At 27.6% G+C, this 60,845-nt stretch overlaps 3 protein-coding genes across 5 annotated transcripts; 1 reads left to right on the top strand and 2 right to left on the bottom strand.

The window, feature by feature from the left end:
- Positions 1-2,806: 2,806 nt before the first annotated feature.
- LOC135924406 (microtubule-associated proteins 1A/1B light chain 3A-like) lies at positions 2,807-4,238 on the bottom strand. The gene is made up of 4 exons (XM_065459463.1): positions 3,983-4,238; positions 3,415-3,470; positions 3,018-3,124; positions 2,807-2,969 (listed from the first exon to the last, which is right to left on the bottom strand). The coding sequence occupies exons 1-4, from the start codon at positions 4,236-4,238 to the stop codon at positions 2,807-2,809; spliced, it is 582 nt and encodes a 193-aa protein (XP_065315535.1).
- A 9,438-nt stretch (positions 4,239-13,676) lies between these two features.
- Positions 13,677-21,512, top strand: LOC135925042 (uncharacterized). Of its 2 annotated transcripts, none has more exons than XM_065460193.1 (8): positions 13,677-13,775; positions 13,829-14,044; positions 16,046-16,070; positions 16,118-16,161; positions 16,210-16,272; positions 16,315-16,421; positions 20,748-20,945; positions 21,193-21,512. In XM_065460193.1, exons 2-8 carry the CDS (start codon positions 13,864-13,866, stop codon positions 21,268-21,270), a joined length of 696 nt encoding a protein of 231 aa, XP_065316265.1. In that variant the 5' UTR covers positions 13,677-13,775; positions 13,829-13,863; the 3' UTR covers positions 21,271-21,512. The 2 variants fall into 2 exon arrangements, with proteins under 2 accessions (XP_065316265.1, XP_065316264.1); XM_065460192.1 differs by having other exon boundaries at positions 16,113-16,161.
- On the bottom strand, positions 21,205-60,326 carry LOC135925041 (pyruvate carboxylase, mitochondrial-like). 2 transcript variants are annotated; one of them, XM_065460190.1, is made up of 21 exons: positions 60,192-60,326; positions 58,801-59,019; positions 54,736-54,920; positions 45,796-45,961; positions 45,384-45,529; positions 45,041-45,158; positions 40,908-41,063; positions 40,221-40,335; positions 37,680-37,842; positions 30,392-30,577; positions 29,950-30,186; positions 28,767-28,992; positions 27,594-27,750; positions 26,539-26,645; positions 25,693-25,826; positions 25,278-25,521; positions 24,313-24,557; positions 23,418-23,597; positions 22,885-23,142; positions 22,015-22,239; positions 21,205-21,894 (listed from the first exon to the last, which is right to left on the bottom strand). In XM_065460190.1, the coding sequence occupies exons 2-21, from the start codon at positions 58,979-58,981 to the stop codon at positions 21,730-21,732; spliced, it is 3,594 nt and encodes a 1,197-aa protein (XP_065316262.1). In that variant the 5' UTR covers positions 58,982-59,019; positions 60,192-60,326; the 3' UTR covers positions 21,205-21,729. The 2 variants fall into 2 exon arrangements, with proteins under 2 accessions (XP_065316262.1, XP_065316263.1); XM_065460191.1 differs by lacking the exon at positions 60,192-60,326 and adding an exon at positions 59,689-59,788.
- Between the last annotated feature and the right edge of the window lie 519 nt (positions 60,327-60,845).

The following is a 60,845-nucleotide window of genomic DNA, read 5'->3' as shown; positions in this document are numbered from 1 at the left end:
TTATCTTTCTAAGGCCAACTCTAATCAACTATTTTTAAAATACGTTTTATAAAAAGCATTTAATACAATCTAAAAAGAGAGTTTTGTTCCTATTTATTGTTAAAATTACCTTAAATATTCAAACTATATTTATAGCTATGCCACCATTTTATTTTTAAAATTCTATAATTATGTTTTTTATCGCGAAAGGGAACCATCAAGTAGACCCCTTAAGTCGAGCTTTCTGTTACTTAGAGGTACATAGTTAATTGTTATTAAATATAAATCGATTTATCTCTTAATTGTTAGTCTTTCGATATTGAAATCATCTCGAAGGATATATACTATCTATTCTCAAATTAATTGAAAACGTGTACCCTACTACAGATCTTTCTATAGTTTCCAAGTGTGAAATTTGCTCACCGTTCCATTTTCCACCTCTTTTCCTTCACCTATTCCAAGGTATATTCATAAATAATTTCACCCATCTAGACACTCTTTTAGGATGAAATGGGGCAGCTAAGACCCTTTTAACTAATCCCTTAATAGTAAATACTACAAACAACCGAGCACTATTATTAAAGTTCTTTCCAGTTCACCAAGCTTTTCTTACTTTCTTCAACATCCGAAAATTTTAAATTCTATGAAAGTCAAAAATGAGAATTATTTGGCCTCCAATTATCTTAAAATTAATAACCTATTAGAATCGCTTTTATATACTTCTCCCCTTCCGTCTTGCTAAATTCCACTTTACCAAGTAAATCGGGATGGGCATCCGCTTCCGATTATGCACACCTATATCAGCCTTCATTTTATCTAAATCTTCCAATGTATTCCTAATCTCCAATCACTCATCCCAGACAACGATCTAACCTTACACGATATCTTGGACAATGAGTGTCCACTATCTTATATTAGACTGAGACTATACTTGTATTTGTTTCTCAGCTAAATAAAATAATTCACACTTTGCTCTGGCCCTCACCGAAACATTAAAAAACATAAATATTCCGACTTTTAAAACTCAAATTTTATGTTCATAGTCATTAACACTGAGAATCATTTGGATGAGACTTTCCAATTAATTGAAAGCCTCTGGAAAAATAATTGTAGACACCGAAGTCCAAATGAAGTGTTTTCTATGTCAGAGGATCTTTTTCATCTGCTGATCTTACTTCCTAAGTATTCAATTATTCTTTGAATGACCCTGCACCTTATTTTAAAAAAATATTATTTTGTTTCATTTTTATAATCCTTTATAAAATTATCGTTTATCCACTCTTTTAAGAATTAATTTTAATGATTCATATTTCAGAATTTTTTTTACGTACATCCAGAATTATACAATATTTTTTATCCGAGATATAAATATGTAAATTAGAAATCGTTTTGTATTGAACTCATTTTTATTAAAAAAATAATAAATAAAAGTAAAAAATATTAACACACTTAATACATGAAAACTCTTTAATTGTCGGGGGTTGCTTCTTAATTATATTTTTCCTATTTTTTAATACACCATATTTTTTTTCATGAATACTTTGTAAGTTTATATATGCAATAATTCTTAAGAATATATTTTTGTAAAAATCTATATCCCAAACATTCTTTTTAAAATATTGAGTACATATATATATATATATAACTTGAACTTCATGTAATTCTTTATTGCAATATAATAAACATTTTATACCAATAATATTAATCATAATTAATCCGATAGCAACATTATAATAATTAGGGGTCCAAACCGAAACGAATATTGGTTCGGTTCAGGTTCGGATTGAAATAACGGTTCAAGGTTTAGGTACGGTTCGTAAAAATAAAAATATCGGTTCGGTTCGAATCTCTAAAAACCGGTTTGAACACTTTTGTATTCAATTACATTCGAATTATGTATAGGGAAGAATATATTTTTTTAATTCATCATCAAAATAAAAAATACATACATAAAAGCTTCATTTTTATTAATTGCATATTATAAAATAATATTTAATTTATAAATATAACAAATAAATATAATGATTATATAAACAATTTTACTTAAAATTTTTTTATTAAGCCGCACAATTAATATACTTTCAAGATTCGTCTCACTCAAATTACATCTATAAAAAGATAGTATACATTTAATTGTTGAAATATATCTTTCCAAACTAACTTGGGTAGCCGACACAGTTTGATATCAGACAATTTACATAATCCAATAGTCTAAAATATTCATATTTTTATACCTAAGTTCTTTAGAAAAATTACTTAGATGATTGTCATTTATTATAATTGTCCTATATATTTGAAAAGGAATATATTTTAATTAGAAATAAAAGAAAATATACACATTTGGAGACAATATAATTCAAACAGTTAGGGAGGGGATGGCTAGCCTAGTCACTTAACCTCACGTTTCCCATATTTTCTATATTTTATTTTAAAAATCGAAAATATAAAATATAAATAAATCGGACAGCAGCTCTATCGTCTACTTTGTAATACATCGCAGCAATAAGACTTCAATTTATTGCAATTGCCTGTTTCTTTACGACGAAACAACTGAACGTTATACACAAGTTTTTAAAAAAAAATTATATATTTTTATAAAATATATTTTTAAAGAATTTTATAATATGAATTTTATAATATATTTTTGAGTAATATTATAATATAAAATTCTCTGGTGTTAAAAAGCTTTTATTGTGCGGGGGAACGTTACAATAACATATTTGTCATTATAAGTTATTAATGTTTTAGTTTTTTTTATATATAAAATAAATCTGTTATTTCATAATAAATAACCATTTAATGATACTAGTCAAAATAATTGTATATATTAGCCATAAAATTCCTGGGAAGCATATTTCATATACAGGAATCCATCAGGATCTCTAAAATTTTGATAAACATCGACGATAGGGCAGCTCAGATTGCACATGCTTTTACCATCGGCTATAAGTAAATAAATAGTCTGCATGGAATTTATAGATATACGATTTCTAAATTTAATATAATATCATAATGATTATATTAGACATGATATTTACCTTAAAATTCCTAAAAGGTGAGAAATCGTCAACTCCTGGGGAATCAAAAACTTATACTTGTTCAAGATAGGTAAAATCTTTTCGTTTTTATGTCGTTCGATAATTACCTGCATAGTTTTTTAAAAAAGCTAAGTTAAATTTTTCAGAATAATATATTAACATTTTATTTATATTGCTGTGTCCAAATTATCAAAAAATTCGATACGCAAACTTTTGAAACTTTATTGAAAAAGAAATATTAAGCTTTTCTTAATATAAAAATAAAACATGTTCAAAATATAAGTCGAGAAAATTTTTAAAATTTAACCTAAAATTTTAAAATTTCTGAAAGTTTTAAAATTTGACTTTTTAAAAATTTTGGACATAGCCTAATCTAAATAATCCATCAAAATATAACCGGAATCTTTCCAGGATGTGATTTTTTTACCTCCAAAGCTTCCATTTGTCTCATAGCTAGTAAAATAAAGTTTCGATATAAGTATATACATATTGAGATAAAACTTAAATAAGAGTAGGTCGCTAATGTATGATGATTTAATATGGATTATTGTCTTAAAATTCTCTCAAATCTCATCAACATAAAATAAGTGGTCATGACTGGGAAGGGAAAGAAATTTGTTCATTTAGCCTAAAATAAATATAAAAAAGCTTAAAGCATTTCATATTTTGGGGTAATCTATATGTAAAGATTGCCTCTTTAATAAATTCCTGAATGACATATATTTAAAAAAATTTACGGGCAAATATTTGTTTAAAACAACATTTTTGCTGTATCTAATTTAGTTTTTAATATATATATTAAGGATGAATTTTTTAAAATTATTAAATTGATCTTTAGTTATTAAAATTCAGCTTGCTTTATATCGTATATAATGCCAAAAGTCTACTTAAATCTTCAAAAAAAATTCTATCTTAGATACAAACTTATTTTTTAGATTCCTAACAATCAATTTTATCGAATATACCAAAAGGAGTTTTCTCTTTGTAGAACATTGATTTGTATCGTTTGGGATAGACGGCGACTTTTTTGCGCCCTATATCACTTTCATCCCCACTCCCTGCCGATTCGCTAGAAATATCCAGGGTTAGTTGATAAGGGATTTTTAAGGAAGAATTATTGTGTGATGTTTTTATAGGTCCTTTTCTTTCCCCAGAATGATATGGAGAGCTGTTGGAATTTGGGGTGGTGAATGGTTTTTTAGGCGTTCGCAAAGAATCCATTTAATATATATTAAATAAATGAGATTTTTTAATACAAATATGCACTATTCTTTTTGCGAAAAATGTTCATTATTTTCGTAGATGCGATGTTAGACTGTGTTTTTTGTTGAATTTTGGTTAAATTTATATTTATATGCAAATAAAATGTTTACGTTTTGTTTATTACTATTAATGAAAAATGATTATAAGCTTACTGGTGATCCAAAAGAAAAAAGAAGCCATGGATCTCGTGAAAGAATGCTGTCCATTCGAAATAGACTTAATACTGATTTGAGTATTATTTTTATATTAAGATTAATTTTAGCTATTTTTAAAATATTAAATATTGAACATTCTAGATAATAAGAATTTAGATAAAATTAGGGATGAATTATTATGCTATAAAACATTTTAAGGGATTTATTTTGGTATAGACTTTGTTAGTAAATTTTGAATTTAAAGGTAATATTTTCAAATTGTTCACAATGTTCACAATATTATACTATGCAAATAAATAATCATTATCATAACAATTTGTTTATTTATTTGGTATTTAAATTTTATTTATTTTTATTGTATGCTAGTTAAAGATTTTGATTTGTGTAGTAAATGTATACTTTCTTTATTAGCTTGAAGCTTTGATCACTCATTTATAATATTATGCGAATGGGATTATGTAGTATTGTTAAAAGCTCAATTAAACCTATTTTAAATTAAGAAATAAGATTTTAGACAAAATAATATTAGACAAGCCTCGAGATTTTGTTAATAGATGTCAAAACATCTCTGCCATAACAAAATCTACAAACCTGGGTAATATTTTTTGGATAAAATGTTGGGTTAACCGTTTTCAAAAATAAGGCGGGTTAACAACACTACGATTATGTATACTGACAAATGAAGACTTTGCAATACTAGTATAAGCAGTATCTAGAATTTGACAGGAATATAATTAATAAATTATCAAATAAAATTATACTATTTCAATTAATGCCTTAAAATTGGGATCTTTTCTCCAACTATTCTATCTAAAGTTTCGTTTCTTCTTTAAAAAAATGATTATTCAAATTTAAAAAGTTGATATTTTATATTATTTGGGTAGACTGGTCATGGAGGTGGCTGACCATTTCAACCTTAACTTTTTTCTATTTAATTATTTTGTCTCAAAATTTCTCAAATTGTTTGTCTATATTTATACTTTTTATAACCTATGTTTATTTATTCGATTGTGAATACACTAATAATTAAGAAAGTTTTTAATATCCTGTTGAACAAAAACGTCCTATAAAATTTATTTTGCAAAGCGAAGAATTTAGGGATTGAATTAATAATATTTTATACAGATTAAGCTACATTCATACAAAATCAATCGGAAGTCAAATGCTTTATTTAGTAATCTATTGACCATTACAATGATAGATTGGAGGGAAATGATTGGATGAGCGTTAAGTGGCAATTATAATCTTTAAAATCTTATTGTGTTTAGATTTTATAAATGAGTAGCTTTTCTATTTAAATTATAAAATATTTGTATAATTATCAGAGATCCCCGTCGAATTATAAATCCGAACTGATTTTTACAAAAAAAATTAATTTAAGTTATATTAAATCAATCAGTTGAAAAATATTGGAAATAATCATCATAATTGAGCATTTAATATTCATTTACTTTTCATATTTTCCATTTTCATTATAATTTGCAAAATACAACAAAATTATTCAAACTAATTTTAAGGTCTCAGGGACCGGGCAAAAAATTGTCAGAAGAAAGAAAGAAAGAAAGAAAGAAAGAAAGAAAGAAAGAAAGAAAGAAAGAAAGAAAGAAAGAAAGAAAGAAAGAAAGAAAGAAAGAAAGAAAGAAAGAAAGAAAGAAAGAAAGAAAGAAAGAAAGAAAGAAAGAAAGAAAGAAAGAAAGAAAGAAAGAAAGAAAGAAAGAAAGAAAGAAAGAAAGAAAGAAAGAAAGAAAGAAAGAAAGAAAGAAAGAAAGAAAGAAAAAAAATTAGGACTTGGCCAAATTTTTTTTAAAAAGTCTTTGGCTGTACTTGAAAATAATATTGTTTTCTTATCAAATCCGAGCCGATCCGAAAATATTGACCTCTGATAATTGTTTTCCAAATATCTATAAAATATTTGATTTTATTAATTTAGGCTAGAAATCCAAACGGAAACAAATATCGTTTGAAATACGGATAAAACGATTCAGTAGTTTCTGTTTTGATAAGTCTGTTATAAACATATATCTTTATACTTCATATTAGTTATATACAGTTTAATTAAAATTCATTGTAAATAATTTTGAGTAAATAAAATTACAGACATTTTTTTTAAAAATAATTTAGCATCTTTTCGGACTCCATTTTTATATAAAGCTAGCAGCGCCCCTGACTACCATAGGCATTCCATAGCGAGGTGTGTTCAATACTCTTGTGCCATAGTTGGCGTTATTAGAATATAAATTGACCTATTCGCTTGAATATCTACATTTGAAATCGATTGAGTCATGATTATTTAGCTCATATAAAGAGGCTAAGTCATCTTCAAAAACATCTATAAAATTTTCTATTGCAAAGATGATGAGGAATTTCTGAAAATAAATATATTTTCTAGAAAAATTAAATTTATTTACCTTGTTTTATTTTTTATTCCTTTAAGAGACTTTTTGCTTTTTTGAATTTGAAATTTTATGAAAACATTTTAGCGTTTAGCTCCATTCGTAAAATCATATAGTTCGTCTAATTGTCATCTTTTTTTAAAAAAATTTAACTCCACAGGCACAAATACGAATAACAATTATATTAAGAGTGTGAGCATGGCACCAAATTTAAATTGCCTTAGGGATCTCTTCACTTTTAAAATTAAATCTTGTGCTCCTTTATATAAACCTCCCATGTTGCTGGCAGGATTCCTACTTTGTTTAATTTGTTAATTTAATAGAAAATTTAGAGTTTTTAACGTATTAAGAGCATTATTTTCAATATTTCCTCAGTTGTATCCGAGGTTGCAAAACTATATATTATTCTTTCCACCTTGACGAGGGTGTGGATGAGTAGTGTATTGCTTAAAAATTTGACGGGGACTACCATTTCTTTTTTTATATATTATCAAAAATATGATATATAAATATATATAATAGAATTATTTTTTTTAAGAATATGAATAAATTTTTTATGTCACAAATATAATTCCACCGATATCTAAATAAAATAAAATATATATTAACATCAATTTAATGAAATCCATAAATCTTTCATTTCTTCGCTTTGAGCTGTATGAAAAGATTTCATTCGCGCGATGATTCTTGTTTCATATTTTGAAATATGGATTTAGAATTTATTCTGATATCGAAGGTTCGTTAATATTAGTTAAAATTTGACAAATTATTTACACTTAAACTCACTCGATTATTTACCATGATAAAATTTATAAGAATAAATCCTCATTCACCAGCTGCATGATAAGATATTCACACAGTTGGGGAATTATATATATATTTCATTAGAATCGATATATTGTCAAAACCCAGCAATAATCTAATAGAATTTGAATATTTGAAAATTATTTTTATTTACTTCTAGCAAAATCGCTCATCCAGGTTCTTAGGAAAATTTTATTTTTGAATAAAAAATATATTGGAAAGAATTTCTAATATAAAAAAATTATTTTATTAAAAAGTATTTAAGTTATTTTACTCTCGTTTTTAAAGCTCAATTAGATAGTACAGCATGATGCTTTCTAGAGGTATAAATTGGTCCGTTTTTAATTTTATTAGTTTTTGATTTTTCTTTATGGTATATTTTTAAAATAAAAATATAATTACTTAATCGAGCGACATTTGTAAATAATCTACATGATATTTCGATATAATTGTCAACATTTTCCTGATGATTAAATATTTTTAAAATAAGGCAATCAATAAAAAACATGGTTCATTTGTAGAGGGACAAAAGAACTTGATAACTATAATGTTATCGGTTCAATCCTAACAGTTGAAAAATTCGCTAAACCTTAAGGCAATAGTTTATTTTTTTTTCAAGATTGAGCTATTCTTTTAAAACCTCCGAGGCTAAGATGATAGTTTTCGCTTAAAATTTCAATCTAGCCTTTTAAAGTCGGCTCACAACCTGTTAAAAATGAAGCCATTTTTCATCACTTTTTAGAATTTTACTCTATACCTCTAATAAAGCAGAAACGGCTACGATTTATAAAAATGTCTATGGGGGTTATAAATTTTCTAGAAGGAAATTTGATGTATTAATGAATCAATAACATCTATTTCATGACCGAGAGTCCCACAGCTCCCGGTGTAAAATAAAGTTAAAAATTTTAAACCTGATTGCCGATTATTAATTTATTATCTTTTCCAACAACCAGTACCGTTATTATTGGCCTTTATTTTTAAGATTTAATATACCTGTGCTCTAAGTTTTAATCGCTCATAGCGATTTTTTAAATATTTTTTATGTCCTTCATCGGTTAACTGAATTAGCCTTCGCTTAATAAATGATGGCGTCGGCGGCGTTACATATTTTAAAAATGAATTTTAATTTTATTATGAAATTCAAGGATTTTTTTATAATTTCTTTCCTTCTAAAATAACTTTTAACATTACACACATCCTTTATGCTCTGGGCTCAACACTTATTTTTAAATTTCCTATCCCTCTTAACATTTATGAACAGGGAATTAAAGATCTAACCAAATATATCTTGAACCTAAAATTCAATGAAACTGCATGGGCTTTAGTTTCACTACCTACCAAGAGTGGAGGTTTGGGGATTAAATCTCCCACTGATCTTGATCTAACTGCTTTTATTTTGAGCAGCATACTTTCTAAACTCAAAATCATTTCCCACGCCTCAAAAAATGACCAAACGGATTGGAATACACCAGTTGTAGCTCGCTGCGTTAAATCTCTACTATCATGATACCAAATGACCGTTCTCTATTGACTTTTTTAATTAATGGATCCGGACATGAATTTTTGGAAGTTATCCCTTTTAACAATATTCAGCTCCAACTCACCCTCCACGCTATTAGAATTCGCCTTAATTGTACGATAACCTTTCTTCACATCTGTTAGGCTGCAGCCTAGACGGCAAAGGAAAATCGTATAAAGGCCGAATCCTCGGAGAAATTATTTATCCAACGAAATTTAAAATCCGCCCAAATACCTGCAACACTTGAACCACCAGGAAATTTTAGATCCGAAAAAAAACGGTCTGGCCAAATTACCTGAACCTATGGCGAGGCGATTTTCTGTTTAAGACTATTCTTGTATCATTAGCTCTCTACCAAACTACAAAAGTACTTGAGCAAAATGAACAACTTAAAATTTCCAAATATTCCAAAGATTACAACTTTTCCCAACAACCGCTTTAAATTTCTTTAGTATGCCTTACATTATCCTTCTTTAAGGATTTAGGGTCTCACATCTGCAAGCTTACTGGCGATCCTTAAAAGTTTCTTTTTCAGACAGAGTCTGACCATATCTATCCTTAAAGCAAAAGCTTCAATGACGTCTTTCTTCCACAAATTCTGGCTAGATTTACTTTTCTCTCCTTACTCTTTTCATTTTACACTATATTTCCTCTCTATTATTTTAAATTTTGGATTTATTTTTTTATAAAACTTGTTTTTTTAAACATAAGTATTATATATTCTAAATATTTATAATTAAAAGTTATCTTATTGTAATTTTTTTTAACATTGAAATAAATAAAATTAAGAAAAATATATATAAGAGTATTTTCTTTTCTTTTTTGGATCTAAATATAGAAGTGGTGGTCTGTTTCTAAGGATAAAGTACTAATTGTTTTATATAAAAAAATTAGCTGAGATAATAAAAATAAAAATGTTAATGAAATAATTCAACATTTAATAAAATTATGGCGTTTCGAATAAATAATGTGTTGCCTTAATCCTAAATTATATTATAAATTATCCACACCAGATGTCTATATCGATAGTGATAATGGAGGCTAAGCCAATCCCCGCTAATTTATTTTTGATTCTTAGCCCATTTTCTAAATTTTAAAAAGATGATGAGCCATTTTTATATTTCATTGAAATATCTCATTTATATTTTTGGCGAAAACGTATAGAGAATCTTTAACTTTTACCTTGGACTCTGAAGATAACCCGAGAATTCCTCTTCAATACAATTTTACATTCAGTTGTTTTAATCAAAATTTTTTAAAATAACCGATATAAATGATAAAACAACAAGTGCTGCTTGTGCACTCTGCAATCAAATCGTTAAGAGCCACAATCAAACCACTAAATTTTCTACATATGAAGATATATTTATGTAACTTTTTGTTCAATCTTGTTACTTTAGTGAAATTCATTCTATGCACAATTTATTTAAATTATTCTTAGTGAACCATCAAAAGCAAATATTAAACAAATTTTAGCAGAATTTTTTCAAAAATGTCATTTATTGATTAAGGTAGAAAAAGCGCTTCAAGTCTTAATCCCATACATATATTTAGACATCATAAATGATATTTCATTTTGTAACAAGCAATTTGATTGCATTTCTTAACATCAAATGTATAAATATAATGTTTATAATAGTTTATATGCAAATGTCTTATGATGTTAAACAAGTAAAAACATTTAGTTTCAAAGCATAAAAAAATAGGAATATTATTAATGTTTTGGAGGTACTAGGGTGTGATAAATATATATCTTCTCTTTGAATGTGTTAAATATACGTTAATATTAAGTAAAACAAAAAGATTATTCAATTCAATTTAAGTTACAATAATAAAAAGAAATAACAAAAAAGTAAAAATTAATTCAAGTTATGCAATAAAAGGAAATAACAAAAAAATTAAAAATTAATTTTAGGTTATGCAATATAAAAGAATTTAAAATTCAATCTTCAAGTAAAATAACAGTTTCAATTAAATTATGTTGAAGGGTAATGCGAAATAAAAATGTGTGCTTCATTGTAAATTCATATCTAAAATTAATGGACATAACAAAATTACACTTATTGCCAGTTTCACAATAAGGCCAATCTCCCATGCATTCTTGAGCCAACACTCAGCATAGTTAAAAAAACGCACTGACAGCAAACCCTTTTGTATCTAGCAAACCCTTGGTCGAAAATTTTACTTGCATAGACCCCCTTGTCCCTTATAATTATGTACATGACCCTCTTCTCAGGGCTGAATCAATAAAATGTCAAAAATATTCCTATCTGATGGGTAATAACCACTTTGTTCCCTATCATAGCTACATCATCCTGCTCACTTGGCTACAGCGTCTACATGAGCGGGAGGGGTAGGAACAATTTGCATCCTATTTTTTTGAGGGGGTATGAGGTAAGCTGCTTTAATGGGGATAGGATAAATTTTTTGGGGGGTTATCTATTAAATTTTAAGATGAAATAGGACAAAATTTATTGCTGTAAAAATTAATACTTTTATTATAGTATTCTTATAATACAATTCATCGACCAAATCTATATATTGCAAACAATCATACACATTGTTTTCCAAATAAACTATTCTTTTAAATGTAATTTAAAAGGTTTAGATATTTCAGCAAGCTTTCATTGTAAATAATGGAGGTTTTAATTGAATTTATTTTCTAAAAAAATAAATTCTTTATATTCATAAAATATCGATAGTTGGTAGAAGAGATAGATTAATTTAAGTTATCCTTTATAAATTCTTTGAAAAGAGTATCAATAAATAAATAGGTGAAAATAATGATAAAAAGACACCACCGCGACGGCAGTAATATTTTTTGGGGTGGGGGGGGGGAAAGGGGGGGGGGGTAGGCAAAAGTTTTTGAAAGGGGTTTGTATCCAGTGAAAATCCTGTCATGTAGACGCTGCTTGGCTAGTAGTTTTGAATTTTTTTACAATGATTTCCAAATCCATAAGAAAAAAAACAAATATCTATCATTTTTATAAACAAAAAAAAACATTGTTATCACAAGAATTTGTTCCATTTATAACATTTTTTAATTATAATATATATTAATTTTTAAATAAAAAAGATTCACATATCTATAGCAAAATATAAAAGATAAGAGTAAACATCATCCTGTTATTTGATAAAATCTCATTATTTTTTATGATTTTTAAACAAATTTTTAATTTTACCAAAAAGTTACAATATTACACTAAAAATTCAAGATTATATGTAATTGGTAATTAATTGGCGTTTTTAAATTAATAATTATAAATAGTAACAAAAATTTGGTAAATAATTTAATTAGGAATTAATTATAATTTTTGAATAATTAGCCCATTCCTGATATCGTATCATATTATTATTGTATCCTTTACTGGGAAAACCTTATATTCAGGGACAATTCTTCCATCCTTTATAAAAAGCACCCAGTGCATTAGATTAGCATCCACTTGGCAGTAATTTACCCTACTGACTGGACTCGTTTAACTTGGAGGGATGACCAGAAACGTTACTAGCCTTTACAATTTTAGGGGGCGCCAAACCTTTTTTTTTTACTTTTTATTTAACTGCGTTATCAAAATTATATTTGATATATAAAAAAATCAAAAATTGAGGGGAATCTTCGGGGGCTCAAGATCCCCCCCTCTTATGTCGCTGGCGATGATAGTGCCTCTTTAAAGATCGAGAATAGATAGAATGTAGAAGTAGATATGATGGTGATTAATTAGTTCCCATATTGGTAAGACTAAAGAAGTAACAAATATTATTCAGTAAATCCTGTGTTCTTTTTTCATGGAGATTTCTATAGGAAGGATTTAGTGTTGTTAAAAATCCTGGAGCTGATTTTTCAAAACGGTTCGATTAGAATTTTGGCTAAAATAATATTGTATAAGCATCGAGATTTGGCATATAGATATCCAAACATTTCTGCCAGCTCTGAGCAAAATTTTTAGGCTTAGTTAATGTTATTTTGGTTATAATCTTAATCAGGCCGTTTTTTTAAATCGATCTGAGTCGGACTTTTTAACAAGACTAGGAGGATTAGTATATATGTTATAGTATTTTATGGATAATTTTGTGATGAATATGAACTCTAAAAACAAAAAAATTATACCGATTTGGGTGTTTTTTTAAAAACGGCCTGATTAAGATTTTAGCCAAAATAATATTATGTGAGGCTGGATATTTTGCTCATAATGGTAGATCGGTTTCGACCAAATATATGTCAAAGCATTTCTGCCAGCTATGTGCAAAATCTTTAAGCCTACATAATTTTATTTTGGTTATATTAATCGGCCTATTTTTTAAAATCAACTCAAATCGGGCTCAACAATACTATTTTCAATAAAATAACAAAAATAAAAAGTAATATATTGATAGTGATTATTATCTCTGAGTTTGAATCATATTTTTTATATTCTTATATATTTTATTGTTTTACAATAAAAGCAGACCTGGTTATTTATTTTTTATCTAATTAAATTACCTCTAAAGTAATAACCTTGTATCATGCCATAATAAGATATCAATCGGACGCTCGTATGTGAACTGTCAAATCCAATCGTCTTTACAAAAATATGGCTCGATCATCAAGTAATGACCGAAAAAAAAAATCAAAATCTGCCAAGTAAAAATATATAATTTATATAAAAATTAAATAAATTTATATATACAAAAAAGATCATCAAAATATATAAGGAAGCACTCTAGCAAGGATGATAGAAGATCAGAAAGAAAGGGTAAAAGAAGAGCTTATAGCTCTAGTTCATCTTCATCAAATTATAGATCAAATAAAAAAATTTCATATTATAAATCAGAAAAATATGATAAAAAAAAGGATAGACATAGAAATAAGTCTCATTCTAGCTCAGAATCTTTGGGAGAAAAAATATCAAAGTGATAAATACTATAATATTCTAAATATATTTTAAACTTAGTAAATAATATCTTAAGGTTAAAATTTGTTTAAATTATTACAGATTCTTTTAAAATGTAGATTATATAAATTTTATGGTATGATGATTTAATAAATAAGCAGCCTTATTTTATAGTATAATGATTTAATAAATAAGAATATCAGCTTTTAATGTTAACATCTAGTTACAAATTTTTTTAATTGAATTTAATATGTCAGTATTGTTGAATTGAAGCTAGGGTTGTTAAAAAGCCCAATTCAAGTGAATTTTTAAAAATGATCCAATAAAGATTTTAGCCAAAATTTAATGTAAGCATGGAGATTTTGCTCATAGATGGTAGAAAGGTTTGGATATCTGTCAAATATTGAGTTACATAATATTATTTTTGCCAAAATCATAATTGGATTGTTTTAAAAATCAACTAGATTGGGCTTTTTAACACTCCCCAATTAAAGCCGATATTTATTGTTTCAAAAACAAAAATTGATTAGGTTAATAGTCAACATTGCATATATGATGCATTTGCTATATTTTACTTATATATAATTTTTTGGAATTTAAATAATTTAAAATAGGCTTTCTATAGCTTATAGATTTTATTATATAATTTATTTATTTTTTGTGAATTTCATCATTTATCATTATTTCAACTGCTATATATTTTAAATTCCTTTATTATCGGATAATTTATTTATTTTTAATGTAGATATAAATTTATTCCATATAGATGCCTTAACCTATTCTATTTAATTAATTGACCCATCATTTTATCTAACCTTGGATTATTATATTAAATAATTTTTAGTATATTTAAATAAAGCATAAGTTTTTCTATTTTATTAGATAAAAAAGTGGCATATAATTTTATTACAATCTAAAATATTTTTAATGAATAAAAAATTATTTTAATATAGTTGGTAAATATATTCTAGAAAATTTACATTATTCCTCAAAAAAATTTGATATTAGAATTATTTATAAATTATAAGAATTTTTTAAGATATAATTTTTATAATCATATATAGATCAAATATAACATATTGTGAATAAACAATTCTAATAGTTGATGAAGCCCTACTCAACCTTTTCTGAGAAGAACTTCTATAGTAATTAAATGGAAGCATGCCTTTTAATGCTTCTGTTAGCTTTTATATCATCTAAATTTAGATTTTTTTATTGCGGAGATTAAGAAATTTATTTTGAATCTCTACAATTAAAGTTAATAAATTACTTGAATTCTAGTAAGTCCAGGTATAGAATAAAGTTTATATCTTATTTAATTTAAGTGCAAGATGATATATTAGGGATGATTTAAGAATATGAAATTTTATTTAAATCTTTTTTTTACATCATAAAATCAAAAATAGAGGGAAGTGTATATATATACCAGAGACCTGCAGAGATAGCATTTACATGGCCTGGCCCGGATTTTTTTTTCAAAAATTTATTTTGACCTGGCCCGGGTTTTATATTTTCAAACCTGTCCCAGATTTTTATAAGATATATTATTTTAACTTTTATAGCTAATAATGGCTATTTAAAATATTAGGATTTAAAATATACAGCCTGGCCTGGTTTTTTTAAAATAATTTCAGGCCTTGCCCAGGTATTTTAAAAAAAATTCAGGTCCGACTTGGGTTTAAAAAAAATTAAAATATGGCTCAGCCTGTCTACCAAGGCTTAGGGCTGGATTTCCATGTCTCTGATATATATTGTTTTTTAATCAATCAATTTAGTTAAAAATAAAAGTCTATTTTTATATTTGAATATTTAGAATTTAAAGTTAATCAAAGTTAAAAAAAATTAAGTAAAATGAAATTTAGTGAACAAAATAACAATTCAAGCTTATGCCAAATTCACAAGATCTGAATATCAGATTGGTTATTGGATAAGTGAAAAATTGGTGGGTCGACACAGTCCTACTAATTTTTATTACATTTATTAAATAGTATTATTTTAAATTTATTTTATTATTGGAAAGGAAAAGTGCTCTCAAATATCCGGAAGTAATTTAATTGTGATGAATATATAATCTTTTGAATTATAAGAACAGTGCCAATCTTAGACATGGTATAAAACAGGCTTTACAAAATGCAGGTATTAAGTGATATATATATATATGTACCTTATTCCTTAAATTATTAGAAAAACAAGATACTTCATTGAAAAGTATTAAGGAAATGAAAAACTCCCTTCTTTTTACAAGAGGTTGATCATTAATTACTTAAGTTTTATTAATTATATATTTAGATATAAAATTAGCATCAAATCCTGATAATCCCATCGAAAAGACAAGTTTACTTGAATCTATTAATTCGAGCAATTTTTCACAGATCCCTTTTATCAGCTCCTCCAAAGTAAAAGCTTACTTAACAGTATCTATCTATTTTGGGGTGGGGGTGGGGATATCAATTTAAGATAATAATTGGAAATGGAAACTATAAACTAGATTTAAAAAGATATATGAGTGTCTTTCTACATGAAATTGCCAGCATTTCATAGGCATTTTTCAAATCAAATGACAGTTTTGCATAGTTGTTAAGTAGGTTTGTGAGGAATAGTGTAATAATTTTAAAAAAATTTAAAGTAACCCTTATGTTTTGGAGATATTAGGGTAGTGTTAAAAATGGCGTTTACTTCTTTTGACAAAAACGCATAAAAAGAATAGATTTAAATTGTAGAGCCTATATTTGGTATCATTAGATATCCCCTTAATTTTTTAAAATTTAATCTCCAGTGTTTTCCCATTTCCGAAAAGATAAAATTGGATTTTTTAATATTTGTGACATTTCCTTGGTCTAGATTTTAATAAAACTGATTTTAATTTTTTCATATTATTTATCATTTAAAAAGATAAATATAAAATAATTTATTTTAAAAGAATCACCATTATTCAAATATAATATTATTATTTACCTATTTTTTAAATATGACTTTAAATTGCTATGGACATTGTGACTTTATAGTTATATAAAAAAGAAAGTTTTTCAATTTATCGTTACAAGTTTATATAAAATCAATTGGTGAAATATCATGTGTCTAACATGCTTCTATGGTCAGAAACCCAGCTTTTATATGTTATCTAACATGTCTTAAATATTGAATACATTTTAAATATCATTTTTTATATTTTCAAATTTAGGACATTCACCACACTCTCTTAAATAGCATATTATTTAGGGTTGGGTTTTCATATCCTTTAAATATAATATAATTGTATATTTGTAGGTTTTTTATTTTTCTTTGTTAATTGATGCAATTAAATAACATTAACTTTAAAAAATTTTTTAAATTAAAATATTTTTATTTATTATTAAATTATATTATAATTAAAGGGATTTATTTAATATTATTTTCATAATGCCATATATATTGAACTTTTTTATTAATAAAAAATAAAAAAACTCGAAAATCAATTTTTACTCCAACCTTTTTTTAGTATAAATTTATATTTGTTTAAGGCTATATTCAAAACCATTTTAAAAAAATTCGAAAATTCACAAATTTTATAAAAATAATATATCGTATTTAAAATTTTCTAGAATTATGTTTTGTACTTGTTTTTTTTTAAATAGCTGATTTATTTTTATCGGACCTGGGTTTTTGTATTTTTTTTAATGGGATTCGATTTAGCTTATTTAAAACAGTTGCTAATGCATTTTTTTAAAATAAATTGTAAAAAAATGATTTATATAGTTAATACACTTAAATATTGCTTATTTTCATCAAATACAATAAATTTAATTTTTGGATATGGGCTTGGGAAATTTTTTTGAAACTTATGGGCTTTAGCCTGGTTTGGAAATTTCTTTTAATATTAAATATGGGCTGCGGGTCTGGGTCAGGCTCGATCAAAAAATTAAATATATTTACAAAATTATAGAAAATTTAAACAAGTTACAGATATTAAAAATATCTTATTTACGATTTTTGAAAATTATAAAACACCGAAGATCAAAAAAAAATTTTTTAAATAAAGGACTTAATGGGCTATCTATTGTTAAAATGCCCGATTTGGGTCGCTTTTTGAAAACGCTAAAATTTTAGCCAAAATATTATGTAAGCCTCGAGATTTTACTCATAGGTGGCAGAAAGGTTTGGACATCTATTTTCTAAATATGGCTTATATGATATTATTTTGGCTAAAATATTAAACTGGCCGTTTTTAAATCGACCAGAAGTGGGGTTTTTAACAACATTAATACCAAATATAGGTTTCTCCCAGAGTTGCTAATTTAGCACACTACTTTTTTTTAGTATGCATAGCTAATAACGGCCTACTTTAAAATTAGAGGTAGCGCACTCGTTTTTAGGCTAGTTAGTTATTTTAAAATTTTATTTGGTAAATATATATAAAAAATATATTAAAATTTATTTATAATTTTAAAAATGATAATCTTTATATTTTGAAATTTGAATTATATTAAATTCTGCAAATGCAGAATTTAATTCTTTTTATCAAGTAATTTAAAATATAGCCGCCAATCGAGATAGACAAAGAAAAGAATTTTGAGACATGATAACAACAAAATCTTGCTGGAATTTCCTTTTCCCAAATTTGCAGGATATTTTGAACTTAATAAAAAAAAAAATTAATACACGATTTAAATTTAGATGCATATAATATCGAAGGATAATATTGTAAATCAACATAAAGTACTATTCATAAGTTTTATTAAAATGATTATTTACTGAATTTAGAATGTTCATACCTAAAATTTCAGAGAGATTGAGAAATATCTCCTAAATTTTTTATATACTAAGAGTCTACATCAAATAAATTAAAAAACTAAATTGATTAATCCTACAATATCGGAACCAGGTATTTCTAAAATTAACTGATAAGGTCATAATTTAATTTTTGTAATTGATGCAGTTGAACCAAATCTCTCATTTATCAATCTTGATTACCTTTTCTCCTGGTAACCAAAATATATTGCCGGCAGCCAATGATGGTAAGAATTCAAGAAATGAAAGTTTTTAATATTGGATCTATCATATGTTTCTTATATCTGCACAACAGCAATTGCTATGACTCATAATAGAAGAAAAAATAAATAATTATTTTCTGATATTTTATTAACTTAACTGGATCCAAAAAGTAGCGAAATTGGCCAAAGGTAACGTATTTATCTAATACCCAACAAAGATACATTAGAGAATATTCTCTCGACACATTTTTATATCTAAAAATACTCATAAACATATTGGATAATTTTTCTTATATAAAATGTGTAAAAAATATACCGAAATATTAATATCATGGACCTAGATTACATATAAAAATATATAAATTTTTTTTACATAAAGTAACGCGAAAGTAACATGGCTACTTTTTAAAATATTAGATGTTTGCCAAGTCATGTTAGTCTTAGTATACTACTTTCAAAAGTATCACTTAGCAACACTGGTCTTAACCATTTAAAAATTTTGGAGTAATCTTTTATTTTGCGTTTTGCAAAAATAGGCAAAACACGTTTTTACACTTTAAATTCTAATATTTCCGAAACTAATAGTTATTTTTAAAAAAAATAGTTGCACTATTCCCATAACACACCTAACAACATGCAAAATGTCATTCGAGTTGAAAGAGGTCCACGAAAATGAGCCTTGTTTTTGTCGATTTGTTAAGTAATGACAGATGATTATCATTGAATTTTATTCATACATGATATTATTTTATTATGAAATTATTTATTTATATAAATACTATTGACGAAAAACATTATATTTTTAGATATAACACTTGAGGAACACTGCATTGTTTGCATTTTGACATGTTTGAAGTATTAAGCTTAAGTACAAACATTTCTAGTAGTGTTTATAAATTGAACAGAACTAACATTGTTTTTCTATACAACGCTTCATTGTAGAATTGGTACGATATTTCTAAGTAATGAAGCAAAAAATTATTTTGCGTTTTTATTGATCCAAAAATAAAATTTTCACATATGAACGCTAAAAATTGAAATGAATTGCTTGAAAAATACCTCAAAACATAAACACTTTTCTGAATGCTCTTAGATAAACATACAAATATAGTTTGATAAGCTTAAATCTAAAATGGGAATGTTTTTTTTAATTATTTAAATTGTCAAACTGCTTTATAAATTTATTTTTTAAACTTTGATTTAAAAAAATTAGCACATAAATTTATAAAAAAAATTTAATACTTTTTAATTTAAGATATAATAGAATAAAAAAAATTGTTTTTAAATGTAACTACTTATAGACTAAAGGACCCTTTTTCAAAATGTAAATAGTCATAATTTTTCAAAAAAGGTGACTATTTATATAACTAAATTAACAACGCTAGAAATACCTACAAATGGAAATAATCTTAGGTTCAAAATTTATAACGTTAAAAGCAACTTTATATAACAAATCTTTAATATTTACGAAAAAAATCTTTAGTAGAAATACAAAAAAACGTTTTTTTTAGCTTCATTATTTTTTAATGAATTCAATGTCTGCTAATGATGTTCTCTTGGTGTGCAAAATTTTCAAATTTTTTATAATTGATTAGATATGAAATTTACCCAATAAGTTAAAATAGCGTTAAGGGGAAAGTAAATGGTAACTTGATTTTATTTTTTAACAATTATTAAGAGTTTTTTTTTTCTTTACAAAATCCAAACTAAATCTAATAACTCTGATATTACATTTCAACTCTATTTACTCAGAAAAAAACTGAAACCAACTCCTCTTCAAACCCAAATGAAGCGAATGTCAACAAACATGATAACGCTATGTTTGGTTCCAAACCTATTCCTGACACCCAGAAATTAGACTTAGCTTCGATACAATTACCCAACGAAAGACCACTCTATTCATTATCCATTTCGTCTATAACTGACCCTAAAATGCTTATACATAAACAAGTTAATTTTTTTTCTAATGAATTATCATAATAATTTACAATTATTTTTATAATATTAAATCTTAGTTGTTTAGATTTCTTAAAATTTTATACACTTTATAGTATAATATAAGTTCCAATGTTCCCATCATGGTCGAATTTGAAAGATATTTATTTAATTTGTTTTTATTGATAAGATTTATAAACAAATTGCATTTATTATTTTTCTATACAAAAATTCAAAATATTAATTACTTTTAATTTTACAGTACCACGTTACCAAGGAAGAAAAGTTTAAAAGTTGGATCACATATATAGAAAATATATCAAAGGAGATTAATGTTTAACACAAAATATTATATAATAAATATAAAAGCTATTATCAAAAAAATAAAATAAATATATATATTAAATTTTATAACATTGCCATGATATTTTAAAATAATAAAAATTGTATATAAGACTGTTTTATTATAAGTTAATAAAAAATTTCTTTTGTATTAAAAAAAGGGGGGAGAATAGAAATATATTATTCTGTCTAATACTGAACTAATAATTTTGATATTATAATTAAATACAAACCCAAAAATATTGCTGGTATATTCAAATAAATAATCGCATCAAATTTAAAATTATATGTAATAACTATGAATATTTATTTTAAAATTAAGAAAATTGGACTAATTATATAAAATATTATTTGTTCTAATCAATATTCGCACAGATTTGATCAAATTTTTTTATAGATATTTGAGTTTCTATCATGTAAAAAGATGTAACATATTCTTTTGACAATATAATACGATTTAAGTTATTTCAATCAGCAAATCGTTCATATCAACCTTCGATTTCTTTTGTACATATATTTTAGAAACCTTCCCTGATATCGGAGCCTGAACTAACATCTCCATTTTCATTGCCGATAAAATGACCATCGGATCACCTTTTTTAACGGTCGCGCCTTCTTTAACCTTTATTTTAAAATTTTATATTTTTTTTGTAACGATACCATGCTTTTAATATTATAAAATCTTACTTTAGCATAAACGTTGCCTTTGAAATAACATGTTAAAGATTAATATATTGAATACTTGTATCTCTATAATTTCTCCTGGCATGGGTGATCCCACAGAGCCTTTGTTATTAGGATCGGCTTTTTGGGTCATCTTAATTTCCTTCTTCGCTGAGTTATCCTTGATATAAACCGTTCTCAGCTGTCCGTTCAACTCGAAAAATACTTCTCTTTCGCCCTTTTTGGTTAGGTCACCCTTAGCCAGTGTTTTAATATGAAGAGTTTTACCCTTTTCCAAATCCACCTATAATTAAATTTTTTAAAACTAAATTTGAAGTAAAACATAAGTTACCCAGTACAAAATCGGACCTCTGATATGGTAATTTTCAGAGTTGTTAAAAGATACTTTTAAAATGGATCTAGATACAGATACATCGTCTAATATAATATCTAGATACAGATATTTTAATCAAAAATCTATCTAGATACAGATACCACATTTTTATATCTAGATATTTGTATCTAGATCCTTTAACAACTCTGGTAATTTTAGACTAATTTAGCTTATTTATAGTTTTTTTGAATTATCACTTAAGGTGATCAATCGAAACCAGTTGTCTAAAAAAAAATCATGAAAATTTAGTTAATAATTTTAAATAAATGTTATTTTTAGAAAAAAAAGTGGGGGTATATATGAACCCAGAGTTGTACAAAAGATCTTCTTTGAAGATTTTTGAGCGAGTTCATGATATTTATTTTTTTTACCCCTTTATTAAAAGCCCAGATGTTTTTCAATTTTCATCAAGGCAGGAGGAGAGGTATAAAACATAAAAGAAATATTATATTAATAAAATTGAAAAACATCTGGGCTTTTAATAAAGGGGTAAAAAAATAAATATCATGAAGATCTTTTTATTTTGAGCAAATGTACAACTCTGTATGAACCTACCTCGATTTCCTCGGCGATATTAGGACCTATCAAAAAAGTCCTAGTGTCCAATAAATCAACGGGCCCATACAAACCTCTGAAATTGAGAAAATCTTTGGTCACTGCGGGGTAAAGGGCGTAACTTATAACTTCTTTTTCCGTCAATGGGTCTGAAGAATTTTCTATTAGACCTTCCAACTCGGTTTTTAGGGTTTCAAAATTGGCAGGTGGTAAAATCAAGCCGGCTCTGCCTTGCAAAGGTTTGCGACCTTTTAATATCTATTTTAAAGTCGATGGTATAAATTAAAGTGTGGAATGTAAATAACCAAATCTCTATGGGGGGGGGGGGGGGGGGGCTTATAGTAATCCAAAGACGTTGCCATTTGTAAGTCACGTTGAAATGGAAGACAAGAAGGATATGATAATAATTAAGGGATGTATATATGTGCTAAGAATAACTATCTTTTTATCATGTTAGTCTATAAATCTTATATAAAATTAATTCATTCATTTACAAATTAAATAACCTTACAAATGTGAATAGTATATACAACCTTATTTCTCAAAGGTTGTGGATAGCCGCCGTAGGGTTCTCCTAACTCTCCCATCATAAATTCTACGACTGATTGAGGGAAAGATAATTCTTCGGCCTTAGATACCACGTCCTCGGGTTTGAGATTATTTTGCACCATAAATTGAGCCAGATCGCCTACTACTTTTGATGTTGGGGTAACCTTTTGCGTTAGTCATGAACGACAAATTTTTATTTATCAAAATATACGTAATACAGATCCTACCCAAATCGTTAATGATAGAAACACCGATTTATTAGTAAACTATTTTAAATGGCTTTATTAATGTTACCCCAAACTATCAACAAATATGTTATTTCCTTTTGAAACCAAATTACATTTTCTGAACCAACTTTTAAAACAAAGCTTAATATTCTAAGTAACTAGACAAGTATATTTTTGTCCAAAAATTTAATTTATAGAGATCAAAGGTTTTTCAGTCTAGCCAGTAAAATAATCTAATACAAGTTTACGATGCTTCAATAATTATTTTAATCAAAATGAAGGAGGTAAATAATAGAGAAAGAAGTTCAACTGTGATTAATATAGACCTATATTATTTCAACATTTATTTTGATTTGGTCATCCAGAAGTTTATACTCTTATTTTACCTGGATTCGGGTACTCGGCCCCCTATCCTAGTCCGATGGAATTCAGGCTTTTATAATAGCCATTTTAAAATTTTTCACAATTATTTTCTCACTGATCAATAATTTATTTTTTACATATCAAAAATTTCACTGAGTAGTTCTGTATTTAATACAATTTTTCTATCGATAAAAAATGTATACTAATAAATTAACACTGATAATATGGAAATACTTACGATTTAGTAATTCGCCATAAGAATTAAATTACTAATATCTTAAATCCAAACCTTTATCAAATCTCCCAACAATTTATTAGCTTGAACGTAGGCCTTCTTAACTTCCATAAACTTATCACCTAGTCCAAGGGAAAATGATTGAAATTGTAGATTGGTATATTGACCGCCTGGAATCTCGTTCTCATAAACGTCGGCACTTCCGCTACGCAAAGTGGTGCAACATTCAAATGGAGAATAGAGATGACGTGTTTCTTCCCAAAAAGCGGAATATTGGAATATTGAGTTAAGGTCAAGACCTTTAAAAGGAGGTATCAAAAATAATTGCTTTAAGTATTTAATATATCAGTATTAAAATAAATTATAAGTCGGTACCAATTATTTTGTTTACCTGCAATATAATGTAAAAATATTATTTTTTGAATTATCTAATGTAAAATAGAGAAAGAATAATAAGCCATAACGATAGCAATTAACCCCCCTCCCCAATAAAAAATAAAATAAGTAGATCTTGTAAGACGCCAAATAAATAAGTGTTTACTAAATTAAAGAAACGTAATCGTAAACATTCCTATTTAAAAAATCAAGCAACAACGAATCATTGAAATTTGCATATCATTTTATATAAGCTTTACAATGCCATATGTTTTTCGAAGAAGCAAAAAATATATTTTACTATTTTTCAATAATATTTGAGTATAAAAGTGTTAATTCCAGAAAAATAGAAATACTTCTAAATTTATTTTAGTATAGAATTATTATTATATGGTGTAAAAAATATTTTTGCAAAAGTTATTAAAGCATATTTCATACATGATAACGTGACTTATCAGAAATCTTATAATTTTTCGTTTATCACCAAGTTTCAAATATAGAATTTAAAGTGAAAAGGGTCCTTCTTTTTGAATGAAATAATTTTTATAAGTTAAAATATATCAAAATTACACTTAAAATTAAAAATGGTAATATTAATTTAAGAGCACTTGATTGTTTATTAGGTTAAAATATGTTTTTAAAACCTGCGTGCCCTGGCCCCGAGCAGCAGGCTACAGCTCCCATGCTGGGCTGGGAAGTCAGACCAGACATGGAATCGACGGCGCAGTCTACGACCGAGGCGCCGGACTCGAAACAGGCTAAGGCAGTGGCGACGCCTGAGCCAGCAGTGTCATGCCCATGGAAGTGAATAGGAACATGAGGAAAACGGTCTTTTATGCGTGAAATAAGAAGGCGGGCGGCGTGTGGCTTCAGCAAACCGGCCATGTCCTAAATATAGGATTAAGTTATACTCATTGATTTATTTTTACAATATATATTTATCAATGGGAAACTTGAAAAAAAAAATGAAGGCGGAACTAATTTCATGTTTGCTTATTTATTTAGCAAAAAATCCGAAAGATATGCTATACTAGTTAAACATTAATATAAATAAATTACTTTTATACAAAGAATATGTGTTCCCGCTTTGACTAGCTCGTCGGCTAACTTTAAGTAATAATCCATATTGTATTTTGTTTTAGTGGGATCAGAAACATCACCCGTATATGAAATCGAAGCTTCTATGACTCCGCCTATAATAGTTGTTTTAAAATATATTTTATGAGAAAAAATATATCTATCATAATTTAAATGATGGCCTAATTTAATTTCGGTCATTTATAAATTATTCGTATTTTAAAAAATATAGATCACCGGTCAATGTGGTTAGATTGGGCGATCCGATATATCAAAATGACGGGATTTTTTTATATTTATGATGAAATATTAATAATTGTTTAAAATTGAATAGGTAATATGTACATTTATTTTGTTGCTATATTTTTAGTTTAATCTATTTTCCCTTATAATATTAAAATCGGATAGGCTGATATTGTTGATCGCCGGCATTAACTTTATATCTGATAGGCTTCTAAAAAGTAGTTTCGGTATACCTCTTGTTTAACAAAATCCTATAGTCCCTGAATATTACAAAATTATTAAAATTGAACATATGTAAATATTAATTTTTTTTGGCTACTATTAATTTAAAGATTAAGCATTTAAGGTTTGAAATATCTATTAAACAGCTGCGTCCACCCTCTTCAACAATTTAGTAATGTCTATACCGTAAAACCTATATTTATTGAACCAAAGCTTTGTCCCGGCACCATTTAGTATAATGTTAAAAAGAAAACCGACCGGACAGTGAATATTCTATTGTGAACGAAAAATTAGTTCCCAGAAGTTATCTATAGCCAGGGTTTACTTATTGTATACCATGTATAAAAAAATGATTGTACTAACCGGCTTTTCCTACAGCTTCAACGCCGACTAATAAATTCGGTAAATAATTGAGGGCATCAAAAATTCTGAAGATGTCCATTCCTTCCTTCTTGGCTATATCACAAAATCTTTATTTATATTAACGAACAATTGTTAGTTATATTGTGTGTTTACCAATAAATGACAGGCCTGCATATGTACCCATTAATAAAGGCCTGACCTGAGGGTGTAAAAAATGAGGATTGTTTCGTGAACGAGCCCGCAGATCTTTAGTAAACATTTCAATAATATTATACAATATTATAGAACTTATATAGTTAATAAAAAGCAGTGTTTGGAGTCGTCATCGTAAAAATCGACAAAACTTCTCTTTTAAAAATTTACATGAACCGGAACTCTCGAAGTCGCGTCAAATGGACATGAACCTCCTTAATGGAACCAATCTTATAAAATATATGGAATGGGAATCTTTTAAATAGTCAGTTTAAAAAAATATTTTAAGGATCCACTCATTTTAATGTTTAAGTATCAGCCTTTAAAGGGATAATATATATTTATTAAGTTATAAAAAAATCAGGGTTTAACATTTGTTCAAATGAAAAATTCTTCAAAGATTCTGATCTTGAAAGATTTTTTTTAATTAAAGATTTTTTTGAGAAATCAAACAAGAATTTTGTCCTAAAATTCTAAAACAAATTTGGAAAAATTCTTTTTCAAGTGAATAGTTTATGACTTTCATGATGAAATTATAAATTTTTGTAAAAAAAATCTTCTATTTTGCTCCCGTTTACAAAGATGGGGAATAATTTTCGAAAATTTTTGCTCAAAATTTTGAGCGAAAAATTGTCAATTGCTCATTTGAAGATTTTTGTTAAACCCTGAAAAAGATTGCTTAAATTTAGTAGTCTAATGGATCAGAGTCCCTATAATATTAAACCTGGTCTTGATTTTCAAATTAATACTATTTTACTGCCCGAATTGGTTAAGAGCCTGTGCTAAAAGGAAAAATATTTCGGGGGAGAGGGGGGGGGGGTGCTCAAATTAAATATTATAAAGAAAAGAAGAAAGATTTTTACTTGAAAACAAGATTATCGGGATAGTTTTTATAACCGACGGCATTCGCCCCTCTCAAAAGCATCTGGAAAGGAATATTGGGGCACAATTCTCTGAGGTCGGAAAGTCTCTGCCATGGGCATTCGTGTAGAAATCGCATCGAAACGTCAAACGTAGCTCCTACAAAAAATTAATTAGGGAGGCATCTAAATCACAAAAACTAAGTATAATAAATAGAGAAGATGGTATAACCTTATTTTCGAATAGTAGAGTTTATTATTTCATCTCTCACCCTATCTAGTACCGTTAATTTCGCATTATTTTTTTCCTAAAAATTTATATTTAAATATTCTACCAATACCAAATTAATTATATTGATTGTTTTTTGCATATTTCATCCATTTAATTTTAAGATTTTTCTTTTTAAAAAGTCTAAACTATCGTAATAATTTTTATTTCTTGATAATGGCATTTAAAATTAGCCGGATTATACAAATTTTAAATTTTCATTTTTTTGTAATAAATCAACTACGTGTTTTTATTTTAAAAAAATTTTTTATTTAAATATAAATTTATGACGTCTTAAAAAATAATAACACTTTGAATTTACAATTAATATTTTATCGACTCAAGCAATCCAGTGTAACCCATGATGATTTTTATATAATGTTGTGTTTCTGACATTTTTTGAAAAATTTTCTAGATTTAGGTAATATTATTTTTGGAAATCTTGATTTAACCGTTTTTGGCTATTTAAAAATTATCCTTATCCTGCATTTTAAATTAAGATTAAAATTTTAAAAAAATGAAGAGATTCCGTTTTATTATATTTTGGTCGTTACATATTTCTTGGATATGCATAATATTTTTATTGTTTTATTTATTATAATACTTAATAAATTGGATCAATTATGGGGTTATTAATAGGCCTCCCGGATGAACCTGGCAAAAAGGGCACTAAACGAAAAATATTAAAACTAGAATAGCCCCCTCAAAAAATGATGGGCGAATAAAGAAATTTGCCTTTAAATTGCTAAAATATTTTAATTTTTTTGAGATATTGTGAAATCTATTCGAATTGAGAAGCATTATAAAATATGTAGAAAATAATTTTGGTTAGTCCTTTATTTTCGACAGTCTATTGTAAGTAAACAAAAATCACTCTAAATTTATGTATATAAATGTAATATAAATACCTCCCCAATTTTCCAGGCTAAACAGTTGCGACATGTTGTGAGAAACGAACGGTAGTATCCGCTTCAAATCGTAAGTTCTAACTCGAGTGGCGAGTAATGACTGGTGGGCGTCGCGGAAAGTCGTATCCATTAACAAAGGACCTTTATGAGCGTTTAAGGCTTTGGCGAAGCCTTCGGGGCCTTTTTCGATGAGAACGTCCCTCCATCCTTTGGGTGCTGGTTTATCTTATTTATTAAAGAGATGAATGATGTTTAATTAGACCAATGTGTATAGATTCAATGTTTTCTCCGAATTATAAATTTTCCTTAAAACCGAAGACGATTTTCTGAGCGTTTGAAATATTTTCTGAGCGATTCATTTTGTAATATGAGTGTTTCAGTTTTATACCCGAGCAATTAGTATTTTTTTCTAGGCATTAAAGTTTTTATTTGAGCATTCAGCATTATTTCTGAACGTTATAACTGTGTCCTAATTCGTCTTATTTCTAAACAGTCGTCAGTATAGCTTCCCCTAAACAGCCTAAAAGAAAGAGGCTATTTAGGTTTACGTAAAGGATCACCCGTCTTTGTTTTATTTGTACCGAAAAAAGTCTATAAATAATATATATTTAAAGTGCAAACTTAAAACAAACCAAAATAAACAGAAATATACGACCAACCAGGACACGGCCTAAGTATTTATTCGGAGCTTTTAAAGATTTCTGAAAATTTCAGTTTAATTCTAAGCGATTAAATAGGAACCGCCTATTAATTAAATTATAGTAAAAAGTTTTTCAGCAAATAAAAAATCCTTTTATATAATAATGACCTTAATAACAATAGGTAAATGGATAACTTTCGAAAAATGAAATTTTATAACGTATAACATAAATCATTTATAGAGCTGTAGGTTCAAAGACGGAGTTTATGGTTTATACATATACCATATATGACTCGCAAATAATATAGTCAGAAAATAGACTAAAAACATACAGTATCATCAATAATAATCAAGAATCGCGAACCAGGGCCTAGTACTATTCATGCCTAGAAAATTTATGCTAACAAAGTTTCGATAAATCCGGCGAGTATTAGCAAGTGATTCAATTAAATTTAACAACCTTTTTCATATAATATTATCTAAAATTTTACACCCCTATACATCAATAATTCGTTTAATTATATTAATAAAATGAAAATTAACCATCTCAAAGGAAGGAACCTTGGGGTGTATCCTCTGATCAGGTCTTAAATATGTGACAAGCGGAGTAGAAGGCCCATTAACCATAACTTGCCCCAAATACTTGAGCAACTTCATAGCCCTATTTCGGGATGGGGCGAATTTGAAAAGATCTGGGTTAGTATCGATAAAATCCGTGTAAATCTTACCTTTCAAGAAGGCTTCGTGATTAATAACATTGAGCAAGAAGGGGATGTTGGTCTGTTGGATTTTGAAAGAGATAGTGCGGTAAAAAAAACAATGCGACAAATAAAAATTTAAAATTAAACTAGATGCGATATATATTAAGGGTCTGCACGGCCGCGGGTCGGACTATATAAAAGTAGGTCTGACCGGGCAAGTGCAAAATATTTTTCATGCCGAGCCTATAAAATATAATTTTTAAAAAAAAATTAGTAGAACTTACTTTAACACCCCGTATTCGAATTTCCCTTAGGGCTCTATCCATTTTTTTGCAAGCCCCTTCAAGCGATTCTGATGAATGAGCGATAACTTTGCAAAGCAACGAATCGTAGTAAGGAGTAATAATTGCCCCTTGGTATGCCGAAGCGCTGTCCAACCGTATGCCCATACCTTCCCCGCTCCTAAAAACCTTTTAAATATAAAATATATCGGAGATGATTTATCATTATTATATTAAAGATTTTAAAGAGATAAATACGGTTTGATTAAACCGCAATGTAGAGGTAAACTACAAATGCTCCAGGTAAAATTATTTATATATTTACTCATTATTATTATTTTAGTTTTATTATGTACATTCATTTAATTTAAATGTATATATTACTATAATTTAGTTTAGACTATGCCCAAAACGTCATAAAATTTAATTTGACTCAAAAAACACGGAATAAGCTCTTTTTAAATAGAAAAACAAAAATATGGCCGAAAAATATTTGTAAAATTTTCAAAACTTTACCATTAGGTTTCCTTAAAGTTTTGAAATTTTTAAAACAGATTTTGGAAACCCTTATAGGTTTATTTAAAATAGTCTTTTATATATTTTATTTATTCACTTAAATAAGACGTTTATATATTCTATTTATTCATTTAACCTATATAATTATAAAAATGCAATTATACCAGACAAAAGTAGAAATAATATAATTATTAGACTAATAGTTTAAGGCAGAGTTGTTTTATATTAACGCGAATAAATATATCTAAAAAAATTAAAGTCTTATTAATTCCATTGTTTAAAGGTGTTATCAAAGTAATGTAAGTGGTTATTAAATCCATCTATCAATGTTGTACTAATTTATCAAAGTGTTAAGTTTATATCTCCCAATTTCTCCACCAAAACTATAAATAACCTGTTTCCATCAAGGTTATACTAAAGTAAATCTACCGACATTGTTATAAAAATTATTAAACATGATTAAAATCATCCAAATAAAATTATCGAAAAGTGAATTAAAACTATAAAAAGATATCAATGAATTAAAATTCAAAATTATAAAAGATTCGTAATTTCTCATTAATTATAGAAAAATTTAACGTAATTATTAAAATTCGATTAAAATATAATGAAAAAAATGAATTATCAAAGTTTTTTAGCAAAATGATATCCAACTAGTAAAGTAGATCAAATGATAAGTGTCATAAATGAGTGACATATTTGATAATTTTGAAAATATTTATTGCGTGAATATTAATAAATAAATTGTGCCGGTTCATTATTAAACCTTATTTTAATATTGTGTTTTATTTTATTTTTAGATATAGAAATTAAGTTTTGTTGAATCATGATGAAATTGTATTTTATGCGCTTCCCTATAAGGGAAGCGAAATATTGTAAATATGATTTTAACTATTTTTTTCTTGTTTTGAATTAATTTTTTTTTATAACTATTATCATTAAATAATTCATTTTTTTTTTGGATTTATTTTATAAAATTATTCATTTTTTTTGTGTGGGAAATTCAATAAAATTATTATACTCGGAGTTTTGCTTTCTACCCGGACTTGTACGGCACAACGTAATAGTTGGTGCCGTGACCAAAAAATTAAAGTAAAAACAATTATTTTTATAAATTATTTTTGGGAAAATATTTTTGTGGAGCGTTGTGGTGGATAAGACCGTCAATTTGAAGAACCGTCAAGAGCACCGTCAATTTAAAGAACCGTCAAGAGCAAGTACCGTCAAGAGCAAGTACCGTCAAGAGCAAGTACCGTCAAGAACAAGTACCGTCAAGGACAAGTACCGTGTGTAATAAGGGACCGTTTGGGTTGAAAGACCGTCAAGAACAAGTACCGTCAAAAGAGGTGACCGTCGAGTGAAAATTTTCAAAAGACGTAAAGTACACGGAAGTGCTGCCCAAATTTTTGCCTATATAAATCTATTAGACGAAAATCGAAAATTTACTAAAAAAGTAGAGTACACGGAAGTGCTGCCCAAATTTTTGGTTATATAAATCTATTAGTCGAAAATCGAAAATTTACTAAAAAGGTAGAGTACACGGAAGTGCTGCCCAAATTTTTGTCTATATAAATCTATTAGAAGAAATTCCAAAAAAGTTTATTAGAAAGCAAGTTACACGAAAGTGCTGCCGATTTTTTTTTTTCAAAAGACGTCAATACACGGAAGAGATTAAAGATTAGCGGAAGGTATTGATTTTTTTTTGAAATTGATAAATGTATATGTGTATTATTGGAGTTTTTACCTTATTGATTTTATCTTATTGTCTGACATTATAAGTAGTTAAGATATTTTTGGTGAAATTAATTATTAATTTTTTGTGAATATTTTATAAAATTTAGTGTTGTTAGAGAAATAAATTAGGAAAAATTTAAATACGTAAATATTTTAATGAAGGGTTTTAAAATTACAAAATATGTGGAGTTGCAATATAATGTATTGGGAGCGGTGGTAGTGTTGATGATATGGTTGTGTAGTTTATATTTTGGAAGGAGAATGCGAAGAGAAAGGAGTATTAGGATTCGTGGGCAATCATTGTTGGTAGAGGGGCATAATGGAGAGGATGATAGGTTGGGGAGAGTGACGTGGTTACCGGTTCAAGAAATAATGAAGGGTTGGGTCAATAATGAAGAAATTGACCGGTTAAAGAACGAGAGGATAGATGACAGACATTTGGATGTATACCGTGGACGTCAAGGTATGCCAAGGCCGTTCAACAGTGGGGGACAGAGAGGTCGGAATGGTAGATGTTATAAATGTGGGGAGATGGGTCATATTGCGGTGAATTGTAGAGATGTCAAATGTTTTGCGTGTGGGGAGATGGGACATATTTCGACATATTGTCCGGGCAGAGCAGAGAGAATACGTTGCACGGGTTGTGGAAGATTTGGACATGTGTTAAAGGATTGCCGAGTGGGAAAGGTGGAAACAAGGGCAGGTTTTCCACAGAGAGGAGAGTCGTCGGGGGTCGTGAATATGAGGAGTATGACGGAGATAGCTGGAAAAGGAGGAAAGGATATTGGAGAGGAGATGACGTGTTTCAAGTGCCGAGAAAGGGGACATTGGGCCAGAGATTGTAATAAAGATTGACTATATGATGGGAAGGAGAGTAAAATAATGACCGTGGCGTTAGGAGGAGGCAAGAAAGAGTTGAGAGTTAAAATGTTGCAGCAGGAGGTTCAAAGGGAGTTAATGTATCTGCCGAGTCCAAGGGTATGGTTCGATATCAACGGGAAGATGGTATCTATGTTATTTGATACCGGAGCAGCTATTTCGGTGATGGGATATGAGGATTTTAGAAGACTTTGGCCGGGTAGTAATATAATTAGAGACGTTATGCAAGTGAGGCAGTTTGATGGATCGGAGATGGAGATGATGGGAAGAGTGCATATTGGGGAGGTAGGAAGAGAAGGATGTAAAATGTTGGACTTATGGATAAATAACCGAGACGTTGAGCCGGTGATGGGATGGGATTGGATTACAAATGTAGGACCGAGGTATGGATTCTGGGGAGTATTTGCCCGATGGGGAGTATTTGTGGCGATCGAAGAAGATATTCGGGAAGACTTGATAAATATGGTCCGAGTGAATGAAGAGAAGAGAATGTCGAGAGGAAATTTGGAATGGATGGAGGGCCGAGATAATATTGAAGTAGACGATGGAAGATCCATGTTTTGGGGGGAAAGCGAAGAGAATGCGAGAGAATATATGTTGGGGAGAGGTCCGATTTATGTAGATGGAGAAATAGGAAATGTCCAAGACAGTAGATATGGAGTATTGAGGCCGCTGGTTAGTGAGAAGAAGGGAGAGAATTTTGTGGAACAAGGAGTTGCGAAAAATTTGTGGGGGTGTGGAGAGGGAATAAAGGAGGTCCAAAAGGAGGTGGAGAAGTTAGTGGAGAGGTATGGAGAAATATTTGAGGAAGAGTTGGGTTGTTTGAAGGGTTATGAGGTGGAGATTGGGATGAAGGAGGGAAGTGTGCCGAAGTATTGTGCTGTACGTCGTGTACCTTTTGAATGGAGGCGGGAGGTAGAGCAAGAGTTGGATAGATGGGTAAAGGAAGATATTGTATGTCCGGTCGAATATAGCGAGTGGGCGACACCTTTAGTACCGGTGAAAAAGGCTAATGGGAAGTTGAGATTATGTGCAGATTTCCGAGTAACATTGAATCCGTGGGTAATGGAAGTAAAATATCCGTTACCGAGGATAGAGGAGATATTGGCGAATGTGAAGGGGAGTTTATATTTTTCGAAGGTGGATTTTTCTAATGCGTATTTGCAGTTGAAGGTAAGGAAGGAGATGCAGAAGTTGCTGACCATAACTACGCCCAAGGGACTATTTGCGTTTAAGAGATTGCCGTTTGGGTTGAGTGTTTCGGCACCCATATTTCAGAGGACAATGGCGGCCGTTTTTCAGGGTTTGGAGGGAGTGTTTTACTATATGGACGATGTCTTGATAACAGGTATTACGCAGGAGGAGCATAATAGGAGGCTGGAGGAGGTATTTTGGAGAATCAAGGAGAAGGGATTGCGTGCTAGTAGAGAGAAAAGTGTGTTTGGAGTAATGGAGGTTGTTTATTTGGGTCATCGGATTAATGGAGTAGAGGTTAGACCGTTGGATAAGAATATGGTGGGTATTGCAAACATGTTGAGGCCGAAATGCAAGTCGGAAATACAGTCGTTTCTGGGAATGGTTAACTATTATCACAGGTTTGTAGAGAATTTTGCGGGAATAGCGGCACCTTTGTACCAGTTGTTGAAAAAGGGAGAGAGATTTGATTGGGGAGATGAACAGGAGGAGGCGTTTGAGGAGTTGAAGTGCCGGATTGGAAAAGAGCCCGTCTTAGTGTGTTTTAATAATGAACTGGAGGTGATATTGGCGGTAGATGCGTCTCAAAGGGGAGTAGGAGGAGCGTTATTGCATCGTATAGAAGAGCTGGAGAGACCGGTGTTATTTTTTTCAACTATTACGTTGTGCCGTACAAGTCCGGGTAGAAAGCAAAACTCCGAGTATAATAATTTTATTGAATTTCCCACACAAAAAAAATGAATAATTTTATAAAATAAATCCAAAAAAAAAATGAATTATTTAATGATAATAGTTATAAAAAAAAATTAATTCAAAACAAGAAAAAAATAGTTAAAATCATATTTACAATATTTCGCTTCCCTTTTATAGGGAAGCGCATAAAATACAATTTCATCATGATTCAACAAAACTTAATTTCTATATCTAAAAATAAAATAAAACACAATATTAAAATAAGGTTTAATAATGAACCGGCACAATTTATTTATTAATATTCACGCAATAAATATTTTCAAAATTATCAAATATGTCACTCATTTATGACAATAAGGATCATTGGCTCAAAAATTAAACTTGAACAGATTAGATGAAATTAGCAGTCATATCAAAATGATACAATTTATCAAAGTTCAGACTCTTTAAAATTATGTCTAATCATATTAATCGTATCAACAAAAATTAAGCAATTTATTTCATTAACTGAAATAGTACAATTATCATTTTTATGTAGGTTATATTACTCCCATAAATCATATTAACCTAAAATCCAAAAGAGGGAGTTGGGGTAAGACCAGATTTAAATTATAGTGAGAAGATAGTCATCCCATACCATAATAAATTTTTTTATAATTATGTGTCTGAAATAGTATTATATATAATACCTAATTTTACTTCTACTAACAAGCGAGGAACTTTGTATCGCAATTTATTTGCGTCTAGGATCTAATTAAATAATTAAAAATGTATAAACCGCTCAACGAACTTTGATATGACATTATCCTTTGAACTACAAATATTCTAAAGGACACAACCGTCGGCAAAAAATTATCAATAATATAATAAATAAATCCTTAAAAAAGTCGGCGATTCTTTCAAGTTATAAACCTGCATATCTTTTTGCCCGAAAATAATAAAAGAACAGATGAAATAGTCCAATGACTTGCTTTCTGCATGGGATTATACCTGCATTCATTTTCTTGCAGCCAATAGGCATACATCAACTGATGAAATAGCAAAAAACTAATAAATACAAGTCATCAAAATTATTTTTATCTCATTAGTAACCAATACCTTTAGTGTTTTTGGAGAAGTTGTTGTGAAATTAATAAAAGCGAATCGGTGAGATCGCTAAGACCAATGATCTCATTGAAAGCAATCTTCAAGTTCTAATTTAAAGAGATATTTGATTGTAATATTATATTATTTTATATAATATAACTATAAGTATAGTATCCTGGTAAATTTATTTAAGATTATTGTATTTCATAAGCTTATTAAATTATTATGGTTGGTTACTATAATAATAGATATATAAAGTAAAAAAATCACTAAATATTATATTTTATATACATAATTTATTTATTTTTAGTGTGATTATTTGAAATTTCGCTATTATTTTTAAGTTTTTATCAAGGATTTTATATTTAATAGTTGAACACAATTTAAAGTATTATAAATTTACATGTTATATAAAATTAAATTTTATGATATATAAAAGTTTATATATATTAAAAATTAATAGGAAATTTTTTTTTCTATAAATATAAATATTTTTTAATTCACTTAAAACTATTCTTTTTAAATATGGCTAATATATCGGTTAAAATATATATGGCATTTCTTTATATTAAATTAAATATTAAATGAAATTTTTAAAAAAAATTCATTCATAAAATTTTGAACGAAAGTGAACTCGTTCATGAGCGTGAACGGGTTCTTTCTTCTAATCAACATTGAATATGAACGCGTTCGATTTTTGTCAATCGAACGCGTATAGTACTAGTGAATACTAGATGTATTAAAATAAATTCAAAAAGAACTGTTCTGTTATTTTTTTACTAGATTTTATACGTCCTTTTTTGAAGTTAACTTTTTTAAACTTACCTTCAAAGTTTTCAGAAAAAAATATTTACATAATCAAAGGTCTGCAATAAGTGGACCTAAAGATATCCAATAAAATTTATAGGAAAAAATGCACTCCCATCGTAATCCTTATGCCTATGATGAAAACGAATAGTAAATTTTTGTTTTGTTTTCGTTATTAATAGACTCCAATACTGAATGATAAGGTATATTTTTTGAACAATCAAATTACATTAACATTTCGATAAACTTAAATATAACCTAACATAAAAACTACCCTCATAAAATTGTTAATATCTTATGACTAAAAAAAATTGGTTCTGGAGAATTAATTATAAAGAGTTACCGTGGAAAATAATAATGTATTGAAGAAATTAAAACTAACTTCCAATCGCCCAGAATCGGGTTGAAAGTTCTTGGCCGGGTCCTCCGTCGTTACCCTGCACTGTATAGCCGTTCCATCCATTCTTACGCTATCTTGAGATAAATTCATTTCGGATAATGTTTTGCCCTCCGCCACTTTTATTTGAGATGCCACCAAATCTACCCTAATTTAAATTGGTAATTACAGAAAGATACTATAGTTGGGTGGAGACCGGCAAAACCTATTTCGACTCGAACCTGCCAGTAGGCCTGGTGGCAAAGAATTTAGAAAAATGTTATAAAAAAATGAAATATTTCCCACCTCCCCATTTAAAAAAAAAAGCTTTTCTTAATTTTTAAATTCATTCTATAACTGTGATATTCAATCAAGACAAAAAAAGGATGAATAAGAAGGAAATACAACATTAATATTTTCCCAGGCCAAGGATCTGGCTTGTATTTTATAATGTTTTAGGCCCCTGCAGGTTTCCGTAGTTGAGAAATCGCTCTATTTTTGATGATTAAGAACACCGAGTTTAAAACATCACCTCAGCCTCATTTGAAATATAAAATAGATTAGGGTGCAGTCAAATTATTTTACCTGGAAGATATACAAGATGAGTTAATATTTAGAATTAATAAAATGGAAGGTAAAAAAAAGCTTTCTTACTCTCGGGATATTGGAATAGAATTTTATTCCTGATTGTTTTCGTTATCTTTATCAAAAAGTTTAGCAGAACATATTTTAGAGCAATTATATTTTTATAAATTATCACAGGAGAAAGGTGAATCGATAATAGATTATATAAATAAATTTAAAAAAGGGAACACTTGCGAATTTAACGATAATTATAAAACCGCGATACGTGACTAACTAGTATGGGAATAAAAAAAAATTCAATAAATAAAATAACAATTAATTATATAATTAATATAAAATGTAATTTATATATTAGGCTATTTAAATTTAAAAATAAATTAGCTTTTGCCTCAATGCTCAGCAGATTATTTCCCATGGGCGCGCACGCATTTATAACTGTGGAGTCGATTTTTAGCCATTAGACAAGTAGTAAAGAGAAGGGAAGAAGATAAAAATGGATTTGAAGGCGCTAACAGCCTGTAAAGACACTTTTTTTTATTAGCTGCTGATATGAAATTATATAAAAGAAAGTAAAATTTTATTTTTGGAATTAATGGATTCCCCCACTAAAGAATTTTTTTAAATGAGAAAAGGACTCAGAAGAGAGAAAATTTTTAAACAAAAAAGTATCATAAAATTTTTTACTCTTAACTCCCTAGGAAACCTATAAATCGAAAATAACGATTACAGCGCATTGGAAAACATTTAATTAAAGTCCTGTAAAGTGTCCCCCGTGCTATTTTTTTTAAATCAATTTCCAAACCAGCCCGGATTTTTAACATTTGGTCAATATTGAGATCAATGTGAATTTTGTAAACAAAACTATTTGAAGGGGGTATCTAAAAAAAATATTTTGCCGTGTTCCTAAAAATTAAATTTAAACTTTACAGATCTGATTTAGACACTAATTATTAATATATAAATTAGGCGAAATTTATTATAAAAATATTCCAAACACCATTACTTATGAATCTTGATTTGTTTACTTGCGCTTATTTGTTATTAATTATTCATGTATAATAAGGTAGTCGTGGATCACTTCTATAACGCAACATTTAAGCTCAAAAAACAATGTTAAAAGACAGGCAACAAATTGAAGCCTATTTATAAACGCTGCGCTAAAATATATTTTTTAAAAATCAGAAATAACTGTTTATAACAATGAGTTATTCTTAAATTTTGACATAATTTTAATTAGTAAGTATAAAAATATCATATCAAAATAACTCATGTAAGTTGAAATTTATTAATGATTAGGATTATTTATCATTTCTAAATAGCTTATTAAATATTTAAATATATGTAGTGTTGTTAATTAGTCGACTTTTTCAGACTACGACAAACTTTAGCGACTAAATTAGTCGATTAATTTCGTGGATTTGCTTATAATTTTTATATTTCTTTTCATTTATCTCAATTTTGAATTTTAGCGCCTGGCTGGCACCAAATCTAATATTTTGTATATTCTTTGAAATTATTATTATATTAATAGAAAATTAGGTAGATTTTTATGTTTTCAAAAACTTTAATAAAATAAATATAATAAAAATTAATAATTTTAGTCTTAGTCAATTAATTTAACGGCTAAAGTTTTTAGTTGAATTTTTCGACAACTATAGTTAGTCGTCTGTTAATCGACTAAATTTAGTCAATTAACAACACTAAATATATGCATCAAATCATGCTAAATATTATTGTACATTAATAAATTCTGTAATTTACTTTTATTTATACCAATTACCAAACTATGGAAATCAATTGTTCTAGACAAAGAGGACAAAAAATAGTTTGAAATTCAAGCAGCGTTAAAGATGCGATTTAGGACGATCTCTAACTTTAAACCTTATACCATTAAATTTTTTTATTAAAAATTTGATTTTTATTTCATCCATTTTGTTATGAATGAATTGTCAAAATAATTACCCCGTAATTTCTTCAGTCACCGGATGTTCAACTTGCAATCTTGCATTTACTTCGATAAAGTAATGTACGCCTTTAGAATCGAGTAAAAATTCAACTGTTCCAGCATTGTAGTAGCCTTTAGATTAGATGTTTGATTTAGAAAAATATTTTAACCTGTTATTATAATACATAAGCCGCGTTTATTATACTAATAAACAAAATATGATATTCGCCTAGTAACCAAAAATAATTTTCAAATAGAAGAACAGAGTGGGGTTAATTTTAATAAAACTGTATATGAGTAGTTTATGACCATGGAATAGGAATTAAATATATTGCTGCAAATGACTAATTTAGGTAATATTCTATCATTTTTTTAGTTTATAATTTACTTTTAATTAAAATCTTTTCACAAATTCGGTGGGGTTGGAGGTGGGGTGGGGTGGGGTGGGGGGGGGGGGGGGGGTGCAAGAATTCCTGGGTTCTGGACTCTAAATACCCCCCCCCCAATCAGTCACAGTCGTTGTTCAGGTAAAATTAACTAAAATTTCCAAAATTAAATTGACGCTGTCAGTGTCAATAATAAACTAGTACCCAAATTACAATGAACTTATATATTAAGAATCGTTTCGATGATTGGTCATGCAAGTCAGAGATTTGTCTATTATTTGAGAACAAATATTGTGATGCGCATAATTTATTTATAACCTGCGTAACGGACCAATTTAAGGGCATCGGATAACAATTTTTCACGCAGTTTGGGATCAAGGTTAGGCGCAGGAGCTATTTCAACTATTTTTTGGTGTCTCCTCTGCACTGAACAATCTCTGTCGTATAAATGGATCACATCTCCGTATTTATCCCCTATTTGTAAATTGATTATTAAAAAAAAAATTCGTTAACCTTATTTAAGATAAAACCTGCATGCCGCCGACTTACGCCGGTAATTTTATTAACACCGGAAAAGCCGCAAATTGACATGAGCGACGCGCCAAGCCCGCCGCTGATTTTATTCATGGCGACGGCGTGGGTGTATAATTAGAATGATCTTTAATTATATTTATACTTGATGTTTGATATTTCTGGTGAGGCTGATTATATAAATTGCATTGCACCAACAGATCTAATTAATACGAAAACTTTAAAATTAAATTGCCCTACCAATGGCACCGCATATTAATTATCTAGAAAGTATCCGTAGTGTTAACAAGATTCCTATAAATAAGGTTATAGATAAAATTGAAAAACAATCCTCAAAACTTTTTAATAACGAATGTGATATAATCGACGAATTTCAAACATTATTAAATCAATTCAGAGAGTCGGTGGAATTTCTTTCTTAAAGGGATCAACAATAAATTTAGAGTTATTATTTCGCAGTGAAATAGAAACAGATGTACAAATCAATAAATCTGATAGCTCAGTCAGATTCATTTGCTTAAAAGAAAATATGCAAAAAAAACTTGATCATAGGTTTCTAATATTAATAAAATATTTTAAAAATTAGATATTAGTGACACTAGATGATACGAGATTTCAAAATCTTAAAATTGTTTCAGAATTTTTAAATTCGAATTCAACTTCATCTCAAATTTTAATTAGACACTTAGAACTTTTAACATAATAGAAAGCACAGAATGTGATTCAAGTTGAAGATAATGGGCAAATATCCAGTTCATATATAGCTAAAATAGCTCTAAACATTCCCATACAAGCAACGATTATAGCAACATTAGAAGAATGGCATCTTTTGCTCAGCCATCAAAGTATATCAAAAGAGGATCCACTAACATTTTGGGGAAAAAGCGGAACTTCCTAGGATTGCTAATTTAGCTAGAAAGATTCTTTGTATACCTGCAACCAGTACACCGAGCGAAATAATGTTTTCCATCACTGGATTAATACTCAATGCAAAAAGGACTTCTATGAATCTTGATAAAATACTATTTATTCATAACAATTATAATATTACTAAATCTGATTTGATTTTTAATTGTTTATATTTTTTACTTTATATTTTGCTTGCATTCCAAATTTATATTTCAATTTGTTTTAATAAAAATCAATAGAATATTACTAAAGGTGTCTTTGATCTGAGTAAAAATGCAGTTCCTTACTCTTTTTCTGAAAGTGATAAAATACATAAATTTAATAGGAGTGAAACAGGAAATAATTTAACAAATGTATGTTCAGTATCATTTTTCCCTGTGATTATAACATCATCTAAATAAACTGCTGTATCTTTACAATCAGCCAGTAAATCGTCCATATATCGTTGAAATATTATAGGTGCTGTAGCTATACCAAAAGATAATCGTAAATAGCGGTAGTATCCATTTGGTGTTACCACTGTTAATAATTCTTGTGATTCATCGTCAATGCTCATTTGTAGATTTTGAGATCTAATGTATATTTATTTATTTCCATTAGCGATTTTTGCGATTAATTCTTCAAACGTTGGTAGAATGTGATAGTATTTTAGTAGAAATTTATATGTTACTTTGAAATCTCCACATAATCGTAGTTTACCTGAAGTTTTAGGTACCACTACCATTGGAGTACTCCAGGTTACTCTTGTTGTTGATGGTTCTATTTTCTTTATTATATTATTTTCTTCCAAACGTTTCAGCTCATTTTCAATTTCTAATTTTAAAGGCAACGGTACTCTACTAGCTGGCAGTGCAATTGGTTTTGTATTTTCTTCCAATTGTAGTTTTACTGGTTTGACATTTTTTATAAATCCTAATTTATTATCAAACACCGTAGCTAATTCTTTATATAGTTTGTCAATATTCACTTTACCATTATCATTATATTTATATCTATTGTTGATCATATTGTTTTTACATTTGTTGGTAACGATAAATCAAATTCTATAGTCCATGGAAATCCAAATAGTGCTGCATGATTTGTTTTTGTAACTAATAACGGAAGCCATTTTATTTTATCATCTAATTTCACTTTTACATAAGCTTCGCCGATAATTTTTATTGTATTGTTTCCATATGTAGTTGGAGCTCTAACCATTCTAAGTTTTGGCCTCCCAATTTTATTCTATATTGTTGCATTAATGATGGTTACTGCTGAACCTCTATCATATTCCATTTTAATTTCGTGATTACCGTAAATGTTGGGTGCTGTCCATATTTGTAGATTTTTCTTATTGAGAAATCTGAATCGTCGTCGTTATTATTGTAATTTGTAACGTAAATTTTTCCTCTAGTTTTACAACACACGGCAAAGTGGTTTGATTTCTTACATTTGTTATACGTTTTTCCGTATGCTGGACAATTTCTAATAGTATGAAAACGATTACAAAAATAACACAGTTTTCTTGTAATATTATTATTATTTGTGTGGTAGTTATTATGACCTTGCACTGGTTCTCTTTTTACGTATGTTTTATTATCATTTTGATAGTGTCGATTATCATTATTATTATACTGCCGATTATTTTTATCATTTTGATTTAATCGTTTATTATCATTATGTTTATTCGTCTCTTTGATTTTATAAACCATTTTAGTAGTATTATTTATTAGTCAGCCCCTTCCATCGCTAAAGCCATTTCTACAACTTTGGTTAAGCTTAACGGTTGGTCTTCGTCTTTAGTATCTGGTATCTTAAACGTAGTTCTTTATCTAGTTTTGTGACATCTTTAGTCCGGCGATTAATTGATCGCGAATTCTTAGTTCTACCAAATTCGCATCTTCGGGCTAGCTCCTTTATATTTTTAAATAGCTCATTACGGATTCAGTAGGCCGCGAATTAATCTAATGAAATCAATTCTAGATGTCAAAACAGTTTTTTCATCTTTATAAAACTGTTTTGCAATTTTATATATGTCTGTCCATCCTACATCCTCCATTTTCCTTGATAGAGTAATTTTTTTATATTAGTTGTAATATTTATTCCTTCGTAAGCTATAAATAATTTTTTTTAAAGTGGCGCAGTTTGAGGAATATTTTTCACATTCAGTATGTATTTTATATAATCAATGTAGTCATCGATGGAACAATCTTCTTTTTTATAATCCTGTAAAACTATTTTATCCATAATTTCTAAAATATATTATTTATTTTTTTTATAAACAGAAATTTTTTTTTTATAATTCTATATATTATTAAACTTGACCGAAAACCGAGCGACTTTTTTTTATTTTAACTCGTCGCCATTTTTTATAGTCAAAACAATCGGTAACTTTATTTTAAATTGTTTCCTATATATATATAGTATTTTATAATTATGTAATTTAACTTCTAATATTATGCAATTATATTGACCTCCATAATATAATATTAAATGTAGGAAAGTTATAATAATATAATATACAAATAACGTAACCTTTAAAATATATAAAAAATATATAAGATATTCAAATATAACAATGTTTTAGAACTAAGAGCACTCAAATAAATTATAAAAAAATGTAATATGAATTATAAATTAATCCATTGCCCGCCGCGGTAGTCGTCAATTTATTATGCGGCGGCGAAATCGACGCGCCTCCAAAAAAAATTAAAAAACCGCCGCCTTCAATTGAGGCTTCGGACCCACAGATCTATCTATATAATATACCGTTATTAAGTTTATTACTCTGATAAAAAAAATGATGGTATCGTCTCGTGTGTTTTTTAAACGAATATGAAATTCTGACTGCCATTTTAGCATATTAGTACTCAAACTAGCAGGCACATGTCAAAAGTGAAAATAATTTTACTAAATCATTTGTTTTATAAAATGAAATTCGTTTTTAGATTATTGCATATAGATGAAATTTAGCTAGGGGTAAAATTATATTGATCTAGGTGAAATAATGAGATAATTATCAAGTTTTTAACCTAAAATTTGAACTTCGATATGCCTAGGCTTTTCAATGTACTTTTCAATGAATAAAGCGCCATTTCCAAAAGCTGCCTTCGCCTCGTGTTGAGCTCTATCGAACATATCCTTAATTTCCTAAATATAAAAGTTAATTTTTTTAAAAAATTTCAGCTGAATTAAATTTTTAAGTTACTTTTTAAAATAACTAAAGAAGTTTGCTAAAAGGGTAATCTAGTAAAAACTTTTTGATTTGAAACCAATTAAAATAAATGAAAAATGATTAAAAAATTAAACAGATGATAACCGGATATGCGTATCATATTATAATATATAAATCACACGTTTATTTTTAAAAAAAACCTTTTTATTTCTAACAACCCTCATTCCTCTGCCTCCGCCACCGTAAGCCGCCTTGAAAATAATAGGCAAACCATGTTGAGTAATAAATTTTTCAACGTCTTCGAAAGAATGAACTTCTCCTTCGCTACCGGGAATGACCTTGACATCTGGAAATAGTTATGTAATATATAAATGTATATAATTATTTTTAATATCTAGAAACCCTTAAAAAAAGGGAAGAATTTAGGCAAGAATTATGTAAATGTCTTACGTTGTTTTCACGATTTTAAATAAATATTCAATTAGAAGCAAAGAAATTTTTTTAATTAGAATTGAAAAGACTTGTTAAAAGACTATTAGTTTTAAACTTTAAAATTTTTGGGCTCTCCTTGCCTTCATGTAAATATATACGAATTATTTGACATAATATAACCTGTTTTCAAAGCTATTTGTCTAGCAGCAATTTTGTCGCCCATGGTCTTTACTACTTCTGGAGAGGGCCCTATGAATTCCATGCCAGCTTTGTTTACCGCATCGGCGAATTCCCAGTTTTCAGACAAGAACCCGTAACCAGGATGTATGGCATCTACTTGGTGTTGCTTATAATAACGGTATTAATCGTAAATTAGATTGCGTTAGTTTTTCCAAATTTAGATGTAAGATTCATTAAGATATTATAATAGAATTAGAAAAATAATAGATTCGCTTCGAGATTCAAAAGTTTTAAATTGTTTTGTTGGACATTTCACGAATATGGACCAATTTTTGGACAACCATTTAAACCTCAAATATTTTGGGACCGGGAGTTTAACTCATTTTGAAAATTGGAAACTATTAAAATTATATTGAATTCCCGTACAAGGAGAATTAACACCTTTTTTTTAACTATCCATAAGACACATTTTTTATAAAAAAATTATTATTTTTTAATAAATTTATTATAATTATCATTTTTTTTATGCAGAAAATATATAGAATTAGATATTATTAATAGTATAATTGCCATCATTATCATTTTTTTAAGTTATTCTTGGGCAATACAAAAAAAAATAGAAAATAACTAAATTTTATTAAATTTTTTACATTCAAATATATTAATTATCCCATATTTGGTGACGCTTTAAACTTAACCTTAATTTCGCCAAGCAATCCCGAAATTCATATATAAAAAATTCATTCAAAAAACATTAAATTAATATTTTAAAAGAATTATAAAAATATGGTTAGGAGATATGTGGTATGACTGGCCATGTTTTTGCTCTTTTCGCGATTAAGAATTGGGTTTAACCAAACAAATTTAATCTAATCTTTAAAATAAAATTTGAATATAGCTATACCTATAATAATTTTTAAGCTAGATGAGGTTATGTGAAAGTTTTTATTCTGGCCAGTCAAAACATGGTATGAGTATGTATTAGCTGGTCATATACTATGTGTTTACTAGCCATAATATATTAATTCTTCATTTTTTAAGTGTTTAAAAAACCTATACACTTAATCTTAATCTTTAAAATAAAATTTGAATATAGCTATACCTATAATAATTTTTGAGCTAGATGAGGTTATGTGAAAGTTGTTATTCTGGCCAGTCAAAACATGGTATGTGTATGTATTAGCTGGTCATATACTATGTGTTTACTAGCCATAATATATTATTTCTTCATTTTTTAAGTATTTAAAAAACCTATACACTAATTTAATTAATATTAACATCTCAATTTATCATCATCTATTTAATGATATTTTATAAATTAATATCTTAATTATCGTTTGGTTAAACATTCTTATTTCAATATAAAATTAACCATTTATCTATTTAATAATTTTATAAATTTTTATCTTAATTATCTACATGTTTGAATGAATATTCCAATAATTTAATTATTCATCAATTTAAAGATGTTTAATATATTATTAGACAATTATTTATATATAAAAACAATGAAAGTCATTTTATTAATTTATAAATGAGAAAATTATAATATTTTTATTAACAAACAAATAAATCATTGTTATTGGTACATTGAGCATGAGCCCAATCTTCACATTGCATGCATTTAATCCATCCATCCCCTTTCTTGCTTTTTGAATATTCCTTCTTGCATATAAGTATAGCCACTCTTCATTATTTTTCTCTTTATTGTTTTTTTTACTACTTTTTAATTTATGTTTATATGGTGACAATGTTAAAATTTCGGACCATCCTATTACTATATAAAATTGGGTGTGGCAGAATATATTCTGGATTAAAATTATTATTAGAATGGTTAGATGAAGTTATGTTATATAATTCAATATTAGAAGTATATGAATAGAACTAGAAATGTAATTTATTGATTCATTTTGAGTATCACTATAAGCTACTTTACTTTTCAAATGCCATAGGAATAATGGATGATTTTGACAAATTATTATCATTAGATACTAAGTAACTATCTTCAGAGAATATATTAGGATTGTATATATATCCCACAAGCTAAAAATCCATTTTAAATATTTTTTGTGGTTGTAGCTTTAGGCAACTCCATTTTAATGTCAAATAAAAATTTATTAATATTAGGTAATCATTGTTTGCATTGCTTATTAAGATCAATAGATTTTAGAGGCAAATGGATAATTACCACCAACTGCTTTCACAAACTACTATTTGATAAATCAGTCTTTGTGCCATTTAAAAGATTTTATAATAACAGCATTGACAATTGGATGCGAAACCATGTAGGCAAATCATTTACCATATATGACATATCTACAATCATTAAAATGGAACTGATCAAAGCTATAATCTCAAAAATATTCAGAATAGATTTTTAGCTTGTGGTATATATTCCTACAATCCTGAGATTTTCTCTATAGTAGTTACTTAATATCTAAAGATGGTCAGGATCATCCAGGGTTGGCAAATCGGTCAATTGACCAGTCAAATTCAGTCAATAGACCGGAGGTAGGGTCAAATACTTTAAAAAAAATTAAAAATATGTTTAAAAAAGGGAAAAACGATATTAATATATGTGATCACAATGTTACTTATTTTTTTGGGTCCCCAGTATCAAGAGGAGCAACTCACCAATAGTGAATTCATTAAAGTATGTGATATAATTTAAGAATTAGCAATTTTACAAGGTGTGATGACCAAAATATTTTAAGTGATATAATTAATTTCAGAAACAAAAAAGGGATGTTTAATAGCAAATTAGGTGGAAAGCAGTAATTTCCATAAGAAACAATCAATTCTCACCTGAAGTATGAATTAAACTTTGCCCACTTAAGAGACTAACAATTCCTTGTTATCTTCTTCTTTAAAAAGAAATAGGTCGATTTAGGTTAATATTCTTAGAAAATAAAAATCGATTAAAGATCTCGACATCAGGAAAATTGATTAAAAAATATTAAAGAAAATGATTATATTGAATATGAATCAGAAAAAGACCCTGATACAGAGAGCTAAACGTTAGTTATTGAATGACAATGAATTTAAAAAATTAATATTATAGATTCATTTTCTATTATATTCAAAATAAAGTTAAAATTGACTAAAAAAAACATATATTTGAATTTGACCTGTCAAATATAGGTCAATTGACCGAAATGTATTTGTCCGGTCAAAGGCACAACCCTGGAATCATCCATTATTCCCATGGCATTTGAAAATGTAGCTTATAGTGATACTGAAAATGAAACGATAAATTACATTTCTAGTCCTATTTTTACTACTTCTAATAATGAATTAAATAACATAACATCATCTAACCATTCTAATAGTAACTTTAATCCAGAATCTATTCTGTTACACCCAATAAGATGATCATATAGACATTAGAAAAAAAGAAATCATAAATTTTAACATCACCATATAAACATAAAAATAATTAAAAAAACAATAAAAAAATAATGATGAGTGGCTATGCATAATATGCAAGAAATAATATTCAAAGGGCAAGAAAGTGGAAGAATGGATTAAATGAATGCATTGCGAAGAATAGGTTCATGCTCAATGTACCAATAACAATGATTTATTTGTTTTTTATTTATGTAAATATATATTAAAATTTACTAGTGTTGTAAAAGTTTCTAAAAATTCAAACCGTTCGCGTAACTTTCATCGACAAAGATCTAACGTGTTCACGTTCAACGTTCACTCATAAAAAGGAACACGTTCACGTTCGTTCAAAACTTTATGGTTAAATTTTTTTTTAATTTGATATTTTATTTAATATAAATAAATACCATATATTTTTTAACACAATATTAGCCATGTTTAAAATTAAATAATTGTATAATTCGGTTTTTAAATACCTAAAAATTGAAGGAATATTAACATAGGTCATTTTACAGGTATTTAATATTTATGATTAAATTTTTAATATATTATGGTCAGTTAATACATAATATATAGCCAGTTAATACATACCATGTTTTGACTGGCCAGAAAAACAACTTTCACATAATCTCCTTTAGCTCAAAAATTATTATAATTAGAAATTTGATTTAAAATTTATCTTAAAAATTAAGAATTGGGCTACATAATTGATATTAAATTTGTTTAGTTAAACCTAATTTCTTAATCCCTTTTTTTTAAAAAGAGCGAAATCCAGTTATACACCATACCCCATAAAAACCTTAGCTAATATGACAGAATTATTGAAATATTTTTTAAAAATAATTATTAAAATATTATAAACATTTACATATTCACAAATAAAAACCCTGTAACGCAGTTATGGGGAATGCTGTTAAATATAATTGTAATTCTTTATAAGATATAACAGAATCAATATATCTATCTTTATCTCTTCATTTTTTTAAAATGCATCTCTTAATTCAATCTTGTAGAACATGTATTATATATTTAAGATACTCATTTCCTATATTTATTAATATAAATTTTATAATAAAAATAAATAAACTTATCTAGTGAATAATAATTTAAAGTAATCTAAGACTTAAGTCTTATCTTTCTCTTAGATAACTTTCCCCTCTAAAAAATATTCAGTTTGCTTATTCTGCTCGTATGGGCTATTTGAAAATAATTTGCCCTCTAAGTATTTTATATGCTTTTTATATTTTAATAAGTAAATAATATTAGCTTTTGAGTAACATTGCTCCTTTTTCTGAGGATATAGTACCTCCTAAGAGAAATTATTTATAAAAATATTTTGGAATATAAAAAATTAACAGTATTATAAAAAATAGATTTTTGTTTGGAAGGAAAAAATTTTGAAAAAAACGTGCCTCGTAAAAAGCTTAGAAAAAACATTATGTTTGAAAATAGCCCTATCGATATTTTAAAAAATAGACAAAAAAATAAGCATCCCCCTTGACAAAAATGAAATTGTTTCAATTCAAATTTAATTTAGGATAATTAATGCTAAAGGATAATAAAATAATTCAATTTTACAAATGTTTTTATAGCCTGTGGGATATAGACAAATATAAAAAAAATATTTTGAAAATAAAATTGTCAAAGTCCTAGGATAAATTTGCTAAAAACCAGGGTATATGAAGAGCATAATCGCGAATTTACTAAATCCCTTCGAGGCTACGGCATAATATAGTAGGCTGGGTTTTCGAAATGGTTCAACACTCTTAAAATAACAGCCTTTATTTTAAATAAAGAAATAATAAAGATAACTCTTAATAAAAAGAATAATAAAATTTACCACTATATTATAAATATAATAATTTTAAACGAGATTGCATATTTATATCATGAATTAATAAAACTAAAACTTAATAAAACAATGTCATTTTTCTTTAAATTTAAGATTCGCTATTTGAATGAATTTTAATAAGAAACTAATATCTAAATTGAGGGGAAAAAGGAACAATAAAAGCGATAGAAAGATAGATTGCAATTTTAAAGGAGTGGATGAAGGTGGTCTGGGTGAGATGAAGGTATACAAATGGAGTTTTGTCTCATAAAAGATTGACTTTTAAATTGAAAGGTGAGTGAAACGAGAGTAAATAAAAGGATTGTCACACTAATGTCTTATGTGGATCGAAATGTTAAGAGAGGGGGGGGGGTTGATGAGAAGGAAATCTCGGGTGGAGAGGAAAAAAATAGGTAATGCTGAGATCAATGTTAATCTAAAAAAGTACCACATTAGAAGCAACAAAGTTCGTAAATGTATAGAGGTTACGGATATGAAGGAGACCACCGGAGGGAAAACTAATTAAGGTGTTTCGGACATATGGTGAGAAGTCCAAGGGAGTATATGGTAAAAAAAAGACAGGTTTCTGATAGAAGGGAAGTGAAGGAGAGGTATAAAGGTAAAAATAAAAAGATTTAATGAATATGAACCAGGGATTTGAACCCGGACCAGACCCTGAACCCTTCAGAACCCTCGTATTTTGGCTGTACCCGAACCGTGACCTTTTTTTAAAGTGGAGGATCCAAGGGTTCTAGGTGTCATAAAAAAAATTTAAAAATAATATAAATTTCATTTTATTAATATTCTTTCGTGGAATCATTCATTTTTTTTCGCGTAAAAATGATAAAATACAATAAATTGATTCCGCAAAAAGATTAGGGAGAAATATTCTAGTAAATATCGTGTATATGAAAGGATATAATAATATTGAGAAATTGAGCTGTGAAGGAGATTAAAGAGAGTTCACTTCTGAATATATAAAAAGAATGATATTAGAAACATTAAATAAATTCTATATTCCTAAAAGAAAAGGACCTTACTAGAGTATTAGTTCCTTTAAAAATAACAACTTTAAGATCACAATCATAATGATTATGTTTATCTGATTTATATGGCATATGGATTAGATGCCGATTAGATTTAGAAAGATTTATTAATCCTTTTCATTTGAAATATTAGAAAACAAATTCGAGAGCAACAATATTTGCAAAATAGTGTTGTATATGCTTCTATATATTTAAACCCTCATTGATTATCTTGAAATTTTACTTTTAGATATAGGTAAAAAAAATCAAATTATCATCAGATAGAAAGGAGAAACAAACAATACCTATTACATCCTTAATAGAAAAGTTCTCAGGTTAAGAGAATAAATAAGGATATGAACATTTTAAAATCTGATAAAATTCTTCAATATACCAAGAATTATATATCTTGTCTAGAATCGTCATGGCTGTACCGGCGACACAACAATAATATATGTATTATAAAGAATTTATCTAATTTAAATCAGCGTAGAAGGTGCATTTTATTCTTTGAAATATATATTGTTTTATTTACTTGGAAATCTCAAGGATGATATTTTGGAAGATATTATGATTGTGCGATTGATAAAAATATTTAAAATATAATATGAAGTGTATATATTGAATAAAAAAAAAGTTTTATTTTGAGTCATTTTTTTATGTTCTCTAAACCCGGACCCTGGACCCGGACCCTTTTTTAAATTATATTCCTGTACCCAAACCTGAACCGATACCCTTTTTTTGTAGAAGTGTTCACATCCCTGGAAATAACCAGTGAAAAAATAAGATACATGATAATGGAACTAATAATTCGAATGGTATAGGAAATTTCTTGCTTGTTTTTTATAGAATAAGGTTAGAATATTTTTAAAAAAGATATAATTAATGAATATAAGAACGACTTGGCCAATTATACCGGTAGTAGGGTAGATTTAAAAAAAATATTTTAAATTTTCTTAATAATAAGATCATTTTTCGGAAGTATATATAAAATAATATAAGAAAGCTATAATAATATAAACATATTTTGACTCAAAAAAATCTTTATAAGGTTATAGTCTGGAAGCTAACAAAAATTCTTTGTAGCGAGGAGATTATCGGCCCGTCAGTCCGACAATAATATAAATAAAATAACCTAAAAATATTAATTTTATATTACTTATCTATTTTTTTCCTTTTTTTGTCAGATTTGAATATCACAATCAAGGAATCAATCGGAATCTTTAAAAGAAAAATTTCAAAAAATCAGGAATTGTTACTGTTCATTTAAGGGCCGGAATGGGCCAGGAGCCGACTCCAGATCTAAAAAATTAGTAAGACCGGAATGGGTCAGGAACAGGGACCTAGATCTAAAACAAAATTTGCACTAAGCCGCCAAATAATTTCGATTTTGCAGGTTTATGAAAATTATATCGAAAGAAAATTTTTGTTAAAATTTAAAAGTGGCCCCAATGTATTTGAAGCGATTTACAAGATAAATTTTAAGAAAAACATAAAATGGCAGCTAATTATTTCGAAGCGAACCATATGCAAATAATTTTAAATGTGACATAACTGTTGATTAAAGATACCTCTATCAAATATAAATGTTATTTATAATTAAAAGTCCCAATCAAGCCCAAATCATCTGGTCCATATCCAATATAAATTACCAGGTAGTATAGAATTGGCATTGTGAAAACGAAATATTTCGGAAGGACCATTTTGGAAGAGGTCGGCGGCCAAATTTATCACTCTCATAATTTTTAATCAAAACATCAAAGATGTGATGTTGTAAGCCTTTTTGTTAAATATTAATATTAACCCAACTGGGCATCTGTGTTTCCCACTTAATCTTTTAAAAACACTTGAAAATAATTTTTGGCAATCTGGATATGAATGCGAGAGCTTTAAATTACCAGCAAGCCATTTAAAAAAATTGTTTAAATTTATATACATTATAAGTAAGTTTTTTTAAAGGCTTTTAATGCTTAATATTTTTATGTTTAATGTTTTTATATTTGCATATTAAATTAGCTAGTAGTCTATCTTTAAAAATTGCAAATTTGGCAAATTTTATAATAATTATTTAACACTAACTTAATTATAATATTTATTCTCTACAGAGCTTGAAATGCTCTTCAAAATAAAAAAAAATCTTAAATGATTTTTTATCTCTGAAGATTTTTTTTCTGAGAATGCGCAAGTAAGATTTTTGATAAAATTTTAACTAAAATTTCAAATATATTTTGTAAAAAATCTTTTGTAATTTTATTTTTCATAATGAAATAGCAAATTTTTTTAAAAAAATATTATGATCTTTAGATTTTTTAATCACAACTTTGTGTAAAAAAAAAAAATCTTATTCAAACTCTATGTATAATATACATATTTATTTCTAGTGTTGTTAAAGCTCGATTTGGGCCGATTATTAAAAACGGCCCGATTAAGATTATAACAAAATAATACTATGTAAGCCTGGAGATTATTTTCATAGATAGCGGAAGGGTTTGGACCTCTATTCGCCAAACTATGAAACTTCCTTGGCTAAAATCTCAATGGGACATTTTTAAAAATCGACCCAAATCGGGCTTTTTAACAACACTAATTTCACATGAATAGGAATTAATCCTGGATCTTTTTAAAATTAGCGCTTTTAAAATTAAAAATTTACTTTTGTGCACCATAGCCCAATCTTATATTTTAAAAAAAAGTCACTTGAGCAATTCTCACGATCTCTGGAATATTGAGATATGCTTGGACAGGCGCTAGTCCTCTACCTACAATATAGGCCTCGTCCGCTTTTTGTCTATACATTTGCATCATATCTTCCGTAGAGTATATGCCCACTGAACGTATACCCAATTCGTGGCAAGCGCGAAATATTCGAATGGCTATCTCGCCTATAAATGTAAGAAAAAGTATTTAGTAAATAGCCTCATTTCATAGTTTTTTTATAAGTGCATCCTAGAAATGTAACTAGTCAAACTAGTTAAATTTTTAATAAAGTAACTTGTAACTAGTTTACAATTTGAAAGTTACTTTATATATTTTTTTATATAACTAAGCATTAATAGTATTGTAAAGTAGTGATCTGCATCGGGCCTAATTTTTCAAGCCCGGCCCGGCCCAAAATTTTTTTAAAAGAGTTTTGCCGGCCCGGCCCGATCCCAAATTTTTTTTTTAAATTTACCGACCCGGCCCGGCCCGAATTTATTTAAATATAGAAATTAATTTTTATAATTACTCAAAATAAAAGACATATGTTATATGTCGTTTAATTTTAATAAATAAAATCAAATATTTTTATTTTACATAAAAAATTCAATATAAAATTGATAAATTTTGATATATTTTAAAAAATTTCCGAAATCCGACCCGACCCGGCCCAAATTTTTTTAAAAATATTAGGCCCGGCCCGTCCCGAACCCGATTATTTTAAATAGAATTAGGCCCGAGCCTGGCCCAAAGCCCGTTCGGGTCCGAGTACGGGCCGGGCCTAACTTTGCAGATCTCTATTGCAAAGTAACGTCGTTGCTAATGGCGTTAATTTTTAAGGAAAAGAAAGGTCATTTGTTACTTACTTGTTTCAAAGGAGTATGATTATCGCGTTTCTTTTTGTGAATAACGCAAAACGTTGCTCGTTTTTTTTAATATGGTATAAGTGTCTTTTATTTATATTTTTTTTGGTTTCTTTGAATAATCTTATTTGAAAAAAATCGAGTTCAGAAATAAAATACAACACAATCGATATCAAAATGAAATATATTTTAAAAATAACAGATAAGAATATTTTAAAATTTATATGAAAAAATATATATTTATAAATTTTATATAAAAAACATTAAAAATGCTTAGGAAATTGATCGGTCAGATTTCGTGAGAAATTTGATGGCGAAGGTAGAATCCTTCGTTGGGGTCGCCTGTAACCTGTCCCCTTTTTTTGCCTATGGTTTTGAAAAATTAAGGGCCTTTCTTAACATGTCCAAGGTGTTAGTAACGGGTATGAACACTGTATTTGTGAGGCCAATATATTTGCTTTTTAAGGACTTCTTCCTTTTCAATGGCAGAAAATGAGAGGATTACTATATTATATTTTTAAACTTAATAAATAATTTATAGTTTTAATTCAGATCAACCACCAAAGTTCTTCATTTTTATTTTATTTATACATTTTTGTTGAATTTTATTCAGTCACATTGTTAATCTAATTAATATTGAATCAATAAAAGTATGTTAATTTATATTCTTTAATACTATAATTTATTTTATAAAGAGTATATGTCAATAGTACTTCAGTTAAACGTGTGTTTAGCACAGAGTACTAAGCGCTCTTGTTTATCTAATATTTAAAAAATTAATTGTTATTAAGTGTAAATAAAAAATTATTTACCAAAACGAACTTAACTTATAAAATTATAAATATATTATATTTTGTCTAATTTTATTTTTTATTATTTTTATAGGAACAAGATAAAAGAAAATTTATATATAGTGCTGTTAAACGGCTCGATTTTTAAAAACGACTAACCCAATATTTTAACTAAAAAATATTCCGCATTCTTAGAAATTTTGCTCATAGATGGCAGAAAGATTTAGACATCTATTACCGAAATCTCGAGGCTTGTGTAATTTTCTTGCCTAAAATATTTGGTTTGCCGATTATAAAAATCGAGTCGTTTAACAACATTTATATATAGTATTTAATATTTTTTAAGTAACGAGTATATGTAAATATTTAACACATTTTAAAAAGTAACCTGAAACGTAAATAGTATTCTTAATCAACACTATTTTTCTTTGAAATATAAAATTTAAATCTGGTTTTCGAGATTTCTTTTCTTCATTTTTTTTTTCTTTCTTTAACTTATCTTCTTTTTCTTTCGATCCGTTTTTTCCTTTCTATCCCTTCTTTCCTTTTTTTATTCATTTTTTTGTTCTATCATTCTTATCTTAGCCCTAGATTATTCATATAAGCCTGAAATTTCTTAATAATTTTTTGTCCTAAACATGGCAAAATTAAGTCAATGCAATAAGAATTCATAGTTGGTCCTGCCCAAACCTGTCTGTAAAGTTTGAAATGTTTTACGGTCTACCCCGGCATGCAAATTCCATTTTTCACAAGTTCCCTAGCCAGTATAATATTGTCTAATTCTATGCCAAGTCCGACTCGACCCGTCCGAAAATTATTTTGCCACAAGTTACCCGCCCCGAAATTTTTTTCCCGACCTATGGAAACTTTTAGACTTCGGGCTGCGCCGATCTTTAATAAATATTTATATTTTTAGATTTCTAGAGTAATAAAAGTATATATGTTAATTCGTTATTTATTTAATTAATAAAAAAATAAATATTTACAAACTTAATCATATTATTTATTTTAACCTATGATTTTAACATATACATGAAGAAAAATACTTCCTTGTAACATGTGCCGTTATTAATGGCGAATATTATGTTTTAATGCTGATTTTATTTTTAAATCGAGAATTTATAACAATTCAATTTTGCCAATCATGCAATAAGGTTACTTTTTAATTTTATAGTGCTAATTAAACGAAAGTATTAATTAGATGAAAATATCCGTCTAAAATAACTTTGGCAAGATAAAATAATAAGGCTTCCTTTTTCATTTGGAATCGAAATCATTATTACGAATACTTATTTACTTTCGAAATTAAGACTGGATTTTTTTTTTTTAAAAATTAAATTTTTCGTTCATTTAATCTACAACTAATAAAAATTATCTGTTTGTTTCCAAATATATATATTAGCATCAATGTGTTTTTTCTGGCAATGTGTTATTTTTACAACTTTAAATCATTTCTTGAGAGCGTTTTTTTAAATTTAAAAATCGAATTTTACCGGAAATATATTCTATCATGTTTGGAATACCTATATTATGAATTTTAGACTATTTTGCTGTTAATCCTTGAGCCATTTATAATTTATATAAAACATATATGGAAAATTTAATATCGATTATATTAAGTTTAAATGTTGATGGAAAAATTGTCTGAAATTCATAGGGAAATATTTCAAACATGTCGGCATACATTTTCGGTAAAATCAGATTTTTAAATTTTTAAAAACGCGCTCAAAAAATGATTTAAAGTTGAAAAAATAAAATAAATAATTGACGCTAACATGTATATATAAACTCAGTGAAATTTACAAATTATGAGAAATAGATTTAACTATAAATAAAACTAAATAATATTCTGCATTATATCAAATACATTTCACAAAAAAAGAAGATAATATATTAGGCCAAGCAATTTTAACTAGGCTATTTTATTTTTATGCAGGAAAGGATGTGTTAATTTTCGTAAATATGGCAATTCAAATGATTACTATCAGCTGAATAGCCAATTTGTTTAAACTCCTATTTATTTTTATAGATTGGATTTTTAATTTACCCCTTATTTACTCTTTTTTAAGAACGAGAACTACATTTTTTTCTAGATCATTTTGATTAATACTAGCTGATATTCTAATTCTATTGAAAATACACATGTCTCCAGAATTAGGTGATTTTTTTTGAACCGTCATCAAAAGTTAGTTAGAAATGATAATACTGTCTTTTATTTTTATCTATTTATTTATGTATAGAAATTGGAGGGAACATTTTTTCTTCAAGTTTTAGGTTTAGAGGATAAATAGTTACTATAAATGGCATCAAATAATTTACTAAAATCTGACATGCCTCGTTTTTCGGTTAAGATAGGAGCATCTAGACTTTAACATTAACTATTATTATATATATGAATTGTTTGTTACTACCTCGATTGGCGACCATCAATTTCTTTATCGTCTTCCTCTTTATGGGCTCCTTTTTGCCTTGCTTTGTTTGAGAGTAAGGCGGAAAGTAGGATAGGTTTTTTTTGGTCATACCGGCATCCATTTTCAAAAACTTGCCTTTCCTTTTCATGCTTCGACTAATGGTATTCAGCGCAGAATACATTTTTTTAAATACAGTAGGGCAATTTTAGGAAAAGTGCCCTAAAAAAATATAAATATATATAAAATAAGAGGAAGATATAGATATATAAATAATTTATATTCGCAAAGAGCATAATGGATTTCTCCTAATAGGTTAATTAACCATGTTAATTTTATCCAGGTGATGTAGGGTTTGGTAAAATGTCCTACTGACTCGGAACTGTGTGTAGCCTCTATCTGCAAAAGTAGATCTGACCCATTAAAAAAATGGCTAAGTTGGAACTATTTTTAAAAAAAATTTCAGCCCAGTCAGATAAATATTATATTTTGGGTTGGGCTTTTCAAAACAAATAAAAAAATTTGTTCAGGATCAAGCTTTCCTGGACAATTTTTTTTCTTCTAAATTTAGGGCAGGGCTTGAAAAATTAGAATGCAAGATCATCAATCCCAGAAATTACTTCGAGAACCAAAATAAAAGCTACACTTCCAACAAGCAAATTATGGATTTCTCAGATACAATTTAAATATGATCCCACTAATATATGCTATATAAGGCATATTATGAAACTAGAATGGACCTGATATTTTCAATTAAATTAACTTTTCCTTTTATGGCCTTGTATACAAAATTCCTATTAGGTATTGTGGCCTGTCTATTAAATGTAACTACAAACAATAATGACCATAATTCAAAAATATTTTTTAATCTAATAAGAAAAAGGTTGTAACCTGACAATCCTGCAATAAGCAGCTCTAAAGTCTTCAATAATTAGAGAAACAAGAATAATAGTGTTTTCTCTCTTCTAAACAAAATCTTGGCTATAAATATGATTAAAAGGTTTTATTATCTAAAAAAAATGACATAAAAAATATTTAATTTGATTCTTAAAAAATATGTTTTCTTACTTTCTTAATAAAACATTTAAGGAGTTTAAATGAGATATCTATTGAAGATAAATATATTAAACACAAGTTATAAAACTATACAGATTTTCAAAATGTTTCATGATGAGACTATCTTAAATTATATTTTTGAGTTTATTTTGTAATTTTTTAAAATATTTTTTATGTCATTCAATAACCAGTTATATTATATATGAAATTATACCAATATAAATATTCCAATTTTATATTTGCTATTAATATAATTTTAAATCTTCTCAATATAAATAAACAATTGAATAACCATTTAGTCTAAATTTATGATAAATATGAATTATAATTTTAATTACTTAGCAAATATTTATAACTTGCTTATTATATTACTATACTAGTATTAATATAACTATTTAAATATGAATATGGGTAATGAAGGTTCGAATAAAAAAAAATCTCAAATTATCATGCAAACATATGGTCTAATGCATTGTAAAATCAGCTGTTAGAGTATTTGATTTTGAACTCTACTATGATATTAAATCTATGTATTTTAATACTTTGTGCATATTTAATTTTTGAACTCAAAAATTGAAAGTTTAATATAATTGAATTAATTAATAACATATCGCATAAATTCGAACCCTTTAAATGAGAAAATTTGCTATAGCCAAATTTAAATATATTTTTTTAACTTAAATTGATTAAATGGAATATATCATATAATTATAGAATTTTATCAATCCCATTCATATTCTAATAACGCTATTTCGTCAATTTTTGAATTCGAAATTAGTTTAAGTAATTATTTATTTATAATTTATTTTTCCCAGCTGATATAAATTTTGAAATTCATAATTAACGTCAAAAAGTATAGTATGAAATTATCAGTGGCGTCGCTAGGGAGGACGCAGGGGCTTGAGCTAAAAAATTTGAATAGCCCCCTGAATCAAAAAAAAAATTTCTAATGACTCCTTAATATCCCCTTGAACTAAAAATAAATTGTTTTA

The sequence above is a fragment of the Gordionus sp. m RMFG-2023 genome, chromosome 2 (assembly GCF_954871325.1).
Source record: "Gordionus sp. m RMFG-2023 chromosome 2, tfGorSpeb1-WG-v2, whole genome shotgun sequence".
In the NCBI taxonomy this organism is placed as follows: domain Eukaryota; kingdom Metazoa; phylum Nematomorpha; class Gordioida; order Chordodea; family Parachordodidae; genus Gordionus; species Gordionus sp. m RMFG-2023.
This window is presented reverse-complemented; position numbering and strand designations above follow the sequence as displayed.

Excerpts from the sequence above, each read along its gene's own strand:
- LOC135924406 (XM_065459463.1), bottom strand. The coding sequence starts at position 4,238 with ATGGATTCTTTGCGAACGCCTAAAAAACCATTCACCACCCCAAATTCC. Across the intron at positions 3,471-3,982 it reads CAAAGAGAAAACTCCTTTTG|CTATGAGACAAATGGAAGCT; the intron begins GTATATTCGATA and ends TTATTTTACTAG. Across the intron at positions 3,125-3,414 it reads CACATCCTGGAAAGATTCCG|GTAATTATCGAACGACATAA; the intron begins GTTATATTTTGA and ends AAAACTATGCAG.
- LOC135925042 (XM_065460192.1), top strand. The coding sequence starts at position 13,726 with ATGGCTCGATCATCAAGTAATGACCGAAAAAAAAAATCAAAATCTGCC. Across the intron at positions 13,776-13,828 it reads AAAAAATCAAAATCTGCCAA|ATCATCAAAATATATAAGGA; the intron begins GTAAAAATATAT and ends TATACAAAAAAG. Across the intron at positions 20,946-21,192 it reads AAATGCTTATACATAAACAA|TACCACGTTACCAAGGAAGA; the intron begins GTTAATTTTTTT and ends TTAATTTTACAG.
- LOC135925041 (XM_065460190.1), bottom strand. The coding sequence starts at position 58,981 with ATGTATTCTGCGCTGAATACCATTAGTCGAAGCATGAAAAGGAAAGGC. Across the intron at positions 40,336-40,907 it reads TAAATTGGTCCGTTACGCAG|GCTACTACAATGCTGGAACA; the intron begins GTTATAAATAAA and ends TCTAATCTAAAG. Across the intron at positions 21,895-22,014 it reads GAGAAATTATAGAGATACAA|GTTAAAGAAGGCGCGACCGT; the intron begins GTATTCAATATA and ends TTTAAAATAAAG.